The sequence below is a fragment of the Akebia trifoliata genome, chromosome 5, assembly GCF_017979445.1.
Source record: "Akebia trifoliata isolate Shusen 1 chromosome 5, ASM1797944v1, whole genome shotgun sequence".
Lineage (NCBI taxonomy): Eukaryota > Viridiplantae > Streptophyta > Magnoliopsida > Ranunculales > Lardizabalaceae > Akebia > Akebia trifoliata.
The window spans coordinates 18,687,276-18,759,364 of NC_141379.1; the positions used below are offsets into that span (position 1 = coordinate 18,687,276).

General features: G+C 37.6%; 2 pseudogenes; one reads left to right on the forward strand and one right to left on the reverse strand.

The window, feature by feature from the left end:
• The first annotated feature begins 6,950 nt into the window (after positions 1 to 6,950).
• LOC147401597 (homeobox-leucine zipper protein MERISTEM L1-like) lies at positions 6,951 to 17,236 on the forward strand (annotated as a pseudogene).
• Positions 17,237 to 29,125: 11,889 nt separating this feature from the next.
• LOC147401598 (uncharacterized) lies at positions 29,126 to 33,749 on the reverse strand (annotated as a pseudogene).
• Positions 33,750 to 72,089: the final 38,340 nt, after the last annotated feature.

A 72,089-nucleotide genomic window follows, 5' to 3' on the forward strand; every position in this document is an offset into this window, starting at 1 on the left:
ACAATGGAGAGGGGAGTGGGCATAGGGTAAATGTTGTATGTGGAGAACTCGACTTCAATCCCTCGGATTTGATAGCACCTATCGGTGCAAAAGTCAGGGTACGCTTCACGAAGGAATCAAGGACGTCAACGGTTAACACAGTCAACCGTTATACAGATTCATCGCAGAATTCACAGCTACCTCTTAGAATGGCCAACCTCACTATCCATCCCCCTCATCAAAATACCGCTACCCGACCACCTTTAGTTATACCTTACGGATCACCCCATCATCAAAATTCAACCCGACCTCCCCTTGTTATACCCTACACACCACCATATTCCCAAGGATCAACTCGACCCCCTCTCCATATACCATACACCTCGTCTTCACGACCACCGCTCATCATCCCATACACTCCATCAAAACCATCGCCACCACCTCTCATCCTCAATGTAAAACCCGATCCACCTCCCATGACCATACACTCACCCAAACATTCCCTTATAACTCTATCCAGGCAGTTCCCTGGAGTTACGAGACAACCATCACCACAACCTCCGGGGTTGAAGCCATGAAGAAAGCAATGGTGGCCGACATTGAGCATATGACAAGGGCAGGGCGGTACAAAAAAAATATCGAAAAATGGGGTGAAAATCAAGGAAGAAGGCAAAGGGGTGACCGACGAAGAGAAAAGAGAAGCAAAGGGAAAGGGTAAGCTGTATAAGGAGGAGAAGACGGAAGAAAAAGTGAAAGTGACAGACGAAGAAGCCACAGACTTTATTAAGCTCATCCTCAAGAGAGAGCATAATATAGTGGACAGATTGAACAAACAGCCAGCTCAAATCAGTATCCTAGGTCTAATACAAAAGTCAGAAGAATACCAAGAAGCATTACTGAGAGTTTTAGAAAAATCGCATGTACCTGCAACCACCTCACCTACGCAACTAGAACAAACGATTGGCCAGATAATGGCCCCCAATCCCATTATTTTCACTGAAGATGAATTTGTGCCTGGAGGAACGGGGCACGTCGAGCCACTAAACATCATGGTCATATGCAAGGGCATGATGGTTGCCAGGGTGCTGATTGATAATGGCTCAGCGCTTAATGTTTGTCCACTTGAAACCTTCCGGAAGCTCAACGCTGATTGGTCTCATGTGAAGCCCAACAACAAGGTCGTCCGAGGCTTTGACAGCTCAAGAAGAGACTCCTTGGGAGAGGTAGATTTACCCATCACAATAGGCCCGTGCACCTTCGAAGTAACATTTGAAGTCATGGAAATACCGACAACCTTCAATTTATTACTGGGCAGGCCATGGATCCACATAGCAGGGGCAGTACCTTCTTCTCTACACCAGAGAGTCAAATTCATCATGGGACAGAGAATGATATCCGTTTTGGCAGAAAACTTGATCCCGCCCGGCAGAGCTCCGGACGTGCCATTTATTGACATAGAAATGACGAAGGACAAGGCACTCTACCATTCGTACCAATTCGCGGCTGTCAATCACATCGAAAAGGGGAAGGAGAAGGTAAGAGCAAAGCTATCACGAGCAAACCTTATGATTGGTCGGATCATGAAGAGGGCAGGTTATCGACCCAAGCATGGGTTGGGACCAGGAGGAAGAGGAAAGCTACACCGGTCGAAGCAAGAAAGGATACTCATTATTTTGGTCTGGGGTTTAGGCCCACAAAGAAGGATATAGCAGAAATGAAAGAAAAGAAGAAAGAACTTCGACTAGCAAGAAAGCAAAATCGGGAATCGAATGTCTGGAACCTCGGCCGAGTCCCTCACATTAGCGTTAGCTTCTCAAAGTCTCATATCAGACCCGACAACCTATCGGAACCACCATTGGCAAAAAGGGCAAAAACGGTAAAAATCGCACCACTGCACTTTCAAGAAGACTCAGTTGTTGAGTCCCAACCATCCTTCGTAGAAGGCATTGATGTTTTATTCAATGGGGATTCCAACGAAAGTCTATCCGAGACCGTTTTAAAATCCACCAAAGTGGAAAATCACTACCGACCAAAAGGAAGACTCACCCTTTTCAACGGGCATTGACTGGGCATCAGTCGTCATCCCACCAAGCTTGGGAGGAGGGACCATGCCCCAATCTGACAAAAATCAATCGGAGATCATGGTTATCTCCGAACCACCGACCAAATCACCCAACACATCACTTTCACATCTCATCCGCCCCCTCAGAGAAGGTGAAGTTCTGAACAATTGGGAGGAATTCCCATTGACCCTTGAGGCTGTTGAGGCCTCCAAAAAAAAACTCCGTTAAACGAATCTAGTTTGCCCGAGGATCATAACGAGCCCTCGTCCTGGGTAAAGACTGTTTTGAGGGCTCCCTATCTTTATTAACGAATTCGCATGATTGTTCTTCTTATTTCAGGTATTCGAAAAGCAACAAAAAAACAAATATTCCTCAAAAAGCAAAAAAATCAAAAATTTATCAAAAGTCAAAAATCAAAAAAAGCTTTCAAAATTGTAAAAAAATAGATATTTTCCAATCAAAAAAAAGTTTTCAAGGGATATGTCTCAATCAAATGAGTACCCAGATAAAACAGAATTTGAAAGGGACGAGTATGATTTCGATCTTGAACTCGACTTTGACCTCATGGGGATCGAAGAAGAGTCTGAGGACGAAATGGAGTACCCGCCTAAAGAAATCAAAGACTTGGTAGAACGTCACGAGAAAGGTGTTCAGCCAAACATTGAGGATACAGATTCAATCAATCTTGGTACCGAAGAGGACCCACGAATTGTCAAGATCGGAGCCTTATTAACGTCACAACAAAAGGAAGAAATGATCAAACTCTTACAAGATTATCAAGATGTCTTCGCATGGTCGTACAGGGATATGCCGGGATTGGACACAGATCTTGTCGTGCACAAGCTACCAATTGCCTCCGGAAGCAAGCCGATCAAGCAGAAATTGAGAAGATTAAAGCCAGAATGGACCCTCAAGGTCAAGGACGAAGTCATGAAACAGTTCGAAGCCGGATTTCTTGCAGTCTCTACGTACCCTGAGTGGTTGGCTAATGTTGTCCCAGTACCCAAGAAAGATGGGAAGGTACGCATGTGTGTTGACTATCGGGACCTAAACAAGGCCAGTCCTAAGGATGATTTTCCACTTCCACACATCGACACTCTAGTCGATAGTACAGCAGGGCATGGCATGTTCTCGTTCATGGACGGCTTTTCAGGCTATAACCAAATAAAAATGGCGGAAGAAGACCCAGAAAAGACTGCATTTATCACACCATGGGGTACTTTCCACTACAAAGTCATGCCATTCGGGCTGAAGAACGCAGGGGCGACTTACCAACGGGCAATGACCGCACTATTCCACGATATGATCCACAAGGAAATGGAGGTCTACGTAGACGACATGATTGCTAAATCCGGCATTGAAGAAGATCATCTGGTGGTAAATCTAAAGAAGTTGTTCGACAGGCTGAGGAAATACAGTTTAAGGCTAAATCCTGCAAAATGTGTATTCGGGGCAACATCGGGCAAACTACTGGGTTTCATCGTCAGCAGAAGAGGCATCGAGATAGATCCGGCAAAAACCAAGTATATCCTCGAGATGAAAGCACCCGTTTCAGAGAGAGATGTTCGGGCATTCTTGGGAAGAATACAGTATATTAGCCGTTTCATTGCACAGCTTACGCCTATCTGTGAGCCAGTCTTCAAACTACTCAGGAAAGACACACCGAAAAAAGAAGAAGAACAAGGACTGTCAGGAAGCGTTCGACAAGATTAAGCAATATCTGCTCAATCCACCAGTCCTAGTCCCTCCTACTCTAGGGCGACCTTTGCTGATGTACATCTCGGTACAAGAAACGTCAATGGGGTGTGTGCTAGGGCAACACGATGAATCAGGACGGAAAGAACACAGCCATTTACTATCTCAGCAAGAATTTACCGAGTATGAAGCAAAATATTCAACACTTGAGAAGACTTGCTGCGCATTAGTCTGGGCATCTCAACGACTACGCCACTATCTGCTTAGTTACTCAACTATGCTTATTGCTAGAATGGACCCCCTGAAGTATCTTTTCGAGAAACCAGCATTAACAGGTCGCACTGCAAAATGGCAACTATTGTTATCTGAGTTTGACATCACCTATGTCACTCAAAAAGCCATCAAAGGGCAAGCAATCGCCGACCACCTAGCCGAGCACCCGTTGCCTGACTACGAGCCATTAAAGACGAACTTTCCTGACGAAGCCATACTGATCACTGAGGTTGAAGACGATAATGATGAACCAGGCTGGAAAATGTACTTCGACGGAGCGGCCAATCAGAAAGGAAACGGAATAGGGGCAGTTCTGATCAAGCCAGATGGATCCCACGTGCCAATCGCAATCAGACTAAAATTTCAATGTTCCAACAATGAGGCTGAATACGAAGCATGCATAGCAGGGTTGAAGGCAGCACTGGATCTCGAGGTAGATGAAATCGATGTTTTCGGAGATTCAAGCTTAGTAGTCTATCAGACGACTGGAGAATGGAAGACCCGAGAGCAAAGACTGGTTCCTTACCACGAGTATCTGGAAGAACTAAGCTCACGCTTCGATAGGATTTCATTCACGTACATGCCGAGAGCTAAGAATCAGTTTGCAGATGCACTAGCTACACTTGCCTCTATGATCAACATCTCGGAAGACCTAATCATCGACCCTATTGAGATTGGAATTCAAGATGAGCCAGCCTATTGCTTACCCGTCGAAGTAGAAGAATCTGAAGAAAAGCCATGGTATTTGACATCAAGGCATATCTTGAAGATCGAACACTTCCCTCAGACGCAACGCCAAATGATAGAAGGACCATTCAGAGGCTAGCAGGACAATTTTTCTTGAGCAACGGTATTCTGTACAAGAAGTCGCACCATGAGATCTTACTTAGGTGTGTGGCAGAAACAGAAGCGAAACGACTAATTGAGACTGTACATGGGGGAGTCTGCGGACCTCACATGAATGGTCATATGCTTGCTAAGAAGATCATGAGGATGGGATACTATTGGTCGACAATGGAAAGTGACTGCTATCAGCATGTCCGCAAATGCCATCTATGCCAAATATATGCCAACAAGATCAATGCCCCACCTTCAGAACTACATAATATGACTACTCCTTGGCCCTTCTCACTCTGGGGCATGGACGTCATTGGGCAGATCTCGCCAAAAGCTGCAAATGGGCATCGTTTCATCCTTGTTGCTATCGATTACTTCACAAAATGGGTAGAAGCTGCATTCTACGCCAATGTTACCAAGAGCAACGTCATGAAGTTTGTCAAGAACAACATCATTTGTCGGTATGGACTTCCAAGCGGATTGGTAACTGACAATGCTAAGAACTTCAAGAACAAAGATATGATCAAAATGTGCGAAGACTTCCAGATCACCCATCACAACTCTGTACCCTACAGACCTAAGATGAATGGAGCAGTCGAGGCAGCCAACAAGAACATCAAGAAAATAATCGAGAAGATGGCAGTTACATACAAAGATTGGCACGACATGTTGCCTTTGCACTACACGCCTACCGGACTTCGTTCAGAACTTCGACTGGGGCAACTCCGTATTCATTGGTCTACGGAATGGAAGCAGTCTTACCCGTAGAGGTTGAGATTCCTTCCCTCCCTCCGAATCTTAAAAGAAGCAGAGTTAGATGAAACTGAATGGATTCAAGCTCGGTTCGATCAGCTGAATCTGATTGAAGAGAAAACGCCTTGCAGCCATTTGCCATGGACAGATCTATCAACGACGAATAGCTCGCGCCTATAACAAGAAAGTTAAGCCTAGGGATTTCTCGCCAGGAGACCTGGTCTTAAAGAAGATTCTGCCAATCAAGAAGACGCCAGAGGAAAGTTCAGACCAAACTATGAGGGACCATTCATCGTACAGAAGGTAATGACGGGAGGAGCTCTGATTCTCACAGAAATGGACGGACAAGTCTTCCCGCAACCGATCAATGCTGACACTGTTAAGAAATATTACGCCTAAGACCTGACCCTGAGATGACGAAAGGCCATTTTTGTTATCCCAAACAAACCATCACACCCTAGTCAACCCTTTTGAGCCATCACGTTCATTTCTTAACCTAAGACTGGGGTAAGTCAACAACTACAAAAAAAAAAAAAAAAAAAAAAAAAAAAAAAATCAGAAAGAAATAGAAAAATCAAAAGCATCAAAAGTACTCCTGGCCCGCATGAGGATAAACTGTGAACGGCTAAAAAAACAAAAAAAATCAAGAAAATCAAAAACTCGAACACTTGATCTTGGCTCGACCCAAATCTCCAGCCTAAACAAGTTCGAGAGACGCTGGGAGGAGACATAGATCACTTTTCCGAAACAAAAATAGACGAACCCCATGTTTATTCCACTTTTAGATAAACTAAGATCCAGACCTTAACCTTTTTGTAACCTTCCACTACCATAAGCCTAAGCCAACATTTCGTCCTACTTAAAGTCCTTTTTGATCAGGAAATGTTTTAGGGCAACATAACGACAGTGGCAACACCAATGATCTTGCAACTTGGTCCGGACCTCAAAGTCTTGTCAGTCGTTGGAAGACTCGAGAGGGGAATCCAGATCGGATATTCGAAAAAAAAGAGTACTCGAAGTGTAGAGTAGTTGATCTTGCGGCTCAACTTGAGTTGTCGAACCACGAATAGTCGTCAGCAAGCTCAAGAGGGGAATCTAGATCTATTACTCAAGAAAAAGTACCACTACAAGAGTAGAGTCGTCGATCTTGCAGCTCAACTTACGTCACCAAGCCACAAAGACACTGAGACTTCGAGCAGAATTGTAACGAAAAATCTAGAAAAATACAAGCATGGTCTGAAAGGGCATAGTGAAAACCTGAAAGGGCACTATGAGTAAAAGAATCAGACTATGGCAAGATCAAAGCCACCAGCACGATGAAAATCCCAAAACGGACGTCGATGCGTAAAAATGTGGGAAACCGGTCTGATGAAAACCGTAATTGGCATCAGGGGCAATAAGGTTAAAAAAAAAAAAAAAAAAAAAAAAAAAAAAAAAAAAAAAAAAAAAAAACAACTCCTGGCCCGCAAGAGATCTAAACTGTGAACGGCAAAATCTTTCCAAAATCCCGAGACCCAAAATAGTTTCCAACACCATGGCACTGGGAATGACTCTAAGGAATCAAAAGAGTAATTGACGTTTATATCCTTGTGATTGGCAAAAATACCAAGATCGTCGCAACCAAAGGTTTTACAAACTTTGAATTTATCGTACTCATTTGATAAAGATATTTCATAAATAAAAAAAAAAAAAAAAAAAAAAACTACTATTTTGGCCGATGATGAAGATTCTAGGGACTTATTCAAACTTCAAGTTTTCAAAGCATTAGATACACCTGAGGCCAAGTAAGTACAAAACCTATTTTCTTTGCATTAATCTTTCAACATTTTGTAAAAAGAGTCAAGGCGTTCCTACAAAGCACGGATTCGGGCAGCCCGACTCATCATCAATTTCCAGCCCGACTCATCATCACGACTCACTAGACAAGACGCGAAGGCATCGAAGAAGGGACCGCAGGCAAACCCCTCCTAAGATCACTCTCCGGGCCTACTGAGGAGATTCTAAGTGAAGATAAGTACATACAAACATTCCCGAGGGGAATTGGACCAAAACTATCGAAATCAGAAGCTTCTCGAGAAACTGCCGTTGTTATCATAAATCACATTAACCTTGTTGAGATCCTTATGGATATGAATCAGTGGTCCACCGTGTTTTCTAACATTGTTTCAAAAGCAACAACTCTTGAAGTCGTATCAATAGGCATAGCAGAAAACTACAATGGAGCCCTTCAAGTGATAACAGCAGAATTTCAAGTCCCTTCACCTCTGGTTCTGACTTGAGAAAATTTCTTCGTAAGGTATTGTAAACATGTCAAGGGGATTTGGACGGTGGTCGATGTTTCCTTGGATCATTTGCGTCCTAGCCCGATATCGAGATGTCGAAGAAGGCCATCAGATTGTTTAATCCAAGAAATGTCAAATGGTTACTCCAAGGTTATATGGGTCGAACACGTAGAAGTGGATGATAAAGCAGTTCATAGTATATATAAAATACTGGTTAACTCCAGCCTTGGGTTTGGTGCAAAACGTTGGGTTGCTACCCTAGATCGACAATGTGAACGCCTTGCAAGTGTTATGGCTAGTAACATGCCCGCTGGAGATGTTGGTATGATCACAAGTCAAGAAGGGCGAAAGAGTATGTTGAAGTTAGCTGAGAGAATGGTGATGAGTTTTTGTTCTGGTGTAAGTGCTTCTACTGCTCACACATGGACAACATTATCGGGAAGTGGCGCTGAAGATGTAAGGGCCATGATTGGAAAAAGCATAGATGATCCCGGCAGGCCTCCTGGTATTATGCTAAGTGCAGCTACTTCTTTCTGGCTTCCAGTCTCACCAAAGGGAGTTTTCAATTTCCTTCGCGATGAGAACTTTAGAAGTAAGTGGGATATTCTTTCTAATGGTGGTGCTGTTCAAGAAATGACACATATTGCTAATGGTAGAGATCCTGGTAACTGTGTTTTCTCTACTGCGAGCTAATACTCCAAATTCCAGTCAGAACAACATGTTGATATTACAAGAGAGTAGCACACCAATGCAACAGGCCTGGGTCGATTCAGTTCCAACTGCAAAACTCTCTCTTGGATCAGTGACAGCTGTTAACAATTATATTGCTTGTGCTCCAACTACAAAACCCTCTTGGATTTGTGGCGACTGCTAACAACCTCAGGGCTTGCACCATTGAAAGGATCAAAGGTATCAAAGGACAATACACGAATTGAGAGGGTTAGCGAATGATAGAAACAGAGCAAGATCAACAAAAGAAGGTAAAAAAAACAAAAAAAAAAAAAAAAAATCAAAAGAATTTCAAAAAAACCTTTCGAGTTGCACTCAACTTCGATTTGTCAAAACATGATCGAAGAAATAGTCGGATTTCAAAACTCATCAAATTTTCATCAAATCAAAGATCTCACACGAGCTCCGCGCCGTCGAGATCAATGAATTAATAAGGCAAAACTCTGTCAGACCCCGTGCTTGAGTAACCATTTTCCACAAAAATCTTCAATACAATCGATAATTCAAGATCGTGTTTTTACAGAATTTTTCTGGCCCGTACAAATAGGGGTTTAGTCTATTCTTTGCAGTTCTTTGCACGCAATTCCTGCAAAGAAGGGCAGCTGTAGACACCTCAATTTGAACGGGCCACTTCTCGAAAGGGCCCAAAAATACAGATTTTCCAAATAAATATGCCAACGGGCCTTAAGGGCCCAAATCGTTGAAAAATAACATTTTTACCAAACCGAGGCCCCTAAGACCTCTCAATGGTTTAGGAGGCCACCAAAAAGACTCGGCCAACCTTACGCTTTCCCCATATTCACCACTCCGCTTCCAAAATCAAAAACGTCAAATTTTCGATAAATTTCACTAACGGGCCTAAAAAGCCCGATTCGCCAACACGTGGCATTTTTGATCAAACTAAAATCTAAAAAATTAAAAAATTAAAAAGTGAGACTTGGGATGCCTACCCCTCCTCTACTATCACCGCTCCGCCTCCGTAACCCAAACCATTTCTAAAACCCAAGCCCAACACTACAAAGCCCACAAATCATTAACCATATCCAATTCATTATCCAACCCACAACCCTAACCCATAAACCACAACCCACATCAACCAATCACTCTTTTATCATCAAGAGATGACACATGTCATCACCCCACCTCACCCTCCCAAAATATCATCAACCACCCATTTAAATCCTCCATGCTCTTAAATCAAATCACAACCACCATCTTAAATTCACCTCACCAAACACTCCACCCAAATGGGTTGGGTAGGATCCAAACCATTTGGTCAAAACTCACCCATTTAACCCCCCTTACCTAAATACCCTCCAATCTCCTCTAAATTACACCCCTTCTCTCTCAAACTCATAACCATCTACCCATTTTCTCCACTTCACCCCATTATATCCCTAAAATAACTCCTAAACATCTATAAATACCCTCATCCTCTTCCCAAAAATGGCCCCCAACTTCTCATTACAAAAACTTCTCCCCAACACTCTCTCTACTAACAACCATCATCAATTCTCACCAAGTTTACCAATCCTTTCACACAAATCCTCTACAAGTCTCACTAAAACAAAAGAAATCCCTACTCTCTCTAATCACTTCTTCTTCCCATTCTCATACTCTCATATTATACTAAGGACTCAAGAAGACTCAAGCAAGAAGAAGAAAAGAAGAAACAAGATACAAGGTGGGTTTGAAGCACACCCCTCTCTTTCTCTAACCTTCTACTCTTTCCCTCTTCTAACACCCCCTTCTTCTATTTTATTTTACCCCTTTTGATGATTGGGCCCCAAGGCTAAGGTTCATAAGGGTCATTTCCATTAATGAAATGACCCTATGATCAAGCCGAAAATGAATCCCTACTTAGGGAACATATGCACCCCACGTGGCACATTTTTTTTCACCTTCTTTTAAAAATAAAAAATGATCGAGTTATTTGAGGTTACCGCCACGTGGCGGGGAGGAAAGGGTGCCTAACACCTTCCCTTTTCTTCAACCGAGCCGCTTACCCAAATCTCGAGGTTTGACTACCCCTTATCCATTGTGAGTCACTAAAATGCCAAAAATCTCATCTTTTGGAAAATGTACCCCGGGTGACCATTCACACCCACTTCCAACTTGAATGGTGGCGACTCCAAATCATTGTAGATGTAGTCATCATAATGACGAAATCACGCGTCTACAGCTTGGCGACTCCACTGGGGAATAAAGACTCCACCCTCGTGTCAACTCGGTTATTTTGGTAAAAAAGGAAATGTTTCAATTTTTATTTTTATTTTTTATTTTTGCAAGCTAACAATACTTGTTGTGTTTGTTGTAATTATTTTTTAGGTAGGTTTCCTTTATTTACTTACTCACTTGAAAAAAAAAAAACAAAAAAAAAAAAAAATCGATTTTCACTTTATTTCCCCGATTATGTCTTTTTAAGCATGTATATCACCAAACAAATGAAAAAAAAAAATTTCTTTTTTGGCCTAAGCCAAAAACCAGAGGCAATGTGCCTCAAAATGAGTATAAAAAAATAAAAAAATAAAAAAAATAAAAAAAAAAGTCATTTTTCTTCTTTTTTGGCCGAATGGACAGTCGAACTTAAAATGATCATAACTTTCTCGTCCGATCTCCGATTAGCTATTAGTGCATATCGATTTGGGGTAGAACAAAATTTTCTACCAAATGTGACTAAGTCAGCAATATTTTGACAACTCAGAATCGGTTTTTGAGCTCATTTACTATCGTTTACGCTACCATTTCCGTTTGACGTCTCGTCGCGATACAAAATGAGTAGGAAAGAAAAGCATAAAAAAGGAAAAAAATTTGGCCCAAGCCAAAAACCAGAGGCAATGTGCCTCAAAATGAGCACATAAAAATTTTTATTAAAAAAAAAAAAAAAATTAAAAAAAAAAAATTAATTAAATTAAAAAAAAAAAAAAAAAAAATTTTTTTTTTTTGGTCAACTTGTTCCTTACATCAGTCTTGGAAACTTTCCTCTTGGAACTTATTTTTATTTTAAGTTTTAAAGCTTCAAAAGATCAAACGGATCATCTTTCTCAAACTCAGGGCGTACCGCTCGCCACTTTTTGATTGATCAAAATGAAAATTCAAAGTGATCATCGGTTGGACTATAATGGAAAAAAGAGAAGTCCTTTTATGATTAGTTCATTCGTAAAATTGAAAAAAAATAATGAAAAAAAAAAAATTGATTGGTTGATGATGAATGTGCGACTCTTACGGACAAATTATCTAATAGGCTATGATCTGGCCAACGGGCCCACTCATCTGAAAAATGCCCCGGGCGCACCCTATCCTATTTGCACACACCACTAGCACGTTTACTTTACTGTATTGCACGCTTGCATGTCCCTAATAGCCAACGTGGCGCGCAATACTTGAGCAAAGGCACTCTTAAATCACCTCTTTTATACAATAGACGTAGTCTATCCTCCTAGTACTGTAGTACATCGGAGCAGGATCTCTTTTAGGCACTGGTTTTGACCAAGAAGTGCAATTGGTGTACTTAGTGTACTTGAATCATCTTTGATATACCTATGGGTACGGGTTAAGAGTTGTAGCTTTCATAAAAGGTTTGGCATCTCACGAGGGGACCGATCACGTACTAGTACTACGTTGGCAAACGGGACATGTGATTGTGTGGCTTACAATAGGTCAAAGGCTCAAGTCGCTCCAGCCTGGGTGCATCGATATACCTTTCAGAGTCACCAGATCAGACGGTACTGATGTCCCAGTTTTATATACCCTAAGGTACGTGACTGGAGTTGTGATTTTCATGAATGACATCGCATCTCCGAAGAGATCGGGCCACGCATTAGTGTTACGTTGGCTATATGGGACGTGCAAAACAGTAAACGTGCATGTAGTGTGTGCAAAACAGGGTGGGATGTGCCCGGATTTTTTTTTCAAACACATGGGCCTGATCATATCATCATATATTGGATTTCACATAAGTATTGGCCAAAATAAATACCAATCCAATAACATTATTAAAAACACAAATAAGCACATCGACTATATATCTAATCAAGATCAATGGCAAATCAATTAATGAGCATGGCATAGAATAATCGATCAAACCAAAACATTGCAACAGGCATAATTTTTATAATTTTTAAGGTCCAATCAATGATCACTTATGGGTGATCCAAAATAAATCGAGATTCCAATAGATGTTACATTGATGATAGAATAATAATTGTTGAGATGAGGAGCAATGAACCCTTTTTTTTTTAATTATAAAAAACTAAAAACACATCCCAAAAGAAAATCAAAGAGAAAGATCATAGTGCCAAATGAGCTCGCTCTCAGGAACATTAACTGTGCTAACACTAGATAAATTCGGATTTTCTGTGAATTAGGAAAATATAATCCGAACTTGCATCGATGATATCTAAGGCTCCCGATAACGAGATCGAGTGAATTCAGTTCTAAATTAATCTACTCGATAGGATCTATGTTTTATTAATAGGTGCCCAGACCTAATTCTGACTAGAATGTTCTATAAAAATGTTTAAACGTTGCTGTCCCAAGCTTCTTTCAGCAACAATTCCAGATTTACAGATTAATCGGAACTTGCATCGATGATATCTAAGGCTCCCGATAACAAAATTGAGTGAATTTAGGTTTTAAATTAACCTCTCCGATGAGGTCTACGTTTTATTAGAGGTTTCCAGACTTAATTCTCACTAGAATGTTCTGTAAAAATGTTTTAACATTGTTGTCCTAACTTTCATTCAGCAACAATTCCATATTTACAAACTACAATCCGAACTTGCATCGATAATATCCAAGGTTTCTGATAACGAAATTGAGTGAACTCAGGTTCTAAATTAATTTACTCGATGAGATCTACGTTTTATTAATAGGTGTCCAGATTTAATTCTCACTAGAATGTTCTGTAAAAACGTTTTAACATTACTGTCCCAACCTTCATTCAGCAACAATTCCAGATTTACAGATTAATCCGAACTTGCATTGATGATATCCAAGGCTCTCGATAACGAAATTGAGTGGACTCATGTTCTAAATTAATCTACTCGATGAGATCTACGTTTTATTAATAGGTACCCATATTTAATTCTTACTAGAATGTTCTATAAAAATGTTTTAACATTGCTATCCCAACCTTCATCATTCCATCATTTTCATATGTCAATTTGAATCTTTCATTATTTAGGGGTCATCAAAAAGTGACCCTTAATTGGACAAAAATACAATATCCAAAATCATCCACAATCAAGCCACAAAAATAAATAAATAAATAAATATTTAATTAAATAATTAAATAAACAAATAAAATAAATCGAACTAAATAATAAAAAAAAACTAGGTCATCCTGACAATGCTCCCATACTTGGGGTTTTTCAAGTATGATCGTCAATAGTCCCCAGTGGAGTAGCCACTGAAAGTGCCCTCGATCCACGGGATGTGTGGATCCACTTTTGACTTTGAGGTTTGGGAATCGTCACCTAATTATTACGGTCTAGGAACTGAACATTGACTCAAAACGGATAAACAAACAACTAATCTACTAAAAAATACTGAGTTCGGGGATTACATTACAGGGTTGGAAGGTGTTAGGCACCAACCCCGCCTGGCAAATACCGGTTTCTACTAATTTCTAAAAATAATTACATTGCTAAAAAGACCTAAATAATAATAAAAAAAATAAAAATAGTTATCTTTAGGAATGCAACCGTTTTGTTCCCTCAGATCTGATAGAACAGCTCTTCGTACAACACTCCTCATTTTGTTCTGTTACTGGATTCGCTTCAGACCTCCAAGACGAAGTACCTTATTCTTAGATCTGAATATTTCTAATTTGTTTATGAATTTTTAGGTGTTTTTGAGGGGTTTCTAAGTGTTTTTTGAGCTAAAGTTGGGGTATGGATGTTAGGTAAGGAGTTAGGACTTCAAAATTAGGGTTTATGGGAGGCTAGGGAAGTTTTTTGACCTTTTTTTCTTAGGATTTATTTTTTGATACGAAAATAGGTTGTAGAGACCCTTATTTATCGAATTTTTTAAGTGCTTTTTAGATAGAGTTAGTCTTTAATTAGAATTATGGAGATACTGTTTAATTAGAATTATTTTTAAATAGAGTTAGTGTTTAATTAGAATTACATTAGATAATTTTATAGTTTGATTAGAATTTTATTAAATAGTTTTATAGTTTAATTAGAATTCTATTAAGATTTTGACTTTGGTCTTATTAGATTGATTAGGGTTTTGACTTAAGTCTCACTTGATTGACTAGAATTTAGGATTTTGACTTAAGTCTTACTTGATTGACTTAATTTTAGGATTTTGACTTAAGTCTTACTTGATTGACTTGACTTAAAAATATTTAATTTTAATTAGGATTTCACTTTACATTAATTAATATTTTAATTATTAATTTTAGAACTTTTAATTATTAAAATTATAAATTATCGTTTTGCCCTCGGAGAGGACTTTTTGTGTTTTAAGTCGTTTTTTAATATTCCGAGATGTTTTGGAATCGATTTTTCATAAGAAATTCAATGGCAATATTGATTTTTGTTATTTATGAAATTTTTTGTACAAAATGGTCATGAACTTTATGAGGGGTATTTTAGTAATTTTGTTAAATTTTGTGAAAATTGACGAAATGGTTTATTTGATTTCAATTTGTTGTTTTATGTGTTTGAAAGGGTTTTTCTAAGCACAATGTAGGCTCTAGGGATATTTTGAGGTTAGGGGTATTTTGATAATTTGGTCATTTTTATCATGAAACTTCTTTTTGTTTGAAAAATGATGATTTTCTATGTTTTTGGGGTTATATTTTCCTATCGTAGCGTGGTTTTTACAGTTTTGTTAATTTGAGATACCTCATCCGAATTTATGAAACATATCTAGTAACAAATAAAGCAATGGAATAACCATTCATCATTGGGAACCGTTGCAATTGGATTGATGATTGATTAATCAAACGAGTGCAAAAATGGGGTGTCTACAACACCCCACGGATCGAAGGCGCTTTCAGTACATTTCTTTGGTTGTGCATTAACGCTTTAGGTATTAAGGAAAAATTTGAGTTATTAATTTAATCTTAGTTTCAAGTACTACTATTATAAATATTGATGTTTATTTAAGTACTCGCCATGTATTCTTATGCACTTGCAGGTATAGGCATTTGAATATATCCTGGTAATAGCCCCCCGCATATTTTCCAATCATTTTACGTTAGAAAATTTGTTAATTGCCTGGTATGAATTATTGAACAACGATTTCAGTCATATTATATATATATGTTCATCTAATACTATTTTTTTTATATGTATTTATCATATTGAACAGATTATCAATAAGTTGAAATTGACCAATTCAAAACTTTGTGAAGTCATCCTTGCTCCATTTTGTAAATATTATAAGATAAAAGAAGAAAATGGTATTCAACTTAAAAAAACCCAAAGGTTGATAACTTGAAGAAGAAAATGACAATGATGGATCAGAAATTGAAAGATCATTTTAAAGTTATTCAAGAATTAAAAAAGAAAATCAAATGTTTGAAGTCATCTAATGAATCTGACCTTAAGGTATTGTCCATCTACTATATGTGATGAATCCACATAATAGGTTACATCCACTTAGAAATTATTATGAATGATTATTTTAATATCTAACAGTACAACATTGAATTCGACAAAACCTCAAACTTTGTGTCTTCGAAAACCAAGTGATCTCCCCCTACCAACACCTTCACCAATCCCTTTGATATACCTAAAGTATCGACCCCTACCTAGGGCTGAGTTGATCTTTCAAGTATACCCAAGTCATCGCTTCCGATAATGGCCTCTACTGTTCCTCCTAGTATATACAAGGCATCTCCCTCCACGAATGCCTCTATAAATGAGTATCCACCTAACAAAGAAAAATTGGAATTGATGCTGAAAAAATATTTGAAATAATACTAATGAACCAAACACCTAAAGTATCATTCTCTTCCTCTACAAAGTACAAATTACCTTGCATGAACAATGTTAAAAATGTAAAAAAAATATTTTGAGTAAGTTTTTATGATCATTTCCTATTTCTTCTTATTCAATTATCTACTAAGGTTGATAAAGGAAGTAGTTCACCTAATATTTTCAAATCTAATTATCTCAATAATGAACAAAAATTGGAATTCAAATTCAACACTGATAAAGTATGTATATACTTATTATTAAAATTTTAATGTAGAAAAAATCACTCACATCCGCTTCATGTGTTGTCTAGATTTTTAGAGTTATATGTTGTTAGTTCGAAAATTATTATCTATATAATAAACGTCTCTCCACTACTTTGTGTGGGTCTTACTTTATTATTTTCCTCTTTAGCCCTAGTTTAATGGTATCCCTTTCACTTCTATTTTTTATAGGTTGAACCCTCATCTCCTCCTATGAAGCTTGAGTCTGAAGACATGGACAATCTAGCCAAGGGAAAATCATTAGATTTTGATCAAAAGGTGTGTGGTCGTTTGTCTTATAGTATCGATCCGATCTATCCAATATATTTATTTTATGTTGTAAAAATTTCAATCATTTTCTTTGGTTTTAAATGTGTATCTATGCGCATTTACAGTTTCTTATTGCATGTGTGTCGAAATTGCTACAATGAAATCAAATTTTTTATCCTCGTATCAATTGGCATCTTTAGCGAATAAGGTGTATAAATTTTGAAAAATGTATTATTTGAAATGTTATATCATGGTCAATTTAAATACTTTTTGTTTTACTAATATGTTGTAGCGCCCCCAAAACACTAACACAAAATCCCATGTTAAATCTCGAAATACTAGGTGGCGCCTCAAAATTTTGGCATAGTTTCTTTTGTTTATATTAGCATTCCAAGATACTCAAACCACTTGATAAACCATACACATTGTAAAACTTTGAGTTTTCAATTCGTATCTCGAGAAAAAATAAATAGTGGAATTTTGAGAAAATCTTGAAAGTAGGACTTAGGGTAAACTATAAGACCTTGTTTTAATCATTTTTAATGAAATCGAACCTCACCATTAGATTCAAAATGATTGAAAATCATACTTTAACCTGTAAGCACACTCAAATGCTAGTCCGAACAGAAAAGTTACAAAATCATCGATTACTGAGTCGGATCAGGCTAAAATAATAAATTTTTGCTAGAGGAAGAATTGTTAAGATTCGATCATACCATTGGGTTCGTAACGAAAAATTATTGAACATAGACTATTTATTTGTCATTTTTGGAGCACAGAAAGTCGAATTATCGTTAAAAACGAAAATGATGTCAATTTTAGGGGTCACCTTAAGCCAAAAATGTAAATTTTTGTTAGAGATAGAATTTTAGAAATTGACAACACCATTAGATCTGAAATGAAAAATTAGACGAAATAGAGTATTCTCGTCATTTTTGGAGTCCGGACGGTTAAGTTATCGTCGATCGAAACAATAGGCAAAATATCGATTTCGTCCCAAGATATATATAAATAAATATTTTTAATTTTTTTTCACTTTCACCTTCGTTTTAAACGACCCAAAATCAGCTAACCTTTTTAAAATTTTTTTTTATTTTTTCTTCGATTTTCAACCTCAGATTCATTGTGAACGGCCCGCTTTCGACAACCAACGCAGAAGGGAAAAATGTCCGCAACCTCGACATTTACAAAATCCACCCAAGATCTCTTCATTTCATCTTATTTTTCACCCCGTATCGTCAAAAATCAGTCGTATATATATACGGGGGTTTCAAAACTTTGACTTTGAAATTCGCCTGTTTCGGGGTCAAACCGTCTTCTACCGCAGAAGGGAGAAAGGACGACGGCATCAAGATCTTCAAAACCACCGGGTCAGATTCAAAAATCAATCGCTTCGAAATCCGATCCATCTTGATTTTTGCACCGATCGCCTCGATTTTCGTACACGTGCTTCAATTCCATCGCCTAGAGATTGTCAGGAACTCTCAATTTCTATTAGTAATAGTAGATTGTGAAAATTGCAGTTAGGATTTTATTAAAAATTTGTGGTGAGTTTCCAAAAATATAGAATTCAATCGGTTATTTCAAATTCACGTCAAAACTTGCATATTTTGTAGTTTAATTGTATTTTTTAACAAATTATACTTTGGTAGGATATTTCAACGGGCTATTCTGTCAGTTGGGTCTTGTGCACCATTCGAATCCCGTTTTGATCTAAGTGTTATACTTTTTCAATATTATTGATGAAAATGAATTTTATAATTAAAAGAAAAAATTTAATATTCAATGAACTCAAATTGAGTTGATGAATATCAAAAAGTGGATATTTTGTTTGAAAGATTGAAAACGATAAAAATCGAAAAAAGGGAAAAAGGGTATGAAATGGTAAAATGTCAGAGTCATACCCGAGGGGTGATGTCTACATTTTACATTGTTGTGTTGTGTTGTGTGTAGGTTGGTGAACGGATATCAGTTATTTATTTTAGGCCAAGTGGCCAGACTTGCATGGTAAGAAACTGGATATCCATTCTCAACCTTGTACTGTTAATTTTTTTTTTTTTTCAAATGAAAATAATATATATATATGTCGCTATTTTGTGAGCTGTTAAAGAATCTGTGAATGCCTGAAAGGATAGTGCGTCATATCATCCGAAGTAGTGTATTATGCTGGGATCTACGGTAGGGACCACCAAGTTCATACGTGGTATGGGACGCGTATGAGAGTAGAGTCATAATTGAAATTCGAGTTTATTCCTTTCTATCTTTACCTGTGAACTTGTAATGTAAAGGTGGTCGTATACGAATGATTTGATATTTGGAAATCACATGCACGCATGATAGGCATAGACGAAGATGATTAGTCAGTGATCACTAACAATCTATAGTAGTCGAACGTTCTGACACATCGAAAAGAGACCCATTGCTTAGTGTCACGTCAAACGGTCAGCCTGAGCCGGATAAATGGTCCTGCAAGTGTGGTAAACAGCGACCAGCCACAAAATCAGGAACTAATACTTTATTATGAAACATCATATCCCGATTGAGAGTGATCCAATCGTGAATCCCAACTCTCTAATTTTACTACTTCACCATTGTCTATTATGCATCTATTATCTTATTTTGACATATAAAATGAAATATATGTTTAATATTTATATTTGATCAATTAGATTTGTATAAGAAAAGAGAATGTAATAGTGAGTACTGCTGATCGATATAATGTGAGTTTTAAAATATTTAGTTGCTCATCCCTGGCTATATGTACCAGTTAATCGTAGTTTTTTTTGTAAAATTTTACAGATTTTAAATGATTTAGTATAGTTATTCGTTCATGTTAAAAGAGGTTATTGGCATAAATTGTGTTCTTCCTTACTGGGTAACCATTGTTACTCACCCTTTCCTTCTCCATTTTTTTTAGTTTCAGATCCGAAGCTTGGCGAGGCAAGTATAAAGCATAAGTGAGGATCATCCAGTGGGTTAGATAGACAATCAGAATTCGTCACCTGGTGAGTATTGGGGATATAATCGATTTGTCTAGGAGTATTATAGATTTGTACTGAGCGTTAGGACTTTTGTTAGAGTAAGGAATTTTTGTATAATCCTGTATTCTGATTATTCTTCCGTACTTTGATCTTTCGTATGTTATTAGATGTATATAGGCTTCCGCTAGTATTATATTTTATATGTATATATGCAGGATTGTATGTCGTTTATCAAGTGCAGGTTCAACGCCTTGGAATGTTAACATAAACAGAGGAGACCATGCCGAAATTTCGAGATGCCACCTAGTGCCTCAAGATCTGACATGGGATTTTGTGTTAGTGTTTGGTTGGGCGTCACACACATGATATCTTGTATATACATACAAAAAGTAACATAATAGCAAAAGCCTATATATATATCTAACAACGTAAGATAGATTAGAGTGCGAAAGAAGTAAATAATATATAGGATTCTATTGAAACTCCTTACTCTAATAAAAGTTTTAATGCTCAACCCAAAATCTATAATATAAACAGGACGAAACTGACGTTGCTAGTGGTTATAGCCTCAATACTTACCACGTAAAGGACTCTAGTCGTCTATCTAACTTACAAGATAATCCTTGCTAACTCTATTCTACGCCAGCCTCGTTAAGTGTAGAATTTAAAATTAAAAAAATAAGAAGAAAATGGTAAATAATAATGGTTACCTAATAGGGAAGCAAATAATTTCTAGCAATAACCTCATCCTAATATGAACGAGTAAACATTCTTAATCATTTCAAAACATACAAAGTTTTATAGAATGAACTACGATTAACTGGTATATATAACCGATGATGAGTAACTAAATCTTTTAGAACTCATATTACATCAATTAGCAATAACCACTATAACATTTTCTTTTTACACAAATTTAATTGATAAAATTGAAACAGTAAACATACTTTTCATTTTATAATCCAAAATAAGGTAACAGATACATAATACATAATGGTAGAGTAGTGAAATTAAAGAATTGGGATTCTATGACTGGATTGCTCCCAATTGAGATATGATGTTCCAATAATAAAATATTAGTTCCTGATTTTGTTGCTAGTTGTTGTTTATCACATTTATGCGACCATTTATCTAGTTTAGACTGGCTATTTGACGTGTTCATAAGCAATGGGTCTCTTTTCAATGTATTAGTACGTTCGACTACTTCAAATTGTTTGTGATCATTGACTAATCATTTTCATCTATGCCTATCAGGCGTGCATGTGATTCCTATTATACATCCCCATTCGTGTACGACTACCTTTATAGTACAAATTCACTGAAAAAGATAGAACGGTATAAACTCATATTTCAATTGTGACTCCACTCTTATATGTGTACCATACCACATATGAGCTTGATTGTCCCTAACGTATATCACAAGATAGTATATCACTCTGGATGATATGACGAACTAACCTTTCAGGTATACGCAAGCTCTTTAATAGTTCACAAAATAACTACGTATACATATATAATTTTTCTTTGAAAATAACTAAGAAATTAATATTTCAGAGTTGATAATGAATATCTAGTTTCCTACCATGCAACAGTGACCTACTGGCCTAAAATTAATAACAATACACAACGCATAATTGTAAATAAACATGCAAGTCAACTCGTGGCAACAAAAAGTAAATTAACCCTGGATATCCATTCATCAACCCACACATAGCATCATAATGTAAAATGCAAACATCATCCCTCAGGTGTGATTATGATATTTTACCGTTTAATTCATTTTCCTTTTTTGGTATTTTCACTTTTCGATTTTTCAGATATAAAATTCGTCAACTCAACATAAGTTCATTGAATATTAAATCATTTTTTTTACTTTTAAAATTTATTTATATCATTTAAATTAAAAAATTATTAAAATTAGATCAAAATGGGGTCTGAAAAGTGCATAGGACCAAACTTATAGAAATAATCTGGTGAAATATCCTATCCATGTATAATTTGTTATAGAGCACAATTAAACACATCGAACATAAGGGTCTTGGCATGAATTTGAAAATAACGAAAAAAATTCTATGTTTTTAAACACATCACAAATTTTCGTTAAAAATTCTAAATGCAATTTTCACAATTTGCAGTTACCAATAATAATCATAAGCCCTTACCAATTTCTAGGCATTAAAATTGAAGAACATGCATGGAAATCGAGACAATCAACACGAAAATCAAAGTGACTAACATAGAAATCAAGGTGGATCTAGCATGGAGAAGGTTTATTTTTTAATCAGGTCCAGTGATTTCGAAATTCTCGATGACGCCGTCTTTTTTCTTTTCTGTGACGGATGATTGTTTGGGCTCGAAGTAGATGAAATCTAAGGTTGAAAAGTTGAAACCCCCATATCTTATACGATTGATTTTCAACGAAATACGGAGAAAGAGAAGAAAAAAAGAAAAAAAAATGGATAAGGTTTATAGAGTTCGAAATTGCAAATGTTTTTCCCTTCTTCGTCGAGCGTCGACGAAAATTCGTTTGTGAAGAAATCGGGACAACAAGTTTTTAAAAATCAATGTTAAAAAAATTGTATGAGCTGTTGATTTTTATTCGTTGGGAGAGTCAATTAATAGTAATTTCATTTAAAATTTTTTTATATAAACTAGCTGGATATAATCGATACTTTCGATATTGTTTCGTTTAACGATAACACTATTATTTGGACTCCAAAACTAACGAGTGAATATTTCATTTTTTATATTTTTCGTTGCGGATCTAATGGCACAATCGAATTCTAAAAATTTTCATTCTAACAAAAATTCACTTTTTCTATCTGGTATGATACAAAAATCGAAGTTATTTTCATTTTTAGATTTTAAAAATGACAAGTAAATACTACATTTTCTATTAATTTTCATTGCAGACCCAATGGCGTAATAGGATTTTCAAAATTCTTGATCCAGTAAAAATTCAGTGTTTTAGTCTGGTCCGATCTGAAAATTGAGGATTTTGCAACTTTTTCATTCGGACTTGCATTTGAGTATGCTTATAGGCTAAAATATATTTTTCGACTATTTTGAATCCAATGGTGAGGTCAAATTTCATTAAAAATCCTAAAGTTTTACCGTAAGTCCTACTTTCAAAATTATTTCAAGATTTCACTATTTTTTTTCTTGAGATACGAATCAACAACTCCGGGTATTATATTCTCCACCCCTTAATAAAAATTTCGTCTTCAAAATTTTAATGACGTATCCTATTCTTCAAATATTTATTAAGCTTAATATTCATATTGAATTCAACATTTCTACCTCGTTCTATATTCTACTTATCGTGATATTTCCTCAAGACTCTTATCATAAACCTAATGATTTAAAATCTTACTCAAGATGATAATTCCTACATCCTAACTTTTTTTACAAATGATAGTCTCTCAATGTTGTATACAAAATCTCCTTATATCAACTCATAAATCACAATATAAATAATATAATCAATTAACTATAATACAATGCACTTTCTATTACTAATATAATACAATAACACTATATCCAATATTTTACTACTTCCACATCACTTATAAATACATTACAACTGTCTTTGGTTGTTTCCACGACAATATGGCTTCAACTTTGAGAGGGTTTACTATCACCCCTTCACTTGACACTACATGCCCTAAGAATTTCACCTTCTGAAATCAGAACTCACACTTGATGAACTTGACATATAGCTTATGCTGCTGCAAAAGTTGTAGTATGATCTGAAGTGTCTCTCGTGGTCCTCTCTCGACTTGGAATAGATCAGGATATCATCCATAGATGTCATTGTTTCATAAATGACATCCTTTCAAAGTACTCACAAAATATATGGTTTATAAGATAAGATCCATATATATTTTCGGTGGATTCATCAAACCGAAAGGCATCACTAGATACTTGAAGTGTCCTAGCCTAGTCTGAAATGTAGTTTTCGAAATATCCACCTCCCAGATTCTCAATTGGTGTACCTAGATTGTAAATCGATTTTAGAGAAATACTGGGCACCCTACAATTGGTCAAATAAATCATCAATACACGGAAGGGGGTATTTATTCTTGATGGTCACTTGATTCAGTTTTTAGTAATCAATGCAAAATCGAAATGAACCATTTTTCTTCTTGACTTATTGAACCGATGCTTCCTAGGGTGACGATCTCAGTCGGATAAAACCCAAGCTTGTAAGCTCATCAATTTACACTTTCAATTCTCGGATTTGTACCAGGGCCATCCGATATGGTGTAATAGAAATAAGCCTCGTGCTTGACACCAAATCAATCGGGAATTCTATCTCGCGATATGGTGGTAAACCCAGTAATTCTTCTGAAAAAATATCCCCAAATTCCCTGACTACCTCTACCATATCCACTGGCATCTCTATCTTTGACACTCTTAGATTTCCCAACTATTTGTACAAAAGACATTTTCTTTTGTACTTGAACTTTAACCTTCGGATACCAGTCTTCTAAAAATAATTGATCTCACGAAGAAATCAACATGGGCATGGTTCTGTACTAACCAATCCATACCCAAAATAACGTCAAATTCACCACAAATCTAATATCATGAAATCAGTAATCCATTCCTAGTCCTCCAATCTAATTACACAATTTTGACATAATTTTCTGGGCTACTTGACTATTTCTCCTAATTGTTGATTGTTTGTGTCCGTAATTTTTTTAATTCTAGTAATTGTGTAATCTCAATAGAAATATATGATCTAAAAGAATCAGTATCGAATAAAACTCAAATTTTAACATTATAATTAGGAACCGTACCTTTCAAAATTTCATGGAGAACAGTACCTCCTCCAAAGTCATAACCCCTACTTACAACTTTGATAGAGGACACTCTCTTCTGATATGCCTCACCTGGCCACATGTGTAACAAATCGACGATCTCGCCTTCATATGTTTTTGTGAAGTGGGAATTGGTAGGCTGGAGCCTACAGTCTTTGGACCTACTTTGTTGGTTCCTTTTGGCCCTGATGGCCTTACTGAAGTCCCAACTATTTTATAACTTGGTAATAGGGGAACTTTGTAACTCGGTATTGGAGTGATTGGCCTCGAATACATTGGCCTCTTGGCTAGATCTGATCGGGGAAGAAAATAGGTCTGGGGTTGGCTGGTATGCCCCCTAGACATCTGTAATTCCATTCCATCTCACTTCAACTACTAGTTTTATCTATTTGAGGTGGTATGAGTACGTTATCAACCTTGTTCAATCCCTTGATTTTTACTATTTTATAGGTGCATAGAGATTACATTTAGATTAAGTCACCTAATTTAAAAATCTCCCAAATTCTATTTTGGGGGAACTAGATCTCACAAATAGGGAAATCGAGAGAAAATATAATTTGTAGTTCTTATGGATGATTTTTTGTATGTTCTCCAAATTTTACAAACAAGGTTCTAGGCTTTTCAATAGATTAAGATGGCTGTGTAGATGACCGAGAGGATGGTTATGTGGATGGTTGATGAGATGGTTGTGAGGATGACTGATAAGATGGCTAGAGGATGGATGTAAGGATGATTGAGAGGACGGCCGAGAGGATGGCTGATATAATGGCTAAGTTGATGGAAGATGGATCATTCCTTAAAAGAGATGTTCCAAATGAGATGAACGGTGTTGAACCACAATGCGACAAAGGTATTCTACAAAATCAAAGTTTATGTATTATATTAAACTTTATAAAATACATTCTAATCTAATGTCAAAATGAGCCTTTTGACATTGTACAAAATACATTAGTTTGATATAATGTCAAAATGAGCCTTTTGACATTGTATAAAATACATGCTGATCTAATGTCAAAATGAGTCTTCTGACATTGTATAAAACACATTCTGATCTAATATCAGAACGAGCCTTTTGATATTATATAAAATACATTCTAATATAATGTCAGAAAGATCTTTTTGACATTATAAAAAATACATTCTTTCTGACATTGAATATTTTCATTGCATTCAAGTCTTTATAAGATCAAGTGCACATAAGAATCCTTTTGCTATAATATTTTTTTTTTGAATTCAATGCCAATATAAAAAACTACAACTGGACCAAATAAGTTGTATCAAACGTAAAGATAAATTACGATTTTCAATTCTGATATACATACATAGGTACAAATACAAGTCAGTGTTTATTTTTTTTCTTTCTATCAATATATTTAAATTTTGTACATATGTTGAATATCCCTAACGTCTTCTAATTATAATATTTTTGTCCTATTGTATTGTGTATAGATTCAGATGATTCAGGTACAGATGATGGGTCGACTTGTCACAAATTTGCAAGAACCAACATTCTGGGATTAAATATACTTAAGAGACTAAAAAATTGATCGAAATGCACAAAGGGATCCTATTTGAGAAATGATGATCTTCTTATTGTAGTTGAGATGTCTATATGATTCTTTTTTATAGACTTATTTGTTCCAATTTTATAAAAAAATTCAAAAATTTTGAATGGTTGAATCAATCTGTAACAGATGTCAAGTCAAGTCATTCATTCAGATTTACACAGATCTTTGAATTTTTTTTTTTCAAAAATTGACAATAGAATCATTGTGTCAAAGATGTCAAGTGAAGTCATTATCTCTTTTTTTTTAAATATTTTTATGTATTGAATAACATTAGACTTTAGAATAAATGAGCCTAAGAGTCTATAAATAGAAATGTATTTTTACCCAAAAAATACCAACACCTTCAGAATTATTTTTACAAAGGAAAATAAGTTCTAACATGGAAAATGTGCAATCACAAGTTATTATTATTATTGAGTCATTGGATGAATCGAATGAGGTTGATGAGCTCAAATTTGATTATCACGAGCCTATGACCTACGGAGATCTTATCGAATCAACTGATAATAACTCAAAGGCTAGGAAATTTGCATTTTGACAAGATTTGTTTGATGACGGTAAGAAACTAAGGCGTATGTTGAGAAGTCTATTCATATTTATTCCGAAAAGGATGAGAGAGTATATGAGTAGGGAGAACCCAGACAAATACAAAAGAGCCCTTAACAAGATGTACGATAAAAATATAAGGATGTATATCTGAAAAAATAGACAACAAATTCTAGGATCTGATTATGCGAAATATCCAAATGTGAACTTTAACCTCGTATATGAGGTTTTAGAAAATAATAATATTGGCTCTCCATATTATATGGAGGACGACATTAATCAAGATTGTAGTCCCTAATATATTTGTAGGACGATGTATGAGCGTGCTTGTTGATGTTAATGTTTTTGCTATTTTTGTGTTTAGTATATGAGGTGCGAATTTCTATTTTTATTAATAAAAGTGGTTGAGTACTTTTCAAATAGATTTTCACTAACATGACCCAACTAAGGAGATCAAGTTTATTAATATAACTCACTTCCACTGTTGTAATTAAGTATTATTTATCTTTGTTAATAAGGTAATAGTAACATTGCAAACCTAGAACCCAAATTTAAATCTGAGTTTATTTAATTATGAAAGGTACGTTACAATATCATAGCTATGAAAGAGTGGAGGGGGACACAAATCACTTTTAAAAAATTTAATATGGTTTATAGAGATAAAGATCTCTTCTACTAACTCAAGAATTGTGTAAAACAAATGGTGGTCGTATCAGCATTTAAATTATTTTCTATAAATAATATTTATAGAGGTACCTCACTGAATATTATTTTACTTTTTTGTTTTTTTGGGGAGGGGGTAAGACATGTACTTATATCATTCACAACCCTTTTAAACAATAAGGAGTTGTTATGGCTCAATTATAATTTTAAAGGTTTGTTCTTAATAACATAATTTGCATAAAAAGCTTATGCAAAATAACATCATATTAGATAAAATCTAATAACATAAATACTAATAAAACTATACTAATACCAACCAAAATACAAGACATCTCATAACCCTTCGACTTGTCATTTTTCTTCTGAGATAAATCTGTTGTAGGAAATTGATTCAGACAAACACCACGAACTTGATCATTAAGAAAATATTTCTCAGCATCTTCTAAGGTCTTAAATGACTTATAACATGCTTCAGGATAACCATCGACATACCTATGATACTCTTCCGAAGTAAAATATATTCTTGGCTTACGTCCAATGAACACAACATAGTATTTAGTCATCAAAATATACCTACATAATAATGTTCAAAATTTAAGCCATCAAAATATATTTGGACATAGTAATAAGCTCGTGTTAGTAAAAGACCTACAAGTGATTATTCATAATCTAACAAAAGGATGGACCATCATAATCTAATTGATTGTTTAAGCATATTCATAATTTAACAAAATCATTCAAAATCATTGACCTAAGTGATTATTTAGACATGTTCATTGATCAAAAAACATATAAATTTGTTTAAATATGTTCATTGACTAAAAAGAAATAGATGTTCAACCATTTGAAAATTCCTAAGTATTTGATCCTATGGACACTTGAATACAATGAATAGATACAATGCTAGAAAGATCTTTTTGACATTGAATTCATAAAAAAACTAATTATATAAAAAAGATTCATATGGACACCTCAACTACAATAAAAATATCAACATTTCTAAGAAAAGATATCTTTGTACATTTCATCCTATGAGCACTTGAATACAATTATTTGAATATAATATTAAAAGGATTGATATGATCCCTCTTGAATGATGTCAACCCTCTTGAAGATCTTTTGATGATCTTTTCTAGGAACCCTTGAATTCGATGTCTTCAAAACGTGTTAGATTACTTGGGAACAAAATATGATGATCGGATTAGAACCTTAAGGAAACTAAGTCCCTAAAACCCCAATCTTGAGACACCACAAAGGTTGATCACTCCTTTGATAAGTCGAAGATTCTTACACTCTATCAAAAACTCAATCAAGAACTCATAAAGAACTCTTAAAAATCTCATAAAGAACTTAGATTAGAACACATGAAACAAAACAAAGTTCTTGAAGAAACTTCAATTCTCATAAAATGTAAATTGTCAATTATGTCTCAATTACAAGATGAGATACCCTTTTATAGAAAAATTAGATCAAGATTGGTTCTAATTAGTCCTTGAAAAAATAAAGAAAATCTAATTAGTCCTTAGGAAATAAAGAAATCAAAACTAAGGACAATTAGAACATAAAAATTCCCAATTAACCTTTGCATTCAAATTGATCTCTTGCATAAAAAGATAGTTGACCATCCTTGATGAAACTTTGATATCTCCGAAGTTAGCCTTAGAATCTTTTAGAATGGCCTCTTTGTATTGTACTTCCACAATCAAGCCTTGCAATGCCTCTTCCATCCTCTTTGTCCTTGCCCTAGTCATCGAATCGCCAATTCTTTGCAATGGTTCTTGAGAAGACTTGGAAACATCAACTTGAGTTATTGGGTCAGCAACTCGATCTCCATTATTCTCCCCCTCTTCGAAAAGATTCGTCCTCGAATCACCTACATTAAACAAGGATAAATTAGCAACATTAAAAGTTGCACTAACATTACCATAATCACTTGACAAATCGAGTTTGTAGGCGTTATCATTGATCTGTTCCAATACTTGAAATGGACCATCTCCTCGAGGTTGCAATTTTGATTTCCTTTGGGTAGGAAATCGCTCTTTACGCAAGTGCACCCAAACCCAATCTCCAGGGTGAAAAATAACTTTCAAGTAGCCCTTAGTGGCTTGCTTAGCATATTGCTCATTCTTCCTATCAATGTTGGCTCGAACTTTGGCATGTAAATCTTTCAAAAAATCTGTCTTTTTCTTACCATCAAGATTAGAATATTCATTAATAGGCAAAGGTAAAATATCCACAGGCGTTAAAGGATTAAAACCATAAACAATCTCAAATGGAGAAAATGAAGTAGTTGAATGAATAGTCCTCTTATATGCAAACTCAGTATGTAATAAACACTTCTCCCATTGTTTTAAATTTTTTTGATGATAGCACGCAACAAAGTAGTGAATGTCCTATTAACTACTTCAGTTTGGCCATCCGTTTGAGGATGTGCAACAGTAGAAAATAGATGTTTAGTTCCTAATTTACTCCATAAAGTACGCCAAAAATAACTTAGGAACTTAACATCTCTGTCACTAACAATTGACTTAGTTAGCCCATGCAATCGAACTACCTCTTTAAAGAACAAATCAGCAATATGTGTTGCATCGTTGGTTTTAGTACATGCAATAAAATGGGTCATCTTACTAAACCTATCAACAATAATAAATATACTATCTTTATCATTTTGAGTCCTTGGCAATCCTAAAATAAAATCCATAAAAATATCAATCCAAGGCTGATTAAGTACAGGCAAAGGGGTATACAAGTCATGCGGTCAAATTTTAGACTTTGCTTGCCTACATGTAATGTACTTGTCACAAAGAGATTGAACATCATGCTTTATATGGGGCAAATAAAAATGCTCACGTACGATATCTAAAGTTTTTAGGACACCAACCTCCCCCATGACTTTTCCTTACAAGTAACTCACGAACAGAACAATTAAGCACGCACAATTTATCTTTCTTGAAAAAAAATCCTTCATGCCTATAAAAGTCACCAAATGCACACTTAGCACATGCATTCCATACTTGGCTAAAATCAGAATCATTGGCATACAAATCTTTAATCAATTCAAAATCAAGTAGTTTAGTTTGAAATGAAGTAAGTAATACGTACCTTCTTGATAATGCATCGCCCACAACATTTTCCTTCCCACGTTTATATTTAATTACATAAGGAAATGTTTCTATAAACTCCAACCATTTAGCATGTCTTTTATTAAGCTTACCTTGGGTCTTCAGGAATTTCAAGCTCTCATGATCAGAATGAATGATAAATTCCCTCGGTCATAAATAATGTTGCCATGTTTGAAGAGTTCTCACTAATGCATAAAGCTCTTTGTCATAAGTAGAATAATTCAATGCTGCCCCACTTAGCTTTTCACTAAAATAAGCTATTGGTTTAGAATCCTGCATCAAAACAGCTCCTACTCCAATCCCGGATGCATCACACTATATTTCAAAAGCTTTATCAAAGTTAGGCAAACACAACAAAGGTGCATTAGTTAACTTATCTTTCAAAGTTTGAAAAGCCTGATCATGCACATTAATCCAATTAAAAACAACATTCTTTTTAACAAGTTCATTCAAAGGTGCAGTAATAGAACTAAAATCCTTAACAAACCTTCGATAAAAACTTATTAAACCATGAAAACTTCTTACCTCCTTCGCATTCTTAGGTGTAGGCCAATCCTTTATTTCCCTTACCTTTTCCTCATCAACACTAATTCCCTGCGAACTAACAACAAATCCAAGAAACACAACAGATCCATACAAAATGTGCATTTCCTAAGATTAACATATAATTGGTGTTCTCTTAACACACTAAACACAGCATGCAAATGCTTCACATGGTCATCAATATTTTTACTATAGACTAAAATATCATCAAAGTAAACTACCACAAATTTTCCCATGAAAGCACGCAAGACATGGTTCATTAATCTCATGAATGTAATAGGTGCGTTAGTTAAACCGAAGGGCATTACTAACCATTCATACAACCCATATCTAGTTTTAAATGCAGTTTTCCCTTCATCTCCCTCTTTCATGCGAATTTGATAATACCCATTCTTTAAATCAATTTTAGAAAATAAATGAGAGCCATGCAATTCATCAAACATATTATCTAACCTAGGGATAGGATGCCTATATTTTACCATTATCTTATTAATAGCTCGACAATCCACACACATGCGCCATGTTCCATCTTTTTTTGGTACTAAGAGAACAGGAACCAAACATGGGCTAAGACTCTCCCTTACAAATCCCTTCTACAACAATTCATCCACTTGCCTCTGTATCTCTTTTGTTTCCTCGGGATTAGCTCTATAAGCAGGTCTATTTGATATAGCAGAACCAGGTATGAAGTCAATTTGGTGCTCAATTCCTCTTAAAGGAGGTAAACCATGTGGAATCTCCTCGGGAAAAAGATCCTCAAAATCCTGCAACAAAGACACAACAACACTAGGCAAAGATGAGTTAAAATCGTCAGTGGAAAAATAAACATTTTTGTACATAAGAACTAGAACTTGTGGCCTTGCTATCATTACACTTTTAACATCATGTTTTTCAGCAAGTACACTCAGTACTTTGTTCTTCTCTCCATGTTGTTCACTTTGCTCACACCTTTGTTTCTCTCTCATTTTGCACTCACTTGCTATCCTGACCTGGTCCTCATAAGCTTGCAAAGGTTTGAGAGGGGCCAATACAATCTTTCGATTGTTCATTACAAAAGAATAACGGTTTTTATACCCATCATGCGACACTCTCCTATCAAATTGCCATGGTCGACCGAGTAATATATGACCAGCATGCATCGGTGCCATATCATAAATAACCTCATCCACATACTTTCCTATTGAGAAAGGAACCCGAACTTGCTTGTTTACCTTCACTTCTCCACAATCATTCAGCCATTATAGCTTATACGATTTATGATGTTTCTGCCATTTCAAATTTAACTTCTCTACCAACAAGGTACTAGCAACATTAGTACAACTCCCACTATCAATAATCAATGTACAGACTTTATCCTTCACGTGGCATCTTGTGTGAAAAATATGCTCACGTTGCTCCTTATCTCCTTTATCCTTAGGCTGTATACTCAAAGCTCTCCTGGTGACAAGTAAATCACCATGCACAGGCTCTTCTACTTCAACATCCAAACAATCCTCTAATGGAGGCAACTCATTGTCACTTGAACTAGTACTTTCAATGTCTCCGTTTGCCAATACAACCATAACCCTTTTGTTTGGGCATTCAGAAGCAATGTGTCCGAACCCTTGGCACCTAAAACACTTAATCTGACGTGACTTAATAAGAGGCTTTGTTTCAGGTCTATCTTTAAGAATAGAAACTGAAGGCTTCGACTTTGCGTCTTCTTTTGGTTTGAAAGGAATTTTGTTGTCCTTCCAATTTGGTCTCCACAGATTATTAGAAGATGATCCATATCTGAACCTTCTAGACTTGATTTACTTTTCCACTTTAATGGCTTTGTGCAGTAACTCTTCCATCTCCACATAATGATGCAACTCAACCACATCAGCAATCTCTTTGTTTAATCTGGCAATGAATCTAGCCATGGTTACTTCTCTATCTTCCTCTATGTTTGCTCGAATCATGATAATCTCCATTTCTTTATAATAATCCTCTACACTCATGGAACCTTGAACCAGCCCTTGCAATTTGATATACAAATCTCGATAGTAATGACTAGGAATAAATCTTTTACGCATCACTGACTTCATCTCATCCCATGATCGAATAGGTCTCTCACCATTTCTGCGCCTATTGATCACCAATTGATCCCACCATATACTGGCATAGTTTGTAAATTCCATGACGGCTAGCTTTTTTTTTTATCCTCGGAATAATTAAGACAATAAAAAATGTGCTCAACCTTTCTTTCCCACTCCAAATATAATTCAGGATCATTCTTTCCGTGAAAGGTCGGAATCGTCATCTTTATGCTATCCAAATTATTATCTTCTTTGAAATCAACTTTCTTATCCCGTTGATAATGTACTCTCTCCGCTTTGGAATGAACATCTTCTTCTCCGTCGAACTCATATTTTCGATATAGTTTAGATTCATAAGAAGATTCCATACTGTCCAACCTTGAATTCAACAATTTAAATTGGTCATGAACGGCCTTGATGAATAATTTTAGGTCGGTCTCATGTGGTTCTCCTCCTTCCTTACTCATGGTTGAAACCTGTAATTTTAAATAAACGAAAATAACAAAAGAATACAACAATCTTGTAAGTCTCAGAAATTGATGAAAATGATGGAATTGGAGGTCGAAACGGTGTGAAACGAGGCTTTTCCTCCTCCAACTCGTAGATCTCGAAAAGAGCTTCGATTTGATATGCACTAATAGTCGTTCTGATATCCGGATCAAAAGTTATGTCTGTTTGAAGTTAGCAACTCTAATTTTATCGATTTTTCTGTACTACGAACAACGAATATCAATCCCTTTTTTTTTTTTTGAAGAGAACATGATGAACAACAAGAAGCAAATATAGACAACCAATAATGATTTCTTGTTTTCTTTATCTCAGCCCAACAAAAACAATATTACGAAAGCAATTTTCTGAAAACAAGATCGAGGATGATTTAGGTAATCACGAGTTTGTGTTGTTGCTTTTTTTTTTTTTGTTTCAAACAATATTAATGTACCTAACACGCCGAATATAGCAGCAAACAAAAAACTATGAAGATTTGTCCTTAAATTGTAATCTGATTTCAACTCTAACGTTGAATTTGGTGAACAAACTACAGCAAACAGCAAAATATATGAATCAGAGACAACAACCTTGACGTTTCTGGAGTTCTTTTTTTTTTATATAAAAAAAACCTTATGAACACGTTATGGACCAGCCAGAAATTTCAAGTTCAAACAAGATGACATTGTCATTTTGTTTGAAAAAAAAAAACAAACGCAAAATTCAACAACAAAGTGACAAACGTAGAGGCTGAGTTTCATCAAGAAACTTTGGGGACAACAAGATTCAGCAATTGTGTTTTAGCAATTATCACAATGAGAACAACAAGAGCGTTCAAGAACAGCAAAGATGCTGGTTCTTTGAAGATGGTTGAATAGATTTTTTTTTATAGCTTGATTTTTTCCCCTCTAATCTCAATATTGAATGCACAAAACAACAAACAATTAACTCAGCAAGGAAGAGCCAACACCTTTATGAATAGCTATAAAATAAAAACCAGCAAGAAAAAAAAAAACGTATATATATAAACGTTATGAACAGCCCTCTTCAGAAGGACGTTGATAAGATAAAGGCTGAACATAAAAAAAAAAAAGAATGTTCTTAAAGAAACTATATCAACTTCCTTCAATAGTTTTTCTGCAAGTTAAAACCTTCTATACGTGAATTGGAATGAAACACATCAAAGAAGAAACAAATTCCAGCAATATCAATATATGTTATTGTTGTTTTTTTTTTTTTTTTTTTCTGAATTTTCAGCAAGAACAAAAAACAGCAAGAAATATTTTCCAGTTCAATAGCTAGTTATATTCTATTGATTACAACAACATCAATGGCGGAAAAAAAAAAACACAGCAATGCCTATGGTGATGAACACACAACGTTAATGGACAAGAATACAACAAGAACAGTTACTATATACTCTCTCAAGAAACGTTTATGTTCAACACATATTCGGTATGAATTTGACGAAGAATTTACAGCAACTTTGACAGTGGAATTGATGATTTAATTCTATTAAAACAACGTAATCTCCAACAAATAGTTTACTATAAAGAATTTAAAAATCGTTGTGACAACAAGAAATCCAGCAAGTTGTTTGCTGATTTATATTATATCGCCCAAAAGATTGAACAATATATATAGTTTTTGAACAATAAAAAAAATGTATAACAGCAAGAAAGAATGTTTCTCTTCAATTAAGAATGCATCAAGAATGGGTTTTGAAATCTAAAAACTTGGTTTATCCAGCCATCCTTGGTTTTGAATTGGAATGAATGTTTGTTGGGAAGCAAGATCTACCCCTGTTATTCTCCAATTCGAATGTCGTCCGAACCAAATCTTCGAATAATTCCTTCAATAATGATCTATTTTCTAGCAATCTTGGTGCTCTGATACCAAATTATATGATCCCTCTTGAATGATGTGAACCCTCTTGAAGATCTCTTGATGATCTCTTCTAGGAACCCTTAAATTCGTTGTCTTCAAAACGTGTTAGATTACTTGGGAACAAAAGATGATGATCGGATTAGAACCTTAAGGAAACTAAGTCCCTAAAACCCCAATCTTGAGACACCACAAATGTTGATCACTCCTTTGATAAGTCGAAGATTCTTGCACTCGATCAAAAACTCAACCAAGAACTCATAAAGAACTCTTAAAGATCTCATAAAGAACTTAGATTAGAACACATGAAACAAAACAAAGTTCTTGAAGAAACTTCAATTCTCATAAAATGTAAATTGTCAATTATGTCTCAATTACAAGATGAGGTACCCTTTTATAGAAAAATTAGATCAAGATTGGTTCTAATTAGTCCTTGAAAAAATAAAGAAAATCTAATTAGTCCTTAGGAAATAAAGAAATCAAAACTAAGGACAATTAGAACATAAAAATTCCCAATTAACCTTTGCATTCAAATTGATCTCTTGCATAAAAAGATAGTTGACCATCCTTGATGAAACTTTGATATCTCCGAAGTTAGCCTTAGAATCTTTTAGAATGGCCTCTTTGTATTGTACTTCCACAATCAAGCCTTGCAATGCCTCTTCCATCCTCTTTGTCCTTGCCCTAGTCATCGAATCGCCAATTCTTTGCAATGGTTCTTGAGAAGACTTGGAAATATCAACTTGAGTTATTGGGTCAGCAACTCGATCTCCATTAAGGATCCTTTGATACTATATAGGAATGTCTTTTATATAATGTCAGAATGATTATTCTGACACTAGTGTATTTTTTACAATATTAGAAGGATTCTTTTGACATTAGATCAGAATGTATTTTATACAATGTTATAAGAATCATTTTGACATTAGATTAGAATGTATTTTATATACACAATGTCAGAAGGACCTTTTCGACATTGTATTCATAAAAAGACAAATTTTATCAAAAAAAATTCGCATGGACATCTCAAGTACAATAACAAAATCAATATTTCTCAAAAAGATCTCTTTATACATTTCATCCTATGAACATTTGAATATAATTATTTGAATATAATGTTAGAAGGATTTTTTTGACATTATGTTAGAATGTATTTTATATAATGTTAAAATGATCATTTTGACATTAGATCAAAATATATTTTATATATATAATGTCAGAAGGGCTTTTTTGATATCGAATTCATTAAAAAAAGTAAATTTATCAAATTGATTCATATGAAGACTTTAAGTATAATAAAAATATCAATATTTAACAAAAATATCTCTTTGTACATTTCATCCTATGGATACTTGAATACAATTATTTGAATATAATTTCAGAATGATCCTTTTAACATTATATTGAAATGTATTTTATACAATGTTAGAAGGGTCCTTTTAATACTATATCAGAATGTATTTATACAATGTCAGAAGGATCCTTCTGAAATTAAAACAGAATGTATTTTGAACAAATGATAAGAATAGAGTAATATAATTGTGCAAAAATATTCATAACTATTTTTCGAGTAGAAACCAACCACAATTATGTAGAGGGAGGGTACACACATCTCTTATAATTGTGATCACGACGTCCATATTTTCCACATCGATAATATAAGTACTTTTCGAAGTGGCTTTTGAACCTATTTTTCTTTGGCCTACCGGGCTGAATTATTACATATGGAGGGATACGATCGCATCACCACATCTAATAGTCCATTGCCTTTTATCAACTAAGGGATTGATAGAATCCTTATATGTTTCTTGATATTGATCAACTGTGAATCAATCATTTGAGAAATCATAAGGTGACATTTTTCTTTACTTGATGACAAAAATAACATGAAGGCATGAGAGACCAAAGTGGTCATAACGAGACATGTGTAACTCAGCTTTCCCAAATCGAAGACATATCTATTTTAAAGTACACCAACCTTGTAAATATGCATTCCAATCTGATGAACATTTACATAATTTGATGGAATATCAAATTTCTTTATTTCACGATGAGCAAAATGAGTCAACTGGTCCTTGAATGTTTTGCATTCTTCAGATCGCTTAAAGAAATAGTTAGACAACTTAGTATGTATTGCATGAACAATAGTTATAATCAGAAGTTTTCTTTCTAACTTTAGAACTTTGTTCATACATTCAGATATGTTTGTAGTCATCATGCGATATCATTTAGCAAGAAAGTAAGTTCTAGTCTATTTTTTCTAATCGATGGCACTTAACCATTTATAATATTTGGGTTGAGTATCACACAATCCTAGCATTTCGTATTCAAATGCTAGAATGCTATATATATTTCCCATCATCCAGATCTTTTATTAGACAACGTTGTCTTTGAATTCATGTAGAAAGTTATCATATATGTGTCTTAAATAAAACTCATGGATGATGTTGGAAAATACAAGAGGAACACTCTCTAGAATACCTACGCGACGATCAGATATCAATACGAATCGACTTTCAATTCCAATAACTCTATCTCCAAGTATTCAAGAAAATCATGACCCATGAATCGGTATTTTCATTCTCAATGACTGCAAAGGCTATTGGGAAGATTTTGTTATTACCATCTAGCCAGTTGAGATTAATTGACCACAATATTGACCTTTTAAGTGAGCTGCATCAACCGATATAATACCTCTTATGCTATTTCTGTAACTCTTAATACAAGGACCAAAAGTTCAAAAAAATCTCGCAAACCTATCTTCTTCTCTATATAAAAGTACAATGATGGCATTAGGATCAACACGTATTATCTCTACACAATATGATGGTAATATATGATATGACTCGTCCCATGAACCAACCAATTCCGATACAAAAGACTCTTTTGTCCTCCACGCCTTACGATATGAAATTGTAGCACCAAAATATTTTTGAATATACGTGATAATTTGAACAGGTGTCATATTAGGATGTTCCTTCAAAGTCGCCTTCAATCGAACTGCAAGCCAATGACTATTGGTTTGCCTATGGTCACAACCATGTGTTGGTAATGCACATGTATGATTGGAGATTAACTTCTTTATTTTAAAAAGTTGGAACCTCATGGAGTGTAATAGCATAAATGAGCTAAGGACAACTTTAGACAACACACTTGACTGAGATTGCTATGTGACAAGTTCTTATGGGTTCAATCTAAAAGTTTAACAACATTGCACTCTCCTTCAAAGCTACTTGAAACAAATTTTTTGACCCATAAGTATTTCAAACTTTTAATTCTATCCGTCCTCTAGAACAATTTTTAAAAGAAAACTCAATAACTTTATCCTCAAAATATGGGCTATTGTATCCTTTATCATAATCTTTTCCCCATATATTGTCATATTCAACATCATCAGATCTTTTATCAGAATCTAATCCCATGTCTACGTTGCAATTAAACTCCTCTCTTGGATCGAAATTACTGCTTAAACTATTTTTCGAGACTTTCTCTATGGATGAAATACATGACTCAAAGAATTTACTTTTTTTTATACAAGAGCAAACACCCTCATCCATATCAACATCCCCGCCATCAAATAGACAATTTATTGTAGAAGGAAAATTGTACCTGAACATAGATGTGCCAAATTTATAAACTTTTCTAAGAGGGTTAATTGAAGAAAACAACAGGAGTAGACATACAAAGGAGTTGAACATTCTAAAATATCGACGTGTAGGTCTAAATTGGGGGGATCTGAATCTGGAAAATTTCGAGTGTAGGTGGATAAATTGAAGTCTCAACTTCACTATAGACATGACAACATGAGTCAAAAATCAAAGGAAATATATATGAATTTTTTAGGTTCGAATCACCCTAGCATATGCCTAGTTTCATATACAAACCTGTAAACACCCCATTTTTGCATCTGCTTGACTAGGAAATCCGTCATCCATTGTTATGGATTCCTAATAATGAACGCAAAGAACTCGAAAGCTTGTGAGAGGCCTTCTTCCAATCCCTCTATCTACTAATTTCATTCTCTTCTTTCTCCTTGCCACGCGACATAGAATTATGTATGCTTAAGAACGCTACATTATACACTCGATTTAGTAAGCACGTATGCTTAAGTTTGCTACATATTTCGAAAACTTAGAGACCTCGCTATGCTAGGAAAATGTGACCTCGAGACTTAGAAATAATCATATTGGGACTGAAAGAAATCTCACACCAAAATTTGTAAAAATCTAAAAAATTCAATAAAATAATGAAAATACTCCTCATAAATTTTGGACATTTGAAAATTTTGAAAGTGCCTTCATTGCCTTTAGAATATAATTTCGAGTCTAACGGGATCCAAATCGACAAAAAAGGAGAAATTTAAGAAAATTACAAAAATGATCGAAATGCCCCTCAATATCCAGCTTGTACATATAGACCTTGACTCTTAGGGAAATCGAAATAAAAAATTCTAACTTCAATGGAATGACCAACTTGAAAATTTTAAGTTAAATCAAATTTGAAATCCAATTTATCAACTAACCAAAAATAAAATTGACCAATCAATATTCAAATTAAAATTCGATTAATCAATCAAATTGAAAATAAAATTCAATCGACCAATTAACATTCAAATTAAAATTTGATTGAAATTAACCAACAAATCAACCCAACTCATAGACATAATTGATAATCCATCAGTTAATCAAAATCAAAATTCACAAATCATGAGCTAAGCAATTAATAAACCATTCATAAAAATTGAATATTGTTGAATAGCGAGCTAATTATCAAATCCAATTTAAAGATCATTAATTAATCGAAAATCATCTTTTAATTCAATCGATAAACTTAAACTAAAAACCCATGTAATGGATGGGATCACTTTCCTTTAAAACCCCAAATAATTAAAAACACAATCTCTACCTCCCTAGCTTCGGTCAAGAAAGTGAGAAAAGAAAAGCAAAAGTAAAACAAATAGAAAAAGAAAAAAAAATATAAGCTTTCTTTGATAAAATGGGAACTTGATATTCTCTTAAGAGAAGAAAAAAAGAGGCTATAAAAGGGATATTCCCTCTAAGGAAGGGGAGGGTGGTCACATTTGAAACAGCAAAAGGGGTGACAAAAACAACTAAAAATAAATAAATAAAGTTGAAACAAGAAAAAAAAAAGAAATAGAAAGAGGAGAGGAAAAAGGCACATACCTTCCCCCAAAGCTTCATTGTTGCCCAAACTTCAATCTTCTTCACAGACTTTACCCAATGTTCCATGGTCACCATCTTCTTCTTTTCTTTGTGAATTACAGTAACTCAACCTCCTCGCTGCCATCACTCTTCACTTTTTCTTTCTTAACTCCATGAACCAGCAATCCCCCTTTTCATCTCTTTTCTTAATCCCACGAACTAGCAGCCCCCTTCTTCATCTCCTTTCTTCTCTTCTCACACTCATAGCAACCACTTCATCCTTCTCATTTTTTTCATACTCACAGCATCTACTTTGTAATGACCTGAAAATCCTAAAATGTATCTCGAGGAAAGAATTTTAGATCCGTGCATTGATTTAAAAGTATGGATTCTTAATTTTTAATATTCGAGAAAAATTAATTTTACCAATAGATTTAGAAGGATCGAGAAACATAATTTAGCCTGTAAGCACGCCTAAATCTGAAGTCGATTGAAAAAGTTATCAAATCCTCGAGTTTTGCATTAGATATTTTTCCAACACGTAAACGACACTTTAAAGACGTAATTTGAGGAAACCGATCATACCATTAAATTCATGTCGAAAAATATCCCGAAATAAAGTATAAGTTTGTCTAATTCGACATTCGAGAAAAATAATTCCCAAAATGAAAAGTATGTCCCAACTTAAGTTATATAAATATCTGAATTCTATTAGAAAAATTAGATTTTTCTTATTCTTCTCTCCAAACAAGTTGTAGCTACGTGGTTTCATCATTACGATGATCACATATACTATGATTTGGAGTCTCCACCATTCAAATTATGAATGGGTGTGAATGGTCACCCGGTGCACATTTTCGGAAAGTTGCCATTTTTTAGCGTTAGTGATTCGCAACGGATAGGGAACTAATCCAACCTAGAGGTTCGGGCAAGAGGCTCGGTTGGAGAAAAGGGAAGGGGTTAGGCACCCTTTTCTCCCCGCCAAGTGGCGGTAACCTCAACATAACTCGGTCGTTTTGATTTAAAATAAATGATGAAAAGGAGCCACGTGAATGCATTTGTACCCTAGATGAGACTTGTTTTTGGCTCGATCATAGGATCATCTCATTGATGGAGATGATCCTTGTGAATCTAAGCCTTAAAGGCCATTCATTTAAAAAGAAAAAATAAAATAGAAGAGGAGGAGGTTAAAAGAGGGTAGAGGAGAAGGTTAGAGAGAAAGAGAGATGGGTTAGATGAGTTGTTTAGAGTGGTGGTGGGGGTAGGTGATTGGATGAGGGAGGTAAAGGGTGGTGATGACAAGTGTCATCTTTTGAAATTGAGGGGTTGATTGGTTGATGTGGGTAATGGGTAATGGGTAATGGGTTAAGTTTGTGGGTTAGATAATGAGTTGGGTATGGGTGATGGTTTATGGGCTTTTAAGTGTATTGGGCTTGGGTTTAGGAGGTTGTGGGTTGTTTTGAATTGGGTAAGGCTTATTTTGGATTGGATTTTGAGAAGGTTGGTTGGTTTTAGGGTTTAGATGATATAGGATTAATTTTGAGTTAGGGGTAAGGTTAGAAATTAATTTGGAAAGGGATTGAAGGTTTGTGGGCCTTGGATGGGCTTATGGTGTTTGGGGTTTCGGAGATAGGGTGGTGAAGGAAGATGAAGGATAGGTATCCCAAGTCTCACTTTTTCTATTTTCTAGGATTTTGTATTTCATTGATTTGATCAAAAGTGCCACGTGTTGGCGAATCGGGCTTCTTGGGCCCGTTTGAAAGATTTCCTCGATTTTTTGGATGTAAGCGTGGAGCGGTGATGTTGAACACATGTGTGATGGGTTACACCCCTTCTTGTGGGTCCCTTAGACCATTGGGTGGTCTTCGGGCCTTAAAAATTGCCATTTTATTGTTTTGGGCCTTAGAGACCCGTTGGCCTATTTTGTTGGAAAACCGGTATTTTCAATAGAGTGAGGTGGACGGGAGCATGCCGAACCCTCTTGGTGGACCTACTAAACCATTGAGAGGTGTTAGAGGCTTTGATTCTGGTGAAAATGTCATGTTTCGATGATTCGGGCCATCAAGGCCCGTTGGCCAGATTTAATTGGAAAATTATTATTTTTAGGCCCTTCCGAGTGAGGGCCAGTTCAAATTGGGGTGTCTACAGCTGCCCTTCTTTGCAGGAATTGTGTGCAAAGAACTGCAAAGAATAGACTAAACCCCTATTTGTACGGGCCAAACGAAAATTTGCAAAACACGACTTCAAATTACTGGTCGAATTGATGACTTTCGTAGAAAATTGTTACTCAAGCACGGGGTCTGACAGAGTTACCTTATTGATTCATTGATCTCTATGGCGCGGAGCTCGTGTGAGACCTTGGATTTGATGAAGATTTGGTGATTTTGAAATTTGGGTATTTCTCGGTTGTGTTTTAACAAATTAGAGTGAAGCTCAACTCGATAGGATTTTTGAAATTTTTCTGATTTTTCTGACTTTTTGATTCTTTGATTTTTTTGATTTTTTTTTATTTTTATTTGATTTTTTTGATTTTTATTATTTTCTGATTTTTATTTGATTTTTTTCATTTTTATTATTTTTTTGATTTTTATTTGATCCGTGCTTAAGGCACGGACAACATTTGGAGTGATTTAACCCGTGTTTAAAACACGGATAGTATTATTCTTATCTCATCCGTGCTTGGGGCACAGATCCAATTAAGCTCTCTTTATCCGTTCTAGTGGCACGGATAACGCATTCTTTATCTCATCCGTACTGGTGACACGGACCAGTACGAATTTCAAACGGTTAAAGCCTGCGCGCCCCTCCATTTTCTTCTTCTTCGGTTTCTTTCAGTTTTTTCCTTTTTCTCTGGCGACTTTTGACGATTTTTCTTCTTATCTCTTCATTTCCTTATTAATTTCACTGATTTGGGCATTGAGTGGAGTGTTGGAACGATTCGGAGCGCTCGTTTGTTGCATTTGAACGTTCGTGGTAGCGGCCCAAAACCTCGAGCAATTCCTTGGTGGGTTACGTGTTTTTGAGGTGAGTGTTGCATTCCTCTCTTCTTGCCTCGATTTGCCCATTTGAATGATGATGATTTCGATTTATCTCGGACCTAGACACTTTTTCCTTTTGGTTTTTTCACTATTTTATTGCTTTTTTGCTTGGGTTTATTTACCTGATTCTTTGAGCATATGAAATTTATCATGTTTCAAAACCATGCTATTGGTTATGGCCATCTTGCTCTGCTTGCTCTTTTGTCATCATTGATTGGATATGCATGCATGCTCTGCTAATGGACGGTGGGTTAGTAGAGCTTTGGAGGGATTGGGGTTTATTTTGAATGAGGATTTCCCCGTGTGTTGGAGAACGATGAGTGATTTTGGGATGGGTTGTCAGGGAATGGTTGCATAGGTTGGGTGACCCATGGTTTTGCATGGATGATGGATTGATTGGGAATGGGTGGGTGTTTGAATTGGATGGAGGTGGTTAAGGTATGGTTTCGGGAGTAATTTTGAGTAAGGGATTGGTTGGTCTTGGTTATAAGTTAAAGGCTGGTTGGGATAGCTTATGGATTGTTCGGTCTTTGGATTGCATTTGGGCTTTTAGGGGCTGGGTTTGGACTGCTTAGGAATTATTCGAATGAATCAATTTTTCCCTCATTTTGTTTGATCTTGTTTGCTTTTCATTCATGCCTTTTACCTTATGATGCGGATATTTTGTTTTGCCTTGAGAACCCGTGCTTTTGCTTATCTTTAAATGATCTTTTGATATGATCGTGATAGTTCATGGGTATGAGTTTGATTAGGTAGGACGAGTATAATCTGGGCTTGAACTGGGTTTGGCGGGATTTCGACTCGGTTTGATCGTGTTTTGGGCTTTGGTTAGATATGATTTGACTAGGTTGACTAAGTTGGTTACGGTTGACAGGCTTGTTCGCGGTTTAATGGGTTTTGATTGGGTTTTGGGTTAGCTGAGTCGATTAGGTTGACTTCGGTTGAGTGGGCTAACTGAGTTGACTGAGTTGGGTTGAACTAGGTTAGATTGGACTTGACTTAGATGGCCTAGGTTGACCGAGTTTGACTTTGGTTGATCGAGTTGACTGGGATTGACTAGACTTAATGGGTGGATTGGGTTAATTGGGTGGACTGGGCTAAGTGAGTTGAACTGGGCTGACTGGGTTGGCGAGTTACATGGGTTTTATTGGGTTAACTCGACTCGAGTTGATTGGGTTCGGCTTGAGTTGTCATTGGGTTGACTTAGATGGGCTAGGCTTGACTTACCTTGGATAGGTTTGACTGAATTAACTGTGTTTGACTGAGGTGGGTTAAATAGGTTGACTGGGGTTTGGATAGGGTTGGCTGGGATTGACTCGAGTTGACTGGGTTTACCTCGTGTTGACCAAGTTTGACTTAGATGTACTAGGGTTGACTGAGTCAATTGTGTTTGACTGGTTTGACTAGACTTTAACTGGGATTGACCAGATCAGCTGGGTTTGACTCTGGTTTGACTGGGTTGGTTGGGTGGATTAGGTTTATTGGAAGGATTGGGTTGACTGAGTTAACTTGGTTTTGGATGAGCTGGCTGAGTTGACTTGGTTTGGGTTACGTTGGATTGGATTTTGACTTAGGTTGACTGAGTTGGGTTGGTTATTTGGACTAGGTTCACCGAGATACGTGATGTTAGGATTTTTGCGTTCTTGATTGATCACATGGCGACATGCAGATGGGTAGAGAGCGGAGGACCCGTGTAGCGCAACATTCTTTTGACGACGAGGAGGAGGCGAGGCCCCGGACCCGGGCTCGCTTTGCTTTGTGATCTGGGGTGGCTACAGAGTATGGCTGGCCGAGACAGCCTTCCCGGAGGCCTGATTCAGCTTCGGTGGCCGATTTTTCATCCGATAGTTGGGCAAATGAGGCTAGTTCTTCTCATAGCGGTCCGGCTGAGGATCTACCGAGTAGTAGTGGTAGGAGAGGCAGGCGTGGTGGCAGAGGCCGGGCGGATAGGGCCGTAGGTGCCGGCAGAGTTGGTAGAGAGGTTCCCAGGGTTGAGATCCCTGCGAAGGAGAGCGAGAGGGTCCCAGATACCTCTCTTCTTCATGGCTTGGGGATGCATGTATCGATGCTAGTGCGATTGGACATCCCTACCCCTTATCCCTCTACTAGCTTCAGAGGTAGATGGAGTGCATTTTTGTCTACTGCCGCATTATTCTCGGATGATATTCGGACACAGTTCACCACTGTGGGCTTCGGCGATTTCTTGCAGATATCGTCTTTTAAGGCGGATCGACCCCTGTTCTTGGCCATGGTGGAGAGGTGGTTTCTGGCAACTCATTCCTTCCACATGCCTGAGGTGGAGATAGGCATCAGGCCTTCGAATTTTGTCTCCATTACTGGCATTGCTATGGACGGAGAGCCTTTGCCTTTGACCATGCTGACGATGCAGGAGGTGGGGGAGTTGTTGGGCATTGATAGAGTCCCTACCTCTATGGTGGGGAAGCAGGGGCATATCAGCACAGAGGTATTGATGGGCCTACTGTTGATAGAGGGAGAGGATGGGGCGTTGCCTACTTATAGAGAGAGATCGACTCGCTTCAGTGATCGTGATTTCGACATCATATTCCGCATTTGCTTCCTTCTTCTTGTCGGCAGCTGCTTCTTCTTAGAAGATGATTCTTCAGTTTCCACCACATTCCCCTCTGTCATGCGTGACATCGACCACATTGGCGATTTTGATTGGGGGAGCCTTATATATGGTACTATATTGGCTGGTCTTGATCGAGTAGTGGCGGGCATCACTGCGCCTTGTGGCGCTGGCATCTCCACTCGATTCTTCTGGCATTTTGTTGAGGTAAATAGATCTCCATCTTATTCCCTCTCAATTTTCTTCTTGACATCTTATTCGCTGTCTGATGCTTTACGCTTTTCTTCCAGATTTTTGTCCATGTGTACTTTCCCTTTTACCTGCCTACTCGTCGCCACCCTGATGAGGGTTATCCATTGGGTGCCTTTTGGGCTATGAGAGACGCCAGGGCCACTAGGAGCAGCCCTAGGAGTGTCCGGGACCACATTGATCGGTGCCAGCTTCGAGACGTACGTGATCTAACCCTTTCCTCTTCGTTTGGCCTTGAAATTATCTGTACTCGTTATCTGACTATCTCCCTTGTAGATATTTTCTGTTACTTTGCGAGACCTCCCCCGCACTGTCAGCGGGAGGCAGGAGGTGAGGAACGCCTATAGGTGTAACACCAGACGACAGCGCTACCCCTACTTCATCGGCGAGCAGAGATATACATTTTATCTAGGGGAGAGCTTATTTTTCCAGCACGACGGGAGCCTTCGCATCCCTATCGCTCCACCTGAGCCCATCTCGGGTATAATGACGGTGGATGAGTATCTTGCCCAGGCGAGGGGCGTAGATGCTGCTGGGCTGGTGAGAGGGGGTGACTACCAGGCATGGTTCCGAGAGACCTCTATTGGGTGCATTATGCCTGCTGTCACCTTCCGAGCCGGGATCACAGAGATATGAGGGTTCTTGTTGCAGGAGCATGCTATCATGGTATACGTCCTATCACTGTCTCTTTTCCTTATAAATTTCTATGTTTCACTACATCCCCTTCTTACTTGATTGATGTTGTCATTCTTAGGCCGATGATCTTCGTCGTCTTCGAGAAGGGTATGACGTGATCAAGGCTCAGGCGGCGAGGGCAGTGGAAATGGAAAATAGGTGGAGGGCCTATAAGGCGGAGGTGGAGGAGCAGGCTGCTCGACTCGAGGAGCATGAGGCTCGCCTTGAGGCCCAGGCAGCTCGTATCCAGGAGCTAGAGCTGGAGGTAGCCATGCGGGAGTCTCGTTTCCAAGCTGAGATGGTACGTCGTTATTTGTTTATTTTTTCTCTTTTTTATGTAGACTGTAGCATATATTTTCATCCGTTCTGATTGATTTTTTCGTGATTTCCTCAGGACTACTATCGACGCTGAGACGGAGCGAGCACTTCTGCACGGCCTCCGACACCTCCTAGGGTAAGCACTTCCATTTTTGTTGTTCATTTCCTTATATATGTTGCCTGTATCACTGCCTGTATTTTAATCTGCTCTATTTTATTTTCAGGCCTCCCCCTCCATTGGACCCTCCGTTCCAGGTGCTGATCTTGCAGGGACTACAGAGCAGGATGCTGCCCTGGATGCTGAGCTTTTCTTCACGGATTCGGAGGGACGACTGCAGATGCACGGTCTACCTTCTTCCGGGGTGTCTGGCTCGAGTGCAGTGGCCGGATCTTCTTCTGGAGCAATCCTAGAGACTCAGAGTACCCGGGATGATGCTCCCCCCTCTATCTGATCTTATTGTACCTTGCAACATATGTAGACATTCTTGTATTAGACTCAGACCTTTTTGTAAACAGTTTACTTATATATATACATAGACTTGTATGTTTATCATTCTTTGCATTTGTTGTACGACTACATGTGCGGTTCATTCAAACTTCTCGGGTGTGATATCCATCATTGGGGCTTTTGAACCGTTTTGAGTATCGGTGAGTTTATGGGCGGGTTATGGGTGTGGTTAGGGTCCCAAGGTCCTTTCGAGCGTACTCTTTGAGTGGTGTGAGTCTTTTAGGATTCACGGTGAGTGAGGTGATCCTTCGAGGTCTGATTTGGCCCAATATGATCTCGACGAGTTCCTACATGCCCGATATATATCTGGAGAGTTTTTGGGAGTTTTGAACACGTTTATCGAGCATGTAGGAATTTCTATCATTTTTATGTGTTTGAGCCCTGAGATAATCATTATGTAATCCAGAATTATCAAAATTTCAAATGGCCCAGGCCCCAAGGCTGAAAAATGTTCTGGTCCGTGTTCTCAGAACGGATGGTTTTTTTCAACTTTCGCCCGTGTCAAGAGCACGGATAGGGTGCTTTATGTTTTATCCGTTCCTTAGGCACGGATGAGTCATATTTCGCTTCATCCGTGTTATTGGCAAGGATAAGCTACCTTTGATTGCATCCGTGTTTTGGGCACGGACCAGAATGATTTACTTAAGCCTTCATTTTGCCCTAACATCTCACTTTCACCTTTTTACTTCCCTTTTTCACTTTTGGCCATTTTACTCTTCTTCTTCCCTCAAAGCTTCTTCTCAAGCTCTATGGAGGTGTCATCTACTCTTCCCAACTTGAAAAGGTATGGCATTGTTGATTCTTTCTTAAGTAGTTATATAGATAGCATGGATAATGATGATAGAGCTTGATGGTGCTTGAACAAGTTGGGGTTCACCCTCTCTTTGTCTAAGGTTCCATTGCAATGGAGTTTGATTGAGGCTATGTTGGGGTATTGGATTCCTGAGCTTAATCTTTTTCGGTTTGGGGTGCATGAAATGACTTCCACTATCGAGGAATTTGAAGTATTATTGGGACTTGAGATAGCAGGCCCTGTTGTGATTCCGCCATTGCGTGATGGATTTCGAGGTGAGGCTTCCGACTTTTTGGGAATAAGCCGCAAGTTTTTGAAGATTCCGGATGGCGGGTCGGTTTTGAAAACAATATCTAAATCCTTCTTGATTGAGCGCCTCACAGACTCCTCAAAGCCATTGATTCACTTTAACGCCCTTACTTTGATGGTAGTGAGTCAACTCTTGTTCCCAAGTGGCGGAGACATGGTAGATCTTTCTCTCATTCCCATGATTCAACAAGTCTGGGAGGGACGTCGGTTGGCACCGATGTTTTTGAGCGAGATGTTCCAGTCTCTCACGGCTTGCTCTTCTGGTAGTGATCGAGTTTTCCGAGGGTGTGCTCCACTCCTACAGGTAAATTCCGAGCTTAGCTCAGTTTTTAAATTTAAATTTGAACTTGCTAGTTTCCAAAGTTTAGAATACTCCTGTTATTGTAGCCCTGGTTTATGGATCATCTGGCTTCAACTGAAGTGGTTAATCGCCCATTTTGCGTTAATGCTGACCTCGTACTTATGATGTCGAGGCGGGTTGCTCCCTTCATCTCGGGTGGCAAAGAAGAATGATATTCTTTTATTGGTAACCTTGATGATGATGAAGTGAGATGGGTTGGTGCTTTTCAACCTCGAGGGTCTCCCGTGATTGCATTCGATGGTGCCCATTTACTCGTTTTGATTGGTCTTCGCGAGTCAACTCATTACATACCCCTTCGGGTTCTTCGTCAATTTGGTTATGTCCAGGGTGTGCTTGTCCCCGAGAATTTTAGTGAGTTGGTTGGTCCATTGTCGACTGCACTTTTGAGTCGACTTGTGAAAGAATGGGGTCGGGTTGAGGTTCTGAGTCGACCCATCTTTGTAGCACACCAGTTCCCGGCATACTTGCATTGGATTCGAGAGCTCGTTTCTGGGAGACCATCGGTATCGATAGTTCCTCGAACACGTCCTGGTGCTTCATCTTTCTTTGATTACCAAGATCGAGTTGAGGAGTCTCAAACTGATCATCGTCGAATTTAGACTATTTGACTCAAATCCGAAAAGAAGATGCAGAAAGAGATTGCTCGGCTGCCATCTGTCCTTGCCCAGTCCGAAAGTAGTGATGGTGGTGAAGTGGCTAAGCTTCGAGCTGAAGTGGCTAAGTTGAGGGATCGACTTGCCCAACGTCCTCATTTTGAGGACTTCGCAGCATATTTGGTGAGCCGTGATGCTTCGGATGCTGAGAGAGTGATGATGAGTCAGGCTGCCCGAATCCGTGCTTTGGAGGAACGTTTTGACTCCTTTTTCATTTTTCACCATGATGTTTGATTGACTGCATTGTATTCCCACTTTTATATTTTCTTGTCATTATCTAAATGTATGCAAAATTTTGAAAGATTAATGCAAAGAAAATAGGTTTTGTACTTACTTGGCCTCAAGTGTATCTAATGATTTGAAAACTTGAAGTTTTAATAAGTCCTAGATTTTTCATCATTGGCCAAAATAGTAGTTTTTGAAATGCGATTTTGTGAAATGTCTTTATCCAATGAGTATGATAAATTCAGAGTTTGTAAAAATCTTTGGTTGTTACGATCTTGGTGTTTTTGCCAAACCCGGAGGATATAAACGTCAATTGTTCTTTTGGTTCCTTTAGAGTCATCCCCAGTGCCCTGGTGTTTGGAAGGTTGTTATCTGCTCGGGACATGGGTTTTTGGAAGGATTTTGTCGTTCACAGTTTATACTCTTGCGGGCCAGGAGGTTTTTTTTTTTTTAAAACCCTTATTGCCCCTGGTGCCAGTTACGATTTTCACCAGACCTGATTTCCACATTTTTGAGCATCGACGTCCTTTTGAGGATTTTCATCGTGCCAGTGGCTTTGATCTTGTCATAGTCTGATTCTTTTACTTATAGCGCCCTTGCGGGTTTTTACTGTGCCCTCTCAGACTATGCTTGTATTTTTTAGATTTTTCCATTATAATTCTGCTCGGAGTCTCTATGTCTCTGTGGCTTGGTGACTCAAGTTGAGCTGCGAGATCGGCGACTCTACTCTTGTAGTGACACTCTTTCTCGAGTAATCGATCTGGATTCCCCGCTCGAGTTTGCTGACGACTATTCGTAGTTCGACAACTCAAGTTGAGCTGCGAGATCGACTACTCTACACTTCGAGTACTCTTTTTTTTCGAATATCCGACCTGGATTCCCCTCTTGAGTCTTCCAACGACTAATAAGACTTTGGAGATCCGGACCAAGTCGCAAGATCATTGATGCTGCCTTTGTCATTGTGTTGCCCTAAAACGTTTCCTGATCAACAAGGACTTTTGTGGGAACGAAACGTTGGCATAGGCTAATGGTGGTGGAAGGTTACAAAAAGGGTTAAGGTCTGGTGTATTAAAGTGGTTTGGACATGGGGCTCGCCTATTTTTATTTCGAAAAGGTGATCTGTATCTCCTCCCAGCTTCTCTCGAACTTGTTTAGGTTGGAGATTTGGGTCGAGCTCAGATCAAGTGTCCGAGTTTTTGACTTTTTTGATTTTTTTTGTATTTTTGACCGTTCACAGTTTATCCTCATACGGGCCAGGAGTATTTTGGTACTTCTGATTTTCTCTTTGATTTTCTTTTCTTTTGTCTCACTTTTTTTTTTCATTTTCTTTTCGTTTTTTGTGTTGTTTTGTAGTTGTTGACTTGCCCCAGTCTTAAGTAAAGAAATGAATGTGATGGCTCAAAAGGGCTTACTAGGGTTGGATAGTTTGTTTGGGATAGCAAAGATGGCCTTTCGTCATCTCAGGGTTAGATTTCAGGCGTAATATTTTTTGATAGTGTCAGCATTGATCGGTTGCGGGAATACTTGTCCGTCCATCTCCGTAAGGATCAGAGCTCCTCCCGTCATCACCTTCTTCACGATGAATGGTCCCTCGTAATTTGGTCTGAACTTTCCTCTAGCGTCCTCTTATATTGGCAGAATCTTCTTCAGTACAAGGTCTCCTGGTGAGAAATTTCTAGGTTTGACTTTCTTGTTGTAGGCACGGGCGATCCGTCGCTGGTAGATCTGTCCATGGCAAATATCTGTGAGGCGCTTCTCTTCAATTAGATTCAGTTGATAAAATCGAGCTTGAATCCATTCCGTTTCATTTAACTCTGCTTCTTTTAAGATCCGGAGGGAGGGAATCTCAACCTCGACGGGTAAGACTACTTCCATTTCGTAGACTAATGAATATGGAGTTGCCCTTGTCGAAGTTCTAAACGAGGTTCGATAGGCGTGAAGTGCAAAAGGTAGAATGTCGTGCCAATCTTTGTACGTAATCGCCATTTTCTTGATAATTTTCTTGATATTCTTGTTGGCTGCCTCGATTGCTCCATTCATCTTAGGTCTATAGGGTATAGAGTTGTGATGAGTAATCTGGAAGTCTTCGCACATTTTGACCATATCTTTGTTCTTGAAGTTCTTGGCATTATCAGTCACTAGTCCGCTGGGAAGCCCATATCTGCAAACAATGTTGTTCTTGACAAACTTCAAGACATTACTTTTTGTGACGTTAGCATATGAAGCAACTTTTACCCATTTGGTGAAGTAGTCGATAGCCACTAAGATGAAGCGATGTCCATTTGCAGCTTTAGGTGAGATTGGCCCGATGACGTCCATTCCCCAGAGTGAAAACGGCCAAGGCGTAGTCATATTATGCAATTCTGAAGGCGGAGCATTGATCTTGTTGGCGTAGATTTGGCATAGATGGCATTTACGGACATGCTGGTAATAGTCACTCTCCATTGTTGACCAATAGTACCCCATCCGCATAATCTTCTTGGCTAGCATGTGTCCGTTCATGTGGGGCCCACAAACTCCACCATGTACAGTCTCGATTAATCGTTTTGCTTCTGCTTCTGCAACGCATCGGAGTAAGACCTCATGGTGTCATTTTTTGTACAGAATGTCATTGCTGATGAAGAATTGTCCTGCCAATTTTTGAATGGTTCTACGATCATTTGACGTTGCGTTTGGATGGAGGGTTCGATCCTCGAGATATACCCTGATATCCGAGTACCAAGGCTTTTCTTCGGGTTCTTCTACTTTGACGGGTAGACAATAGGCTGGTTCGTCTTGAATTCCAATCTCAATTGGGTCGATGACCAGATCTTCTGAAATACTAATCATGAAAGCAAGTGTAGCTAGTGCATCGGTGAACTGATTCTTAGCTCTTAGCATGTATGTGAATGAGATTCTGTCAAAGTGTGAGCTTAGCTCCTCTAGATACTCTAGATACTCGTGGTAAGGGACCAGTCTCTATTCTTGAGTTTTCCATTCTCCAGTCGTCTGATAGACTACCAGGCTTGAATCTCCGAAAACATCAATCTCATCTACCTCGAGATCTAGTGCTGTTTTTAACCCTGCTATGCATGCTTCGTATTCGGCTTCGTTGTTAGAGCATTGAAATTTAAATCTGATTGCGATCGGTATATAGGATCCGTCTGCTTTAATCAAGACTGCCCCTATTTCGTTTCCTTTCTGATTAGCTGCTCCGTCGAAGTACATTTTCCAGCCTGATTATTCATCATCATCGTTTTCAATCTCGGTAAATAGTATGGCTTCATCCGGGAAGTTTGTCTTTAACGACTCCTAATTAGGCAATGGGTATTCGGCGAGATGGTCAGCGATGGCTTTCCCTTTGATGGCTTTTTGGGTGACATAGATGATGTCAAATTCTAATAACAATAACTGTCATTTCGCTGTACGGCCTATTAGTGCTGGTTTTTCGAATAGGTACTTCAGGGGGTCCATCCTGGCGATAAGCATAGTCGAGTGACTGAGCAAATAATGATGCAGTCGTTGAGATGCCTAGACTAATGCACAGCATGTCTTTTCAAGTGTTGAGTATTTTGCTACGTAATCAGTGAATTTCTTGCTGAGATAGTAGATGGCCTATTCCTTCTGTCCTGATTCATCATGTTGCCCTAGCACACACCCCATAGATGTTTCTTGCATTGAGATGTACATCAGCAGAGGTCGCCCTAAAGTAGGAGGGACTAAGACTGGTGGATTGAGCAAATATTGCTTGATTTTGTCGAATGCTTCCTGACAGTCTTTGTTCCACTTCTTCGGCGTATATTTCCTCAATAACTTGAAGATCGGCTCACAGATAGGTGTGAGCTGAGCAATAAAACGGTTAATGTATTGTATCCTTCCCAGAAAGCTCCGAACGTCTTTTTCTGTAACGGGTGCCTTCATTTCAAGGATATATTTAGTCTTTGCCGGATCTATTTCAATGCCCCTTCTGCTGACGATGAATCCAAATAGCTTACCCGATATCGCCCCGAACATGCATTTTGCCGGATTTAACCTTAAGCTGTACTTCCTCAACCTGTCGAACAACTTCTTCAAATTGACCAGATGATCTTCTTCAATGCCAGATTTAGCATCATGTCGTCTACTTAGACCACCATTTTGTTATGGATCATGTCGTGGAATAACGCGGTCATTGCCCGTTGGTAAATCGCCCCTGCGTTTTTCAGCCTGAATGGCATAACCTTGTAGTGGAAAGTACCCCATGGTGTGATGAATGCAGTCTTTTCCTAGTCTTCTTCTGCCATTTTTATCTGGTTATAGCCTGAGAAGCCATCCATAAACGAGAACATGCCATGCCCTGCTGTACTGTCGACTAGAGTGTAAATGTGCGAAAGTGGAAAATCATCTTTAGGACTGGTTTTGTTTAAGTCTCGATAATCGACACACATGCGTACTTTTCCGTCCTTCTTTGGTACTGGTATAATGTTAGCCAGCCATTCTGGGTACGTAGAAACTGCAAGAAATCCTGTTTCAAACTGCTTCATGACCTCATCTTTAACCTTGAGGGTCCATTCCGACTTTAGTCTTCTCAGTTTTTGCTTGATTGGCTTACTTCCGGAAGTAATGGGTAGCTTGTGTACAACGAGATCCGTATCTAACCCCGACATATCTCTATATGACCATGCGAAGACGTCCTGATAATTCTGTAGGAACTCGATCATTTCTTCTTTCTATTGTGACATTAATAAAGCTCCAATCTTGACAATTCGTGGGTCCTATTTATTACCAAGATTGATTGAGTCTGTATCTTCGATGTTTGGCTGAACACCTCTCTCGTGACGTTCTACCAAATCTTTGATTTCTTTGGGTAGGTATTCCGTTTCGTCCTCAGACTCTTCTTCTATCCCCATGAGGTCGAAGTCGAGTTCAAGATCGAAATCATACTCGTCCCTTTCAAATTCTGTTTTATCTGGATACTCATTTGATGGAGACATATCTCTTGAAAACTCTTTTTTTGGTTTTTGTAAAATATCTATTTTTTATAATTTTGAAAGCTTTTCGATTTTTTTGATTTTTGAGAAATTTTTGATTTTTTTTCCTTCTGAGAAATATTTGTTTTTTTATGATTTTCTAGATACCTGAAATAAGAAGAACAATCATGCAAACTTGTTAATAAAGATAGGGAGCCCCCAAAACAGTCTTTACCTGAGGACGAGGGCTCGTTATGATCCTCGGGCAAATTGATGTCGCTTAACGGCATTTTTTTTAAGGCCTCAACAGCCTCAAGAGTTAACGGGAATTCTTCCCAGTTGTGCAATGTCTCCCCTTCTCTGAGGGGGCGGATGAGATGAGCGAGTGATTCGTTGGATGATTTGGTTGGTGGTTCGAAGATGACCATGATCTCCGATTGATTGTTGGCAGGTTGGGGCATAGTCCCTCCCAAACTTGGTGGGATGATGACTGATGCCCAATCGATACCCGATGAAAATGACGAGTTATTCTCTCAGTTGGTAGTGACCTCCACTTTAGTAGATTTTGGAGCAGTCTCTGATGGACTTTCATCGGAATCCCCATTGAATATAACATTAATGCCTTCTTCAAAGGATGATTGGAACTCTACAATTGGGTCTTCTTGAATGTGCACTGGTTTAGGGTTTACCATTTTTGACTTCTTTGCTGATGGCGGTTCTGATAAGTCGTCAGGTCTAATATGGGACTTCGGGAAGCTAACACTGATGTGAGGGACTCAGCCCAGATTCCATATGTTCGGCTCACAATTTTGTTTTCTTACTAGCCGAAGCTCCTTTTTCTTGTCATTCATTTCTGTAATATCCCTCTTTGTGGGTCTAAATCCTAGACCAAAGTAAGGGGTATGCTTCCTTGCTTCGATCGGTGTAGCTCTTCCTCTTCCTCCTGGCCCCAACCCTTGTTTGGGTCGATATCCCGATCTTTTCATAACCCGACCAATCATCAGGCTTGTTCTTGATAGCTTTGCCATCACCTTCTCTTTCCCCTTCTCGATGTGATTGACAGCAGCGAATTGGTATGAATGATAAAGTACCTTGTCCTTTGTCATCTCGATATCAATGAATGGCACATCTGGAGTTCTCCCAGTTGGAATAAGGTTCTCTGCCAATACTGATATCATTCTCTGCCCCATGATGAATTTGACACTCTGGTGTAGAGAAGAAGGTACGGCCCCTGCTATATGAATCCATGGCTTGCCCAGTAACAAATTGAAGGTTGTTGGTATCTCCATGACTTCAAATGTTACCTCAAAGGTGCAAGGACCTATCGTGATAGGCAAATCTACCTCCCCCAGGGAATCCCTTCTCGAACTGTCGAAGCCTCGGACAACCTTGTTGTTGGGTTTCACATGCGACCAATCAGCGTTGAGTTTCCGAAAAGTTTCAAGTGGACAGACGTTAAGCGCTGAGCCATTATCAATCAATACTCTGGCGATCATCATGCCCTTTCATATGACCATGATATTCAATGGTTCGACGTGCCCCATTCCCTCAGGCGTGAATTCATTCTCCGTGAAAATAATAGGGTTGGGGGCTATGATTTGGCCGACCGTTTGTTCCAACTGCGCCGGTGAGGTGGTTGCGGGTACATGTGATCTCCCCAGAACTCTCAGTAACACCTTTTGGTGCTCTTCCGATTTTTGCATCAGTCCCAGATACTGATTTGAGTTGGCTGCTTGTTCAATCTGTCTATTGTATTATGCTCACTCTTGAGAATGAGCTTAACAAAGTCTGCAGCTTCCTTGTCTGTCACCTTCACCTTTTCTTTTGTTTTCTCATCTTTGTACAACTTATCCTTTCCCTTTGCTCTCCTTTTTTTTTGTCGGTTACCTCTTTCGTAGTCTCTTCTGTTTCTTCCTTGATTTCACCCCATTTTTTGATAATTTTTTGCATTTTCCTGCCCTTGTCATATGGTAGATATCAGCCACTATTGTTTCCTTCACTATTTTGACTCCCGCAGTTGTGGTGATAGTGGTTTCATAGCTCCAGGGAATTGCTTGATCGGAGCTATAGGGGAATGGTTTAGGTGAGCGTATGGTTATGGGAGGTGGATCGGATTTCATGTTGAGAATGAGGGGTGGTGGTGATGGTTTGGAGGTAGTGGTGGTAGGAGGAGTTGTGTGAGGAGCTGACGGAGTACATGGAATGACGAGCGATGGACGTGGAGACGAAGGGTATGGTATGTGAAGAGGGGGTCGAGTTGATCCTTGAGAATATGGTGGTGTGTAAGGTATGACAAGGGGAGGCCGGGTCGCATTTTGATGATGGGGTGATCCGTAAGGTATGACTAGAGGTGGTCGGGTAGCAGCATTTCGATGAGTAGGATGGATGGTAAGGTCGGCCATTCTGAGAGGCAATTGTGGATTCGGAGGTGGAATTTTTGTGTAGTGGTTGACTATGTTAACTGATGATACCCTTGATTCCTGGGTTAAGTGGACCCTGAGTTTTGTCCCAATAGGTGCTATCAAATCCACAGGATTGAAGTCGAGTTCTCCGTATATGACATTTACCCTGTGCCCACTCCCCTCTCCATTGTGAGTAGATAGGGGGTTTTGATTGATATTTTGTTGTTGGGGCGGGTTGGCAGGCCCATCTAGGATAAGAGCCTTTTTATCAATTAGGTTCTGTACTTGATGCTTGAGCTGCCAGCATTGGTTTGTAGAGTGCCCTGGTGCACCCATATGGAATTTGAAGATTATATTGGGGTTGTATCCTGGTCCTTTGGCAGCCTCCGGATTTGGCAGGCGTTTTGTAAGATACTCACCCCTGAGTAAGAGTGGCAGTAATTCTGATAATGTCATGGGAAATCTGGTAAACACTCTATTCACTCTGTTGGGTCGTGCCTGCTGGTTCTGTCCGTATAGTAGTGCCTGCTGTTGAAAGCGCCCTCGATCCGCGGGGTGCGCGGATCCGATTTTGACCCTTGAGGTTTGGAAGTCGCCACCTAGTTATTACGGTCTAGGAACTGGATACTGACTCTAAACAGATAAAGAAACTAATCTACTGAAGAGACAACGGGTCCGGGGATCACGTTACGGAATTGGAAGGTGTTAGGAACCAACCCCGCCCGGTTAATGCCGGTCTCTACTTATCCCAAATAAGACTACATTCCTAACAAATAACCTAGATAAAAAAAATAATAATAAAAGAAAGTTTACCTTCGATACGCAAAGATCTTGTTCCCTCAGATCCGACAAAAACTACTCCTTTTACCGTACTCCTTGCTTCGTTCTGCCTCCAGATCTGATTTCTGATCTCCGAGGCAAGGTATCTCTTTTTTTTGGATCTAGATTCTTCGAATTTGTTATGGATTTTGAGGTGTTTTTGAAGGACTTTTTGGTGTTTTTTAGGCTAAAATCGAAGTATGGGTGTTAGATAAGGAGTTGGGACTTCAAAACTAGGGTTTATGGGAGGCTAGATGGATTTTTTGACCTACTTCTCTTAGGGTTTATGACTTGATACGAAAATAGGGTGTGAGGACCTCTATTTATAGATTTTTTTTTGGAATTGATTTAGATAGAATTATTGTTTGATTATAATTCTTTTAGTTAGAGTTGTGTTTTAGTTAGAATTGTTTTAAGTAGAGTTGTATTTTAATTAGAATTGTTTTAGGTAGAGTTATATTTGAGTTAGAATTCTATTAAATAGTGTTATTATTTAATTAGAACTCTATTAGGGTTTTCACTTTTGGTCTTATTTGATTGACTTTAATATCTTGACTTTAGTCTTACTTAATTGACTTTAATTTTGACTTTAGTCTTACTTGATTGACTTTAATACCTTGACTTTAGTCTTGCTTGGTTGACTTTAATTTTTTGGAGAACCCCCCTCTATTATATCTTTAATTCTTTGGACCCCCAAATGGAGGGGTCCTTAAAGAAATATCTCACGAACTCTCAACAATTTTTCATGAAAATCTGATTGATCGAATTTTTAAGTTCAAAATTTTAAATTAATTTCATTAATGTTTCACTTTAATTATTTAATGTTTTATTTATTAATTTCAAAATTTTTAATTATGAAAATTGTGAAATTATTGTTTTGCCCCTGGAGAGGACTTTTCACGTTTTAAGTCGATTTCTAATGTTCTAGGATGTTTTAGAATCAATTTTTCGTAAGGAATTTAATGGAAATATTAGTTTGTGTCATTTATGAAATTTTTTGTATGAAATGGTTGTGAACTTTATGAGGGGCATTTTCGTGATTTGATCGAATTTTGTGAAAATTGGTGAAATGATTTATTTGGTTCCAATTTGTTATTTTATGTGTTCGAAAGAGTTTTCCTAAACGTAATATAGGCTCTAGGGTTGTTTTGATGTTAGGGGTATTTTGGTAATTTGGTCAATTTTTAGTGATTTTTATCGTAAAGCTTTTTTTTTATTTGCAAGATGATTATTTCTATGTTTCTGGGATTGTATTTTCCTAGCGTAGCATGATTTCTAATGTTTTGTAGTTCGAGATACCTCATCCGGATTTCTAAAACATTTCTAGTAACAAAATAAAGCAATGGAAATAATATCCATCATTGGAAATCGTTGCGATCGGGTTGACGAGTTGATCAATCAGGCGGATGCAAAAATGGGGTGTCTACAGATGCCCCTCTTTGGCAGAGGGTTGAAGCAAACTAGATAGCAAATCTATTTATGTAGATAGTGCGATATCTGAATGCCAAAGCTAGTGACAGTTCATTTTGCAGCCTGATTTAGCAATTCGTCGAGGTGTTCGGATCCTTGAGGGTAAAACTCTCCCCGAAAAAATGTTGTCAGGTCCTCGAGCGTAGATCTCACTAACAGTGTCAGATCCTTGAATTTTAGACAATTCTCCTTGGGTAATGCAAAAGTGCACGTGTGTGAAATTGTGTGATTCTGTGTGAAACTGAGTAAAAATGTGTCAGGTCCTAGAGATCTTCTCTCACTGACAATAATGATTCAAAATTGAAATGTGTTTATGCAACGAAAGCAATCATGGCAAGGTTGAACAATGAAGTAATTGAAGTAATAACATTGTAGGAACTTCGTTAAATCTTATTTGAAATTCTTTTTAGAGTTCGAAAAAGTTTGAGTCTCGTTTATCGGACTCTAGCATATTGTAGCCATGCTTCTCGGGCTAAAGAACTTAAACAATCCTGTTAATTCAATATATTTCAAACAAAGCTGGAGTCTCGTTTCTCGGACTCTAACTAAGGTTTACAGGAACTTAAACAATCCTATTAAAATTGGAGTCTCGTTTCTCAAACTCGAACTAAGATTTATAGGCACTTCAAAAAGCCTATTCATTCTATGATTCAAAAAGTTGGAGTCTCCCTTCTCGGACTCGAACTTAGGTTTGTAAGCACTTCAAAAAACCTACTCATTCTATGATTCAAAAAGTTGGAGTCATGTTTCTCGGACTCGAACTTAAGTTTATAGGCACTTCGAAAAGCCTATTCATTCTATGATTCAAAAAGTTGGAGTCTCGTTTCTCAGACTCGAACTTAGGTTTGTAGGCACTTCAAAAAGCCTATTCATTCTATGATTCAAAAAGTTGGAGTCTCGTTTCTCGGACTCGAACTTAGGTTTATAGGCACTTCGAAAAGCCTATTCATTCTATGATTCAAAAAGTTGGAGTCTCATTTCTCGGACTCGAACTTAGGTTTGTAGGCACTTCAAAAAGCCTATTCATTCTATGATTCAAAAAGTTGGAGTCTCATTTCTCGGACTCGAACTTACTAAGCCACTCTTCTCGGGCTTAGATTTATAGGAACTCAAAAAATCCTATTAATTCTTTCTATGATTCAAAATCGAGCTCAAAGTTTGAAAGATCAAGCCTTTATTGGCTTATCATGCATCTGGATTCATAATTATCATTGGGCTTCGCCGGACTTTTAAGCTTTTGTAAGATTTTCTTTTTATCATGTGATTAAGAACAAAAACTTTGGAATTAAATGACTTTCAAAAAAATGCCCCTAGTTTCAAGGTTGGCTTTAACTGGAACTTGACTACGAGATTGATAGAATAGATTACGCTTGAAAAATATGGACTCTGATGTATGACAGATAGAAGAACTGACATTCTCTTAAAAATAAGACTCTTAAGATTATCATATGTGCAATAAGGGATTGATCATTTTCTTTCAAATTTCTTTTGAAAAATGCTTGAGCTGGACTTTAAAAAATCTTGATAAATATTAGAAGATAAGATATTTCTCTTCAAAGTGGTTGATGGTTCTACATCTTTCATTAGCGAATAAGTAAACATACTTTTAAAGATCCTACAATGTTCAAGATGACTTCTGATTTTTTCGACATCAACATTGTCTTCGTTGGATGTGAGCTCTTGGTTGAAAAACGAATATTGTGGCTTGAATGGTTCTGCATTTTCTAATTTCTACAAAAGCTTCCTTCTGAATTTTTCTTCTTGATGGGACATTTCCTCCCATTTGATGATGTCCAAATTTTTGTCTAGATCGCCTCTTCAGGTTTTCAATTTAGCGGGCTTTATTTTTTTTTTTTCTGATGATGCTTTGATTTTTGCCTAGGTCGCCTTTTCAGGTTTTCAACCTAACAGGCTTTCTTTTTTATGGGTATACCCTAAATTTTGCCTAAGTCGCCTTTTCGGGTTTTCGACTTAGCGGACTTCTCTTTTTTTCTTGATGATCTTGAATAACCAACTCGATAACTTCTTGGTTCCTTGCACCTTAACCGAGTCAATTAGCATTCAGGAGAACTTAATAGGTGGGCTTAGGATATGGTTTAGAAAGAAAAGATATAAGGCTCAACTTCCCAAAATGCCCCTAATTTGATATTCTCTCCTTTCTGTCAATTATTTTGATTTTTTTTCTAAATGCCCCTAATTTAGCATTTTTTTAATCAATTTTTTTGATTCTTTTTTCTAATGCCCTTAGTTTAGCATTATTTTCTTTTGGATGACACTTTCCTTAAGAGAATATATTTTTCTTTTAATGACCGGGCCTGAAGTAACTTCTCAGGTTGCCTACGTACCCCAAATATTTCTTTTTCTTTTGGGATCAGGTCAAAACGTAGTTCATACAGATTTACCTCCCAAGGTTGGTTGGTGTGGTTTAGAAAAAAAAAGCTATTGATTTTTTAAAGGCTGCAAAGGGTTAGAAATGTTATCTTTTTCTTGGTAAAACAGGAAAATAGTTCGGCCAAAAAAGGCCTCCTTCGGTGAAATACTAATTAATTTGGTCAAGGTTTAGGAATTTGGTATTTGGATTGTTCTATCGAGTAAGGTCTTCTTTTAAGAATAAATATTCTTCAGTCTTCTTTTGTGAAATCGAGTATGATCGAGTTTTCTAACTCTTCTAAAACTTAAAAAAAAATCTTTTATTCTCTTATGAATGAAACTCTCCTCTTTTGAGTGAGAAACATGGTAGATCCACTTGTAAGTCTTAGCGTCTTTGTCGATGCTTTCAACTATATCATTTTTGACCGATAATCTTTGACTTTGAAATCACTCTTGATTTGATCTATGTTTTTGTGTAATTCATCTATATATCCTTATGAGACCATACAAGAACATTGTTGAATTTCTCAAGTAAATTTACTATTCTCTCATGTTCTTCTGAGGATAACGTATTACCAATTTGCACTTCTTGAGTGTACTGTTTAATTCCAATATTTATCAAATTTGGTTAATGAGCTTTAAGTCATTTCTCATGTTAGATTTTATATTCACATCATTATTGCACACATGATAATCAAAAGCTTCTTTATTTTATTGGAATTGAAAAGAACATAGACTGACAAGCCTTACTAAAACCCAAAAATAAAGATGACTAACTGAATTCAAAGACTGACGCAACTGAAGCTAAAAAAAAAACTAATAAGACTTAAAAGACGACATCATTCTGAATGGAGGGACACAATTCTAGAGTCTATGCCACTTCAGTTATCTTCGATGGATGACTTGAACTTGCCTATTTTTACTATCTCTTCATATTTCGATTCAAGCATGTCATATGCGAGACAACCCGTTGCTTCAATGATTTCTCTATTTTTTAGTTCTCTCACTGCCTTAGGGTAGTTGAACTCATTCTGGCATGAAGCGAATGCACTGTTAAGACCAATTGATTCGGGTTTGGATATGGATATTAGGTTCAGAATAAGAGGGGGCTGATTTTGAAAAGTAGGTAAAGGGTTAATCTTAACATTGGGAGTAGTATGAGTGGGTATGGTGACTTTTCCTTGCTCAATAAGGTCTTGGATAGTATGTCGGAGAGTAATACACCTGTCAAGAACATGACCAGGCATCTGATGGAATTCACAGAATTGCCCATTATCCATGTTTGGGGGAAGAGGATTAGGCAAAGGCTTAGGTTGTAAAGGCGTCAGCAATTCCCTTTTCATTAATTTTTGATAAGCAACACTAAGGGACATTCCAAGATTGGTAAACTGTCTCCTAGGTTTAACTTGTGAAGGATGAGTAACTTGAGGAGATAGTGCGAAGGAGGTGTTGGCCACTTGTAAGGAATTGACATTAGGTTTGAAATGTTTGGGTTTTGACTCAAACGAGTTACCAAAAAGTCCCGAAGAGTAGGCATCCTCAACTTGATTTCCAACTTCAAGAAGAGATTGAAAAGTGGGAAGGTACTGAGGCATCAAGTACTTGGCATAATTTGGAGTGAGATTCCTAAGGATTATCTTGACTTGTTCCTTCTCTTGAGGTCGGTCCCACAATTGAGCAACTTTAGCTCTCCATCGAGCAATGAACTCAGTGAAAGTTTCCCCGAATTTCTGTTTAGTAGTTTCTAGATCTCTTCTTATGAGTTCAATATCCGTGTTGAATGAATATCGACCAATAAACTCTTTCATCAATTCATGCCATGTTCTTACCCGAGACGAGTCAAATGATATTAACCAGCGTAGGGCAAGACCTGTAAGGGTTCTTTGAAAAAGTTGAGCCATCTGTTCTTCACTCAGACCTTGAGATTGCATTATGCCGACATATACTTTTAAGTGAGTCCTAGGGCATCCAATACCGTCAAACTTCTCCATATCTGGCATTGTGAACTTCTCTAGCAGACGGATCGTGGGAAACAAGGTCATTGCCCCTAATCCAAGAGTAAGATCATCAGGGTCTTTGATGTTCTTCAAAGCAGTTTCAACCTGAGTTATTTGATGAGCTAGGACAGGGTCGACGTGTAACTGATCATCTTCTTGGTTTTCAACAAAATCAAACACATCCTAAGGTTCTATAGCTTTATCTTTTCCCTTTTCAATTTTCAGGGATTCAATTTGTGTTTGGACAGAAGCAATAATCTGTGCTTGAAAAGATTCTAAAATCTGACGGAGAGCAGCTTCATCCATGGTACTCATTTCTTTTCGTGACAAAGACTGACTACTTGGCAATGGTACTCTAGAAAGATGACTTTTTTCACGGACCCAAAGTGGTATAGATGGAGGTTTAGAACGTTTGGGACCAATTATTACCTGATTGGAAGTAAACCAAGGTTAACCATTGACTCTTAATCACATGATTAAAATTTCGATATAGAATAGCCTAAGTCCGGTGGAAAAATTGAATCCAAATGCACTATAAGTCTATGGTGACCAAGAAAGTGAGAAAGATTATACACGGGTCTACCCCTGATTGGGATTAAACCTTTGATCAAACAAATTAATTTAATCCTAAGATTGATTCTTTCTATACAAAGTGGTCTGGATCTTTAAAATTGAAAAGCAATTAGTCCAACTGATTTGGTACTGATCAGTTTGATCCATTTGTCAATTGAGCCAACTGGTTTGAGTGGTTCAAATTAATCGGTACATTTCACCGATTGGGTCGGACTGATATTGCGGGTTTTGTTTGATTATTCTGGATCGGACCACCCACTTACCTGTTGGTTGGATTGAATAAAGCAACCCGGGAACCCCCATAGTCAGTTCGGGTCGTGACCTATCGGAAGGCTTCTAGACTCTAGGTTTACTACGTGCAATGCAATTTATCTGGCCACCCTTATCCAAGCACACCTATATACTTTTCGATACGTGGTGACTTGGTTTGATATACCGTATAGGTGATAATCTAAAATCTCAACTCACTTCTCTGAAATCAAAAATAGCCAGTTTGATTTCCAGTTGAGAGGTGGCGCACAATACTGAGCAAGGACCCACTTAAATACCTCTCGTCTAGAATAGACGTAGTCTATCTCCCTCGTACAGTAAGGTACAACAGGGCAAGATCTTGCTTAGGCACCGATTTTGACCAAGAAGTGCAATTGATATACTTAGATTATCTTTTGCATACCTATGAGTACGGGTCAAGAGCTGTAGCTTTCATAAATGGTTTGGCATCCCACGAGAGGACTGCCCACGTATTGTGTGGCTCACAATAGGTCAAAGGCTCAGGTCGCTCTAGCCTGGGTGCATCAATATACCTCTCAGAATCACCTGATCAGACGGTATTGATGCCCCAGTTTGATATACCCTAAGGTACGTGACTGGAGTTGTGGTTTTCATGAATGACGTCGCATCTCCGAAGAGACCGGGCCATGCACTAGTGCCACGTTGGCTATATAGGACGTGTAAGTGTGCAATGCAATAATATAAACGTGCTAGTAGTGTGTGCACAGTAAGGTGGGGTATGCCCGGGGCTTTTTCAAACAAATGGCCCCATAGGCTTAATGAAACCATCACAACATGAATATCATATGAATATTACCCACATAATTCATCACATCAAGATTAAGATCAAAGCATGCACATCAAAATATATCTATCAAGATCATGGCAAATCAATTAATGAGCATGGCATATAATAATTGATCAAACAAACATTGCAATAGACATAATTTTTAAAATTTTTAAGGTCCAATCAGTGATCACTTTTGGGTGATCCAAAATAAATCGAGATTCCAATAGATGTTACATTGATGATAGAATGACAATTGTTGAGATGAGCTCACTCTTAAGAACATTAATTGTGCTAACATTAGATAAATTTGAATTTTTTGTGAATTAGGAAAATACAATCCGAACTTGCATCGATGATATCTAAGGCTCTCGATAAGGAAATTGAGTGAATTCAAGTCCTAAATTAATCTACTCGATGGGATCTACGTTTTATTAATAGGTGCCTAGACCTAATTCTAGGTAAAATGTTCTGTAAAAACGTTTTAACATTGATGCCCCAACCTTCATTCAGCAACAATTCCAGATTTACAGATTGAACTTGTATTGATGATATCTAAGGCTTTCGATAATGAAATTGAGTGAACTCAGGTTCTAAATTAATCTAATCGATGAGATCTACATTTTATTAAAGGTGTCCAGACTTAATTCTCACTAGAATATTCTGTAAAAACGTTTTAACATTGTTGTCCCAACCTTCATTCAGCAACAATTCCAGATTTACAGATTGAACTTGCATCGATGATATCTAAGGCTTCCGATAACGAAATTGAGTGAACTAAAGTTCTAAATTAATCTAATCGAAAAGATCTATGTTTTATTAAAGGTTTCCAGACTTAATTCTCACTAGAATGTTCTATAAAAAAGTTTTAACATTGCTATCCCAACCTTCATTCAGCAACAATTCCAGATTTACAGATTGAACTTGCATCGATGATATCTAAGGCTTCTGATAACGAGATTGAGTGAACTTAGGTTCTAAATTAATCTACTCGAGGAGATCTAAGTTTTATTAAGAGGTTCCCAGACTTAATTCTAACTAGAATATTCTGTAAAAATGTTTTAACATTTCTGTCCAACCTTCATCATTCCATCATTTTTATAGGTCAATTTGAATCTTCCATTATTTAGGGGTCATCAAAAGTGATCCTTAATTGGGAAAAAAATGCAATACCCAAAATCATCCACAATAAAGCCACAAAAACAAATAAATAAATAAACAAATAAATAAATAAAATAAATCAAACTAAATAATAAAAAAATTAGGTCATTCTGGCAATGCTCCCATACTTGGGATTTTTCAAGTCTAATCCTCAATAGTCCCCAGTGGAGTCGCCACTGAAAGCGCCCTCGATCCGCTGGGTGCGCAGATCCACTTTTGACCCTTGAGATTTGGGAGTCGCCACCTAGTTATTACGGTATAGGAATCGGATACTGACTCTAAACAGATAAAGAAACTAATCTACTGAAGAGAAAACGGGTCTGGGGATCACGCTACGGGATTGGAAAGTGTTAGGCACCAACCCCGCCCGGCTAATGTCGGTCTCTACTTATCCCAAATAAGATTACATTACTAACAAATAACCTAGATAAAAAAATAATAATAAAAGAAAGTTTACCTTCGATACGCAAAGATCTTGTTCCCTCAGATCCGACAAAAACTGCTCCTTGTACCGTACTCCTTGCTTCGTTCTGTCTCCAGATCTGATTTCTGATCTCCGAGGTAAGGTATCTCTTTTTTTTGGATCTGAATTCTTCGAATTTGTTATGGATTTTGGGGTGTTTTTGAAGGGCTTTTAGGTGTTTTTTAGGCTAAAATCGAAGTATGGGTGTTAGTTAGAGGAGTTGGGACTCCAAAACTAGGGTTTATGGGAGGCTAGAGGGACTTTTTGACCTACTTCTCTTAGGGTTTATGACTTAATACGAAAATAGGGTATGAGGACCTCTATTTATAGATTTCTTTTAGAGTTGATTTAGATAGAATTATTGTTTGATTATAATTCTTTTAGTTAGAGTTGTGTTTTAGTTAGAATTGTTTTAGGTAGAGTTGTATTTTAATTAGAATTGTTTTAGGTAGAGTTATATTTGAGTTAGAATTCTATTAAATAATGTTATTATTTAATTAGAACTCTATTAGGGTTTTCACTTTTGGTCTTATTTGATTGACTTTAAGATTTTGACTTTAGTCTTAATTGATTGACTTTAATATCTTGACTTTAGTCTTACTTAATTGACTTTAATTTTGACTTTAGTCTTACTTGATTGACTTTAATACCTTGACTTTAGTCTTGCTTGGTTGACTTTAATTTTTTGGAGAACCCCCCTCTATTATATCTTTAATTCTTTGGACCCCCAAATGGAGGGGTCCTTAAAGAAATATCTCACGAACCCTCAACAATTTTTCATGAGAGCCCGATTGATCGATTTTTTTAGTTCAAAATTTTAAATTAATTTCATTAATGTTTCACTTTAATTATTTAATGTTTTATTTATTAATTTCAAAATTTTTAATTATGAAAATTATGAAATTATCGTTTTGCCCCCGGAGAGGACTTTTCACGTTTTAAGTCGATTTCTAATGTTCTAGGATGTTTTAGAATCGATTTTTCATAAGGAATTCAATGGAAATATTAGTTTGTGTCATTTATGAAATTTTTTGTGTGAAATGGTTGTGAACTTTATGAGGGGCATTTTCGTAATTTTGTCAAATTTTGTGAAAATTTGTGAAATGATTTATTTGGTTCCAATTTGTTATTTTATGTATTCGAAAGAGTTTTCCTAAGCGTAATGTAGGCTCTAGGGTTGTTTTGATGTTAGGGGTATTTTGGTAATTTGGTCAATTTTTAGTATTTTTATCATGAAACATTTTTTTTGTTTGCAAGATGATGATTTCTATGTTTCTGGGATCGTATTTTCCTAGCGTAGCGTGATTTCTAATGTTTTGTAGTTCGAGATATCTCATCCGGATTTCTGAAACATTTCTGGTAACAAAATAAAGCAATGGAAATAACATCCATCATTGGGAATCGTTGCGATTGGGTTGACGAGTTGATCAATCAGGCGAATGCAAAAATGGGGTGTCTACAGCTGTGCCACCGGTGGAGGATTTGCCCTGAATTGGTTTTGAGGAGGAGGGTTCCATGTTGACGGTGCGGGTGCCCATGAAGTTGTCGGTGCTTGTGGTTTCGGTGTTGGTGAAGGGATGAAGAGGGGTCGATTTGGCTGTACGTTGTTGACCTGTGTTTCTTCCTTCTTCCTTCCCATGGACACTGACTTTCTCTGAGGAGGGATTCCTGTTGTTGTCCCTAGACTCGTGAAGTCAAAGATTAGACCAGTTCGGATCCCATCTTCGACCCGATCAACCACTTGTACCAGGTTCGAGAATGTGCCTGTGGTGTGCCCCACTAGATGAGTATAGAAGGCATGCCCTAGTGTCGAGATAAACGTAGTGTTCATCTCTTGCTCTGTCATTGCGGGCCTTACTTTTGAGATGGATTCTCGCCATCTCTGTGCGTACTCTTTCACCGTTTCCCTCTACTTCCTTGTTATTTTGGCCATGTCGTTTCGATCTAGCCCCACATCAGTATTGAACCGGTAATTTTACCAGAACATTTCGACTAAGTCTTGCTAGTTCTTAATGAGTGAGTGATCTAGTCCAGAAAACCATTTGAGCGCCGACCCGGTTAAGCTCTTTTGAAACAACTGTACCAACAACCTATCATCCTCGCCGTACTGGCACATGGAACCACAATACAACTTCAGATGCGACAGCGGACACCCTACTCCGTTATATTTTTCAAACTCCGGGCATTTGAACTTGGCCGGTAGTTGAGCATTAGGGTAGAAGCACAAATCCTTGAATCGGGTTTCGCTCATAGTGTTGAGGCCCTTCATCCTCCTCATCTCTTCCTGTAGAGATTCGATCTGCTGAGCCAGTTTTTCGTCTGTTGTACTTTTGACTTCCGTAGCTCTGTACTCACATTCATCGTCGGGAATGACCACTAGGGGTGGTTGGTTCTGTGGAATATAGAGTGGAGGCCCCTGGTGTTCAGGCACTGCAGGTGGCATCGTAGTCTGGGGTCCCTGTGGAGGTTGTTCGGGTAACTCTTGATTTGACCCGGATGCGTGCTGCTGTATCGTTTGCGCTTGTAGGATACTGGCGTTGGCTAACATAGTACTGACTATTTTTTCTTGTCTTTCGATTATCTTTAGTAGTGCCGTTATTTGCGGGTCGATACCTGATGCTTCGGTCACTGGAGGTTGTGGTGGTTCGGAAGAACTCATGGTGACGGTAGATGATCTGAGAAAATAGAGAGGCACTTCTGGCTGCTTGTACTTCTTTCACTTGGCCACCTGTGAGTACAGACAACCAAGCGTTACTATCTTATTAACAAAAATAAAGATGCATGATGTTTTATTAAGTCGGGTAAAGTTGTTTATTATGAGTTTTAGCGAAAAGGTAATTTATCGACGCGGAGCCGGCATCAACACGGAGTTGGTAAAATATTTTACAAAAGAATTACATCAGCACGGAGCTGGCATTGACACGGAGTCGGCATCAACACGGAGTTGGCATCAGCACGGAGCTAGCATCGACACAGAATCGGGAGAACATTTTGAAAAAGTAATTTCATCAGCACGGAGCTAACATCGACACGGAGTCGGGAAAATATTTTGAAAAAGTAATTTCATCAGCACGGAGCTAGCATCGACATGGAGTCGGGAAAACATTTTGAAAAAGTAATTTCATCAGCACGGAGCTGGCATCGACACGGAGTCGGGAAAACAATTTGAAAAAGTAATTTCATCAGCACGGAGCTGGCATCGACACGGAGTCGGGAAAATATTTTGAAAATGTAATTTCATCAACACGGAGCTGGCATCGACATGGAGTCGGGAAAATATTTTGAAAAAGTAATTTCATCAGCACAGAGCTGGCATCGACACGGAGTCGAGAAAATATATTGAAAAAGTAATTTCATCAGCATGGAGCTGGCATCGACACGGAGTCGGGAAAATATTTTGAAAAAGTAATTTCATTAGCACGGAGCTGGCATCGACACGGAGTCGGGAAAATATTTTGAAAAAGTAATTTCATCAGCACGAAGCTGGCATCGACATGGAGTCGGCATCGACACGGAGTCGGGAAAATATTTTGAAAAAGTAATTTCATCAACACGGAGCTGGCATCGACACGGAGTCGGCATCGACACGGAGTCGAGAAAACACTTAAAAGAGTAATTTCATCAGCACGGAGCTGGCATCGACACAGAGTCGGGAAAACACTTAAAAAAGTAATTTTTGAGATAAATCACTTTGGAATAACCCATGTTTTTAGTAGCCTCCAATTCAATTCTCTGAAATCATCGCCGGCCAGGCAAATCTCCAAGGAAGAGGCTGCGCACAATGGCACTCTTAAATCACCTTGTTCCCTGAATAGACGTAGTCTATCTCCTTCGTATCAACAGGGTAAGATCTTTCTAGGCACCGACTTTGATCAAGGACTGCAATTGGTGCTTTTTAAAAATTTTTTTTTTTTTGTTGAAAAAGTTGGATGCATTTGAGTAGATTGATAGATTGTTATCCTCGTTAGATTCTGAACTTGTTTCGAAATTGAATCTGGATTAGGCTTGTAGTGGATTTGGGTCTTAGACCCAATATTTGGGTTATGGTCTCGATGGATCTGGGTTGTAAACCCAGTTGGAATGGATTTGGTCTGGGTCGCGGACCCGGTTGGGTTGGATCTGGGTTGTGGACCTAGTTGGATTGGATCTGGGTCGTAACCCAATTGGAAATGGATCTAGGTCGCGACCCAGTTTTATTGGATCTGGGTTCTAACCCCGTT